At 35.6% G+C, this 50,676-nt stretch overlaps 2 protein-coding genes across 4 annotated transcripts; both read right to left on the bottom strand.

Annotated features, from left to right (window-relative positions):
• Positions 1-1,111: 1,111 nt before the first annotated feature.
• Positions 1,112-8,857, bottom strand: LOC129261947 (cytochrome b-c1 complex subunit 8-like). The gene is made up of 3 exons (XM_054899968.2): positions 8,787-8,857; positions 2,679-2,873; positions 1,112-1,898 (listed from the first exon to the last, which is right to left on the bottom strand). The coding sequence occupies exons 2-3, from the start codon at positions 2,830-2,832 to the stop codon at positions 1,804-1,806; spliced, it is 249 nt and encodes an 82-aa protein (XP_054755943.2). The 5' UTR covers positions 2,833-2,873; positions 8,787-8,857; the 3' UTR covers positions 1,112-1,803.
• Positions 8,858-19,272: 10,415 nt separating this feature from the next.
• Positions 19,273-50,467, bottom strand: LOC129261960 (elongation factor 1-alpha 2-like). 3 transcript variants are annotated; one of them, XR_010293468.1, is made up of 8 exons: positions 50,303-50,391; positions 34,646-34,853; positions 34,252-34,431; positions 31,023-31,319; positions 27,814-27,964; positions 26,951-27,207; positions 24,850-25,485; positions 23,789-24,786 (listed from the first exon to the last, which is right to left on the bottom strand). XR_010293468.1 is itself a non-coding variant. In XM_054899980.2 (7 exons), the coding sequence occupies exons 1-7, from the start codon at positions 34,787-34,789 to the stop codon at positions 20,629-20,631; spliced, it is 1,422 nt and encodes a 473-aa protein (XP_054755955.2). In that variant the 5' UTR covers positions 34,790-34,849; the 3' UTR covers positions 19,273-20,628. The 3 variants fall into 3 exon arrangements, 2 of the variants coding, with proteins under 2 accessions (XP_054755955.2, XP_063955107.1); XM_054899980.2 differs by lacking the exons at positions 23,789-24,786; positions 50,303-50,391 and adding an exon at positions 19,273-20,700 and having other exon boundaries at positions 25,165-25,485; positions 34,646-34,849; XM_064099037.1 differs by having other exon boundaries at positions 24,545-25,485; positions 50,303-50,467.
• Positions 50,468-50,676: the final 209 nt, after the last annotated feature.

Below are 50,676 nucleotides of genomic sequence, written 5' to 3'. Positions count from 1 at the left end.
TGAAAACTACTATAACTCGCACAAGATGTTCAGTGATACTTGGTTACTCTTATTTCCACGTTTTATGAACTAGACCAATACACTTATAGAGATATGATGGCAATTCAACAAATACCCCCAACGTGGCCAAAGTTCTTTGACCTTACATGACCTTTGACCTTGATCATGTGACCTGAAACTCGCACAGGATGTTCAGTGATACTTGATTACTATTATGTCCAAGTTTTATGAACTAGACCAACACACTTTCAAATTTATGGCTGTAATTCAACAAATACCCCAATTTGGCCAAAGTTCATTGACCCTAAATGACCTTTGACCTTGATCATGTGACCTGAAACTTGCACAGGATGTTCAGTAATACTTGATTACTATTATGTCCAAGTTTCATGAATCAGATCCATAAACTTTCAAAGTTATGATGGTAATTCAACAGATACCCCCAATTCGGCCAAAGTTCATTGACCCTAAATGACCTTTGACCTTGGTCATGTGATGTGAAACTCATGCAGGATGTTCAGTGATACTTGATTAACCTTATGTATAAGTTTCATGAACTAGGTCCATATATTTTCTAAGTTATGATGACATTTCAAAAACTTAACCTTAGGTTAAGATTTTGATGTTGATTCCCCCAACATGGTCTAAGTTCATTGACCCTAAATGACCTTTGACCTTGGTCATGTGACATGAAACTCAGGCAGGATGTTCAGTAATACTTGATTAACCTTATGGCCAAGTTTCATGAACTAGGTCCATATACTTTCTAAGTTATGCTGTCATTTCAAAAACTTAACCTCAGGTTAAGATTTGGTGTTGACGCCGCCGCCGCCGTCGCCGCCGCCGTCGCCGTCGGAAAAGCGGCGCCTATAGTCTCACTCTGCTATGCAGGTGAGACAATAAAGAGATTAATGCTTTTTAAAAAACTTTTAGAAATTCATAATTTTACTTCTGTTTTTCCGAGTTTGTTCAAACTTTCACGTATCTGCTTCTTCCTTTCTCCACTTTTAAACCAAATTTCCATTTGACATAGATTCCCCTTGAAGTAATGCTCTTTGTGGAGACACTGGTTTATATCCTACTGTAAATGAGACTAATCACGGACACAAAATTATATTAGTTTTCAAATGTGAACAAACATTTAATATGTCTCAGAATAATTTACAAACAACTGCATATATCTTGCAAACTTATTTGTGGCAAAATACAAACATGAACACGTGCACAATTTGTCATTCATATAGTCACATGACTCACATCCCTTTAATGTATCCAGACATCAATCAGCAATATATCAAATTTCATGATATAACCAAAGTGATCATTTGAGAGCAAATCTGATTTTTGCCTGAAGCACTGTTCAATGACTGTAGTGAATCATACATTCGGATCATCATCATGGCCGCCAAAATAAAATCGCAGACGACAATGAAAAGTCAGAGACACCAAATACAGTGTATTGTGAATTTTATACCATATTTATGCTTGAACAAAAAAAAAATCCATGCATAATTTAGTCTTCCCAATAGATGTTACTAAAATATTGCTTCTCAAATTGGTGATGTTCTAATTTAGGTCACTATTATTTACAGTGATAACACATTTCAATGATATATAATTTTTCAATAGTCCTTATAGCTTCTCTCATGATGAAAAAGGGGAACGCTGATCATCAACATCAAGATAGATGAACATCGATGCAGATCAGGAAACCGCTTCAAGTTGTAAATGATCATAAGGTGAAAACATCATGAGACAGCTTATAAGGGTCCTGTAGGGTGTTAAATATTGAAGTGGTAGACTCTATGAATCGTCGGCGAAGTCTGCGAGGTTCTTTCGTTTTGACCTGGCATTTTCTGCGTTTCCCCAGGAGTAGATCAAGTAGGCCACTACAAATGCTGCACATAAAAATATTTTAAAAAAGGAAATAAAAATGTAACATTATACATGTATTTCAATTTCATTATCCATTCATTCATTGATTTATGACATTTTTATCTTTAGTTCATTATCAAGATTCAGTTTCAGATTCATTTGTTGATCCATATAACATTGAAATTTGCCCCCCACCGATTGTGCATACAGGTACAGCGTAACGCTTCAGACACACACTTTTGATGCGTATTGAACACTGAAAGAAAATAATAATATACATATAACAATAGAATAAAAGAAAGGAATTAGCAAATAAATTACCATTAAAAGACAAAGAAAGAAGTGATATGAAATACAGCTGAAAACAATATTGTAAGAAAGAATTAAAGAGACAATGGCTGATAATTAAAGAAACAAAGTGTTGGGTTAGTCCAACAGCTAGCCTGTGAAACATCTTCATTTACTAATATTATTGCAATTCAAGCATAAACTCAAAGAAAGAGAACTTTGTTATACCTTGATCATTTTTCATAGATTGAGGTATAATATTAAAGAGCAGATCTCAAACTTTTAAGACATGTGATTTTCTTTCTGAAATTCAGATACTGCCCCCATCAAATTTCTTTTTGGAATCCTTTCTTCAAATTGTTTTGCTTACTCATGCGTCAGCTATATCAGATAAAGAGTTGTTCTAAGCTTTGCAATAATGGGTCATTTGTCTATTATATTTGTGATCAAGTTATGCTTAAGCATTGCTAATAAACAGGGTATCTACAGTTTGTTCAAAGAGATGGAACACTCACATGGTGTGACGATGAAGACCTTTGACCTAAATCTCCTGAAGATATTGGGCAAGCCTCTGCTGAAGGCTCCAGCGAATGCCTTCTGCTCATGTGGAGAAAGGGTGTATGTGATCACTCCGCTGAACTTGGCCAGGTTACCGAACTTGAAACCCATTATTGATGATGTTGTTACAACAGTTCCTGGAGGATGGAATACTGCACAGGGAAGGAAAAAAAAAAAGAGATAAAAAAAGTTGAGTTGGGGAGTGAGAACAATTACAAAATTAATCTTCTAATCATGCTCTCCATACCAAGATTTCAGCCAACCATAGGGTAGAATCATCACACATGTCTGCTTATTGTTGTCATGCACATCAATATTACCTTTGAAAAAAATGTACGAAGTATCAAATTTCGAATCCCACTGGTTCCAATTTTTTCTGACTTATGATTTTCATTATAGATCGAGCGTACCGATCTTAAACAAATAGGAGTAATGCCGAAAATTTATAAACAAATTAGCAAATTTCATGAAAAAATCCTCAAAATTGACAGATTTTCTGTCAAGATATGGTCCACCTTTCATTGAAATTCTTATTAACGTGAGTATTTTGATCTCCAAATGATACCTCACCAGACACAGTGGCAGATCTAAGGGGGGGGGGGTGTTAGGAGTTCAAACCCCCACCTAGGGTTCCCTAAAAATAGGGGGGAAAAAGGAGTGTGCGATCAAACTCCAACAACCCTTCCCTGTTTGCAAGAGTCGCAAAAGCAGAACAGTGGCAGATCTGCGATCAGCTCATGGTTATTGGGTCACACCAACTTGTCAACCCCCCCCCCCCTCTCCTCATTGTCATGTGAAACAAAATTGTATTCCTCCCTGAACATGTGGAATTACTATTATTTCAACAGTTATGGTTCAGTCAAGTTGGTGCTTATTCAATATTTTGTTTACAGATTTGACGATATAGTATTGTCAAAATTGTAAAAAATTGAAATAATTTATTATAATTCTAATAAAAAACAATAGAAATAGTGATTGAGGAACATCATCAACTCTCTCATTTGAATATCACTGGATTGTGCATACAACTGTTTTGAGAAAATAAGCAAAATTTTCTTATTTCACATCTGATTTTGATGAAATTTTCACAGCGCCATTATGCTCGATTTTTCTTTATCGATTCCAGGGTTGAAAATAGACGGGAGCGATGAGCGATTCCGCCCTCGTGTGCTTTGGAATCACTCTCGCAATAGCCTAAAGCTGCCAAGAACCGAGCGACTACCAACATGAAAATCGCTCCCATCCGCACCAATCCAGTCTCCCATTTACGACTGCATAGTAGTCAGACAGCCAGGCCAGCGCAGCTGCAGTTTTTACTTTCATGCATCGTCGTGTTCTGACGTGCAGAATCACGAACTCCGAATCAGAATCACGGGCGCTGCGCTTCAGAGAAGTGTGTATCAAGTTTCAATCTCTCGATATCCCGGGTACTATTTTTCAAAATGCTGCACGGCACCGGCATCAGGTCTCGCAGTAAATTTCCTTTTTTATTGGATTAATTTAGAAGATACCATCCTTAATTTGCAAGGAAATAAGATTGTGAAGAAAATCACAGTTATTTTTATTTTAGAGTAGGGTTGCAAAATTCCCGGGAATTTTCGCGGTGGAAACTTTCCATGGGAATAAACGGGAATTTATTGGGAATTTTTGGCAATTTTCAAGATATGTTGGAAATTTTCAAAAAGTAGCAATATTCTGATATTTATAGAATTAAAAGGATTACATGTACCCTGGCAGATGATGCGTGATTGTGCTTTGTCAGCAAGTTTAAAGCCAAATATTATGCTAAGACAGTCAGACAAGGCATAATTTCGATGAATTTCATGTAAAATTTGATTTACTGTATTAGTGGCTGAATGGTACATGCAATGGCAGTACATGTACACTGCAAATGCTTTTTTTATACACTTGGGATATACATTTGATTTGATTTTGATTTATTTATTTCCACATTCCAAAAAAAGCATATACAAGTGTAATCATTTTTTTTCTTAGCATAACATAATAAGCAAATGATATAATTAATAACATATGCATAATATACAATCTAATTGAAACATACTTATACCTGATAAATTTCTTCTTTTTTTTATTGTTAAAAAAAATAGCAGAAAAAAAATATATATATACATATATCAACATTAATACATTTTGAAATGTGGGAGACCTTCATCTTAAGCTTAGAGCTTGAAATTGATAAAGGCCTCAAAAGGAAAGGGGAAGGAAAATCAGACAAATAGTGCAATAAAAGAGACTTATCTTTTATTGCACAAAATAATAGAAATATTACCAAAAATGTAGATAGGGAAAGAAAATGTAAAATGAGGAAGTTATAATCATGTTGATAAAAGTTAAAGTGTGCGAGAGTGCAAGTGCAGGGGAGGGGGGGGGATTGTAATATCGGTTGGTACGTAACACACAGAAATTTTAGGTATTATATTTTAACAGTGTATTTCTCTTCAAAACAGCCTTGAATGAATAAAGTGTAGAGCATAACTTAATTTCAGGTGATAAATTGTTCCATAAATCTGCACCGTAATGTCTAATTGATTTGTGTGCTATTATTAGTTTTGGATTTGTGAGATGAAATTTGTCAGAGTTTCGTGTTGGATACGAGTGAATGGTGTTGTTGATTGTGAACATATTTTGAAAGGAAGGGGGAAGTATTCCCTTTTTGTATTTGAACATGAAGATAGCAGCTTGATATGTATTTATATCTGAAATTTTTAAAGTTCTTAATTCAAAAAATAAAGGACTGGATCTAGCGAGATATTGTGATCCTGTACAAATACGAACTGCTCTTTTTTGTAACAAGAAAATCGAATTAAGTTTTGTATTACCACAGTTACCCCAAACTATGTTGCAATATGATATGTGAGGGAGAACCAAGACATTATAAAGAAGAAAAAGAGTTTTGGGGGGTAATAAGTATTTTAATTTGGAAATTATCCCAACACCTCTGGATACGGAAGTGGTGATATGGCGTAAATGATTATTCCACGATAAATTTTCATCAATAGTTACTCCTAAAAACTTTGAATGTTGTTTTTGTTGTAAGGTGACGCTGTCAATGTTTATCATTATTTCTTCGTTAACTGCATGGGTATTATAATGTTTAAAGTGCATAAAATATGTTTTGTTTACGTTTAAAGATAATTTGTTGCATTTGAACCAAGTAGACACTTTACATAATTCATCATTTAAAGTAGATACTACAATTTCAAGTTTTGGGTGAGAATAAAAAATATTGGTATCATCTGCAAATAGGATAAAAGATAATAAGGGGGAAGTTTTCGATATATCATTGACGTATAGTAGGAAAAGGAGCGGTCCCAAAATTGACCCCTGCGGCACACCACATTCTACAGTTTTAAAGGTTGAATCTATTCCATTAAATGTAACATATTGTTGTCTATTTGATAAATAATCTTCTATCCATCGATGTGCGTTGCCCCGTATTCCGTATAAATGTAGTTTATGAAGTAATATTTTGTGATTAAGTGTATCGAAAGCTTTGCTTAATTCCAGAAATATTCCAATAACATGTTCTTTGTTAGCAATCGCTTTTGTGATTTTGTCATAAATATTTACTAGTGCTAAGTCTGTCGAGTGATTTTTTCTAAAGCCGTATTGATTTGGATTTAATAAATTATGCAAGTTTAAAAAATTGTATAATCTTGTGTATATTATTTTTTCTAAGATTTTTTATATGCTACAGAGAATAGAAATTGGGCGGTAATTACTTATTTCATGAGGATCATCTTTTTTGTAGATTGGGGTAACTTTTGCAATTTTGAGTAAATTCTGACAAATCCCCGATGAAATAGATTGTTCATGGAACGATGCCTATTGAATATTCGGATCTTTTTGCAGATGATGAGAATCAATATTAATAATTATAACATTATTGTTATTATAAGCATTATTAGTATTATAATTTTATTATCATTACTTTATTTCTCATTTTTTCTGCATAACAGAAGTGAGAACTTGGTGCTGTTTGCGGCGTTAATTTGATGAGTATAAATACAGATTGCTGGTTGAAGCTTAAAGTTTATTTCAGTTCAATTAACCTTCTAGAAATAAACATTTTGTTCATTATTTTCAAAATATTAGATCAAGTTAAATGAAACTGATATGAGATTGTCCTTTAATATCACAAAAGATATGAAATTAATCAAAGTTTCTCAATCTCGATCAAGGTCAAAGGTCATTTGAGGTCAACAAACATAGTGCATGTTTTTTTTTCTCGCATTGTGAAAAATTATTCATCTTGATTGTTTTCAAAGTCAGCCATTATATTGTTATTTCTTGATCCCCCCCCTCCATTTTTTCTGGGGTGCACGGATTGGAGCATCTTAGAAATAAATTAGTAATTTAAAGGACAAGTCCACCCCAACAAAAAGTTGATTTGAATAAAAAGAGAAAAATCCAACAAGCATAACACTGAAAATTTCATCAAAATCTGATGTAAAATAAGAAAGTTATGACATTTTAAAGTTTCGCTTAATTTCACAAAACAGTTATAAGCACATCCTGGCTGGTATGCAAATGAGGAGACTATGACGTCATCCACTCACTATTTCTTTTGTATTTTATTACATGAAATATGAAATATTCAAATTTTCTCCTCATTGTCAAGTGATGCAACGATTAATTCCTCCCTGAACATGTGGAATTAGCATTGTTTAATACTATATGGTTCAGTCAAGTTGGTCCTTATTGTCACATCTATAAACAAATTAATTTTGTATAATTCAAACAATAAAAGTTTCCCGCCCTTTGCAACCCTATTTTAGAGTAATTTTTGGCGCCTCCACCTCTTAAATCTGAACTAAGCCACTTGGTGCTCTGGAAATATGGCGCAGATCCTACCATTTTAAGACCAAAATTAGGATTTTCAGTGGGGATTTTTTGTGAGTAACAGTCAGTGCCCGAGTGTATACATGTACTGGCGCTATTAAATGCAGTTTCAAACCCGCCTGTGTGGCATGATGATGGACCGTGAGCTGTGTGTTGGGTGATGATTGACAGAGAGCTGTGCTGTGCACTGTGTTCAGTGGCTGCGGCCTGCGCTGGCGTAGGCATAGCTTAGTTTGAGAAATAGTTGATCTGTTGACATTAACTTTCAGGCTGTGATGCGTTCAATATTCATGAAATAATTTTCAAATGAGTTTTTATTAATAAGTAATTATGAAAAGGATTCCTCTGAATACAACTTCTGTTAAAATTTGATAAACTAAGTTTGTCAAATTTGAACAGAATTTGTTAAACTTCATCCTAAATTAGAATGTCCAATTAATTTGATATGATACAAGATACAAATGATAAACATTAGATTTACATGTATTTAATTGAAAAACAATAAATTAAAGAATAATTTAATAAATAATAAGGAAAAATAAATAGCAATTAAATTTAAAAGCTAAATAATAAACAATGTCAATGTTTAATTTAACATTTTAAATGAATTTGTAAACAAGCAGGACAAACTGCGATGCGAAACCATGCGCTGAATCATGAAAACAAATGACTCTCAAAAACTGAAAATGGCTCTGGTAATGAAAAAAAAATGGCTCTCATTTTTTTTTCAAAATGGCTCCCTAACGAACGTTAAAAATAAAACTTCAGTTCAACAGTCACTGAGGCTGAGCCTGGATCGCGATCGATCGATTCAAATCAAAAATTTTCTGGGGTGGACTTGACCTTTAAGTGTGTGAATTGCTTGTCTTTTAACCCAAAAGTATCATGAAAGCCCAGACGGACAAACGATACACACAAGTAACATGCAACACAACTCACAAAGACAACCGAATATTCAGAAGTGCTTCAAACACCGGGTTCAAACAATACAACAAAATACATGAATGGGACCAGGCATGCCTGGAGGCAGTCAAGTTACGCAAGCATCGTTCGTCCATATTAACGATATCCATGAAATTTGCAATGATTTGAAGGCAAAATTCCAAGGTAGAATTCTCTATCATAAATATAGCATTCGAAAAACGTTAATAAAATTCACATTTTTATCTAGATAACAATTTATAATTTGAAAGTTTACTAACCTCTTTTCCTGATTTTAACTACCCAGCATGCAACACCGGAATTGTACGTGCAGCTCAGCTTAGCGCAGCGGCGCCGCCCCGGGGGGGGGGGGGGGGACTCGGAGCCGGAACAGATGAAAAAGAAAAAGGGAGATAGGAGAAATGAAAGACAGGAGGAAATGAAAAAAAAGGAAATGGAGAGGGAAAGAAAAGAAATGGGAACAGAAATTAAGAAAGAGGAATCAAAATCCAGGGAGAAATAGTTTAGGCTAGTTGTTCTCTCTCTTTTTCAGTGGCGTAACACGCGGGGGGCAGGGGGGCAAGCTGCCCCCTGGCGGACTTCACCGGGAAAATAAAAGAAAAACGGGAAAAAGAAAAAAAAGAGGGAGAAAGAAAGGGAAAGGGGAAGGAAAGGGGAAAAGGAAAGGAGGAAAAGGAAAGGGAAAAGTGAAAAGAAAACGAAGAAAAAATTTTTTTTTCAAATGGAAAAGGAAGGAAAGCGGGAAAATGTACACAAGAAGAACATTTGAGAAGGAACAAATCATTCCGGAATAGGACTACGTAATGCAGTAGCACGGTGGGAAATCAATTAAACAGATGATAAAATGGCAAACAATAGCTGGAAACGAAGGTAGAATGTAATTAATCAAAAGCTAAATTGGAAAACAAAGAAAAGGGGCAAGAAAAAATAATAATACGACCGGGCTGATTGAAATGAATGGAAACAATGAAGTGTGTTATTTGCTGAATATAATGGAAAAATCTATCACATAATTAGAATTTAATTTCAATAGGCAATTTTTTTTCCAGCTCGCTTTGCACGCTGGCGACTTTTTACAAATTTGTCCCACATTGCTATGTTTTGCCCTCAAAATATTTGGTTAATTACGCAAGTGGGTTGAATAAAAAAAGCTATAGTCTGTATATATGAACGCGATTTGATTAAAATAGCGGTAATCTGCGAGGTTTAAATGGCTTTGATATCAAGAAGGTCCGCCCCGGACCCCAACCGCACAGCACTGTGTATGGAAGGGTTGGGCCATGGCCCCAAAAAGTTCTACAAACAAGAACACAAAAAAAGGAGGAAAGAAAAGCAAAGGACAAAAGTAGGATATGAGTTTATTTACTGAATATAATGTCAAAAAATAGCCTAAAGTTAGATTCTCCTGAAAAGGTGATTTTTTTCTCGCTCGCTTCGCTCGCTCGGGACTTATATAAAGCAGCTTTTTAGCACGTGTGCTATATTCTGCACCCCTCGTTTTTTTTTTTTTTTTTTTTTTTTACTCTTCACGCTACTGCCGCAAAGAATCCTGTTCACAGTGCTAGTGGCGTGCAGACCACACAAAAGGAATCTAAAGAGAGAAGAGTGAAATATATTATTCTCTGGATATCATGTCAAAATCTATCACAAAATTTGATTTTTGTATTAAAAAGGTCAAAATTTTTGCTCGCTTGCAACTTTTTTTAAAGATAAATTCTGCCCGATACGCAATATCTGGCCCTCTCAAAATAGTCGGCTAATTACACCATTACGCCTGTTCTTACCATGATATGACCAGGAAATTTTTGGCTCTTGCCCCCCCCCCCCCCTGGCCACCGACCCCTGTTACGCCGCTGCTCTCTTTTTAAGAATTATTATCATTTAATTCATCCTGTTTTCCCCTTAGTGTAACTATAGAAATGTAAAAGAATAAAAATAAAATAACAAATCTAAAAATACTGGGATGATTCTCTATTAAGGATATAGCTAGTCCTACGGGGGCCTACGTACGTTTCCTTTATTCACGATTACAATTTTTATTCGTTTTCATTTCAGTCTATGACTTAAAATTTCAGCTAATTGCACCCCACGCCTGCCCATTATTGTTTGATCAGAGAAATTCATATCGTATGCCTATTATTACAATAAAAAATGCAACTTAATATTTAGAAATTTTCAGCATCATCGCTACAAATTCGAATGGTGCTTGAAATGCCCCCCCCCCCTTTATTTTCAGGTCTGTATGTAAAAAAAATCGAGCTCGCACTTCGCGCTCGCATGATTTGTTTAGTGTAATATTGACATTATATTCATGAACGAATGCGGTGCTTTAAAATGTCCTTTGCTTTCAGGTCAATACATGGAATGAATTTAGCTTCCGCTTCGCGTTGCAATATATAAATTTTCATGAATTCAAAGGTGCTCAAAAATATTAATGTATGTTTATGATTTTCTTTTCGTTTCCTCCTTCAGAGGTACTTTATTCTTCACATTCCTTTCCAATTTCAACAATTTCTTTCGAGACACATTATAAACAAATTAACCAACTTAACCATGTTAACTTGCCATCTTGAATTTTGTATCCAGTGAACAACGTCGTTTGGTTAATAGGAATTGTCATTTTATCCATGAATTGCAACGAATTCTTTATCCTAAATTTGGCAACAGGATTACATTCTAACATAATATGTGAACATAAGTTTATTCTGCTTCTCATGACATTACAAGACGTTATAGTTCATTTCCAACGATATGAATTAAATTCAAAGGTTAACTTTAATTGTGAAGAATTTTCAAGTTATATTTTCGGATCATTTCAAATACTTCAGTCTGGAATAAAAAACGTTTTGCCAATGAAAAATTTAGCGGTAATCCAAATCTAAATTGCCGGTATTGTAAAAATTTGTTGATCGGACTTTTTTGTGTGTTAAAAATAAAACATCAAAATCTTTTGATTTCATGTTTTTTAATTAAGTTAACAATATCTCCTCCATGCACTAATTTCAAAAAGATATTCTGGAAGATCAGGGGATATATCATAATTGTTCGTCCATTTAGCCGGGAAGGCTCTTATCAGCATTGAATATTCAAATTCTATTAAAAGTGATTTACATGCTAGTTTGCTACTATTTAGAAAAATTCTTCGGCAGGTTTCCACGCATGATTACCTAATAATTGGTGAACATACAAGATGCTGTGGTCGGACCACCTATTGAAAACTAACAAGTTTCTTACTTTCTTTCAAATTTCATATGACTGATAAGATTTCATCTTTTATACTACTTATATTGTGATATTCATGAAGTAAAACAGTGCTTGAAATGTCCCGTTTTCAGGTCACTACATAAAACTAAAATCAGCTGCGCTTCGCGCTCGCACTATTTTGTTTAGTGATAGGCTTGTACATGATTATCTTCTCCACTTATTGAAACGGTGTTTGAAATGTCTTTTGTCAGTTAAAGGGATCGTTTAACTTTGTGAGCAGCTGATTAAAAAAATTCTCAAACTGAGTTGAAACGTGCGTATGAGTGCCTGTATTTGTCCTCAAAAACCCTGAAACAGACCACAATATAGGATGAAAAACTCTAATTTAGATACAAGTAGCAATTTATTAGCCTGATTTTGAGAACCGTCTAGTAGACGGGTTCAGCTTATGACCAGTTTTCTCCAATTCAAAAAGTCAGTTGGCTATTTTGACTGCCTTCTGTTGTGTGTATCTCCTATACACACACTATTAGCTGCACTGTACATTCAGTGTATACCTTGTACACACTGTATGTAGGTCATGCTGTGTTCATCTAGAATTAATGTGTTGTGGTGCACAGATTCCCTGTATACACATAGTCATTGAAACCAACTCCCAATTATTTCAAACTTTGGTTTACATCTCCAAGGTTTTAAAATTGATCCTGTAAATATAATACTTTGAAACTTTTGGGATGGTGTTTTTACACTATAAGCCTAATGTTTAGCCCATTTTCAGGAACCAAAAGGAGAATTTTTTAAATCAGAACAAAGTGAAATGATCACTTTAAGAATATAACAAATAAACTCGCGCTTCGCGCTGTAGTTTGATAAACCTATATGAAACATCTTCATGAATGTCCCGTTTTCAGGACAGTATAGTCCTAAGTTAACGGGGGAATTTTACAATGAATCTTACTGCAACTCTTTTCGGATTGTGACTTGACCTCAGGAATCAATCATTCCATGCATGCTTTAGCAGTTTGGCACGTATCAAATCTTCATCAGCATCACCCTTATACGGAAAGAAGGTCCTGTATGTCTTCCGGTCACTTCTTCTTGGGAAATTACAGACGAATCAACTATCAAGGCACGCTAGAGAGTTGGATCATGTGCTACATGGTCATATTTGGACCATCAGTAAATGTCGATTGATATAATTCTTGTTTTAAAGATATTCAAACTAGGTGCGGTGACCATCTGACTCAGGAAGATTGTTCCAGTCATTGACAACTCTTTTGCTGAAAGAGTGCCCTCTGGGGTTGAGTCTGCAATGTTGCTTGAAGATTTTCAGCGACACGTATAATACATGCAGACCTCTAGTTTCGCGGTCTAATTGGTACATCGTGAAAAACTTATCAACTTGACAAAAGTCAATAGGCCTACCATCAGGGGCGGCGGAGCGAAGTTGAAAATGGGGGGGGGGGGAGGAAAAAAGGGCACCTTTTATTTCGAATAGGGCACTATCTTAAAATCATAGGATCCATGTTAAAACAAAGAAAGATTTTAATTTTAACATATCAATATTCAGAAAATAATAATATTTCTCCCTTCTCTCTTTCCTTTATTTTTTTTTTTTTTCTTGGTTGTGTTTTTTTTTTGGTTATCTACCCCACTCACATGACCCATGAAGCTAAAGGTACGTGTGAATGAGGAATCATTAAAGTTCAATCCGATGCAAGGGGAAATTCTATGCGTTATGATTATGTGTCATTGGTAATTGTTGTAATGAATCAACAATTAAATTGTCACCTTGGTTTTTTTTTCAGGGATGCACTGACTATGAACATTTCTTAATGGCTTATAACGACCCTCATGAAGAGTGAACATTTTAGTTATGACTAGCAGATAGTCTCTGGTAATAGCTTACCCTTCTTACTAAACGAATGCAATTTAAGAATGGAACAAATACAAAATATAACAAGATTCATCATAATGATTGTTTTTATTTCCATGGCTTCAAAGACTACATCCAGGTTGCTCCGCTCTGAATTCCACATACTAATCAAATGACCAACTTGAACCCTGGGTTTAAGACCATACCCTGCCCTAAACCTTACATAAAACCCTATTCCAACCCTAACCCTACATCTAAGACGAAATTAAGTCTTGTTGCAGGTCTGGAGCAAATGTCATGTCATAATCCAGGTTGCCCATTTTATTTTTTTTTCTTGGGATATGACATGGTAAACATAGTCAAGGACCGCATATGAAGTATGAAAGGTAAGTCAGACCTGCCAACCAGTACGTTTTAGCCGTATTTAGTACGTGTTTTTTTTTTTTGTTTTTTTTTACTAAATCGTAATTTATTGAGAAAAATAATCTCTATATGTCTCTATTTCATAAAACGTACACAAATATGGTTAATAGATCAATGTAATTTCAGGTAACTTTTTTTTCAATCATTTTGTTAAAACCAGTGTGAAGATATACACATGTTTAATGTGTTTTTTTTCATCTGCAAGAGCAGTGCGCATTTTAGCTTGCATGCAGCTTGAGCGCCGCGATGAGCGAGTGCGCCAAGCATTTTATTATGAAATACACTTTTTAAGGGAAAAATATATTTTTTTTTATCACAGAATACAGTTTTTCATTCCTAGAGGTTGGCAGGTCTGGTAAGTAATACCAAAATGTATTAAAAATGAAAGTAAAATGAAGCAATTTAATGCCTACAAAAATGAGGGGTCATGGGATTTATAATTAACAGGGCATTTTAGCAATAACTTCGCAGACACTTTCCAAAACGCTGATAATCTTTTGTCAAATGCCCTTCATAATTTGTTGACTGTTCGCCTGCTCGATATACGTTCTTGTGTTCGCAAGCTCGAAGCAAATTCTTTTTTATTTAGTCTCATTATTTTTAATAGTGGAAAGTCTTTACCACCTTCAAATTATATACTGCACCTACAGTTTACTAGAGTGTCTTCTTTATTTTATATTTTTTTATGTTTGGAAGCATGACGTTTTGTTCTATAATTGCCATAGAATGTTAGGTAATTCAGATGTTCTTTCTAAGCTCCTTTATATTTTTTTCTATTTCTTTTTTGTCTTTAATCATTTAAGGCATCTGCCAAATGGACTAATATTACTTGCGACTTCTCAAGCAAAATCCATTTACCTTTTTTTCACATGGATCATCTATCATGAATGCTTTGAACAAGTTGAATATGATATCAGATAATGTGTAATTTAAAAATTAAAAGATTGGATCTTAATGAGTTTTGGATTGGAAACGGATCCATTGTTTGGTTGGTCGCTGTTTGCGGCCCCTCAGTGCTGGATTTGTTTTGATCCTTGATAACTTAGGTGTACTTGATATATTCAATTCATCCATTATTATATTATTTTGTATCGTGCTCAATTTATTTTGTTAAATGTTTAAGCATGAAAAGAACATTATTGATGTACTACTTTCATATATAATATGTATATTTTTGTGTAGATACGATTTAGACACCCGAAGTCCCACACACACAAAACAAAACATTTTTGAGACCACATTGTAACTGTTATATTCCCTTCAATATCATAATTGTTCAAACATGACTGCATGCACTCTGCACCACACCCCCGACACCTTCCCTCACGCTTGGTCCATACAGGTGTCACCTACCTTTTTAAATGAACTCTAATTTAGATGAAATAGACCAAATAAAGAACAGGAATGATATTCGAAATTGCAGTTATTACACCTCCCAAGAATTTATATCAGCTTTGAATCAAATGATAACAACGTCAATAATCTCAGTCTTGTACATTTTAATTCAAGAAGTATTAACAGAAATTTTGATTCTGTAGAAACTTTTTTAAATTCCCTAAACACGGTTTCATTTTCAATTATTGGTGTTCTAAAACTTGGCTGAGTTCACATTCCCCAGACATATACAATATACCTAATTATCGCATGGTACAAGTTGATAGAAGAAGAGGCAGAGGAGGAGGTGTGGAAATGTATATCAACTCAAAACTAAAACACAAAGTAAGATCAGACATTTACATTAATGACATAGAAGCTCTCTTTATTGAAGTAGAAAACAAATTTGGTAAAAATATAATAGAATATTATACAGACCGCCTAATAACATCGGCAATTTTATCGATAATTTTGATAAAGAACTTGAAAAGATATCCCTTGAAAATAAACAAATCTATATAATGGGCGACTTTAACATTGATTTATCAGATATTTTATATAACAAACCATCTTATAATAACTCTAATAAAGTAAGGAATCATAATAGCTATAATAATGCAAACATATTTCTCAATATACTTTCCTCATATGCTTTTCATCCTTGCATCAACATACCTACTAGAATGACGTCCACGTCAGCAACATTGATCGATAATATATTTACAAATTCTTTTAGCAATGATAACAATAGTCGAGTTTTTACTTCTGATATTACGGATCATTTGCCAATATTATTTTATTTCTTCAGAATATGAAGTTAGTGTAAATAAAGAAAATATTAGGAAAACATATAGGAAAGAAAATATAAATACTATTTCAGCTTTGATTGAAGATTTAACCAATGAGAATTGGAATGACATTTTGGAAGAAAATGATGCAAATGTTGCTTATACATTTTTTACAGATAAATTCAATCATTACTATGATAAAAATATACCACTTGTTCAAAGCAAGAAGCGTAAAAATGAAATCAGAAATCCATGGATTACTCGAGGAATTTTACAGTCTATCAAAAAACGTAATAAACTTTATAAATCATTCATTTCTAATAGATCTGAACATAATTTTATCAAGTATAAAAAGTATCGCAATACATGAACTCACCAGCGTAATTCGATCTTTGAAAAAAGTATATTATTCAAAAGAAATAAAAAAACGCAGAAGGGAATTTGAATTCAAATTGGAATGTCATAAACAAATTAATAAACAAAAGTAAACCCCATAATAAAATTGAAAAACTTGAAGTTGAAAATAAATTCTTTACTGAACCTTTTGAAATTACTCAAGCATTTAATCTTTTTTCACGGGCATTGGTCCTGACCTGGCTTCAAAAATACAAAGTGATGGTAAGAATTTTACTGAGTATCTCTCCGAGCCCATCTCAAATACAATGTGTTTTATTCCAACAGATCAACATTAAATACTTAAGATAGTTGAAGCCTTAGCATCTATATAAGTATATAACGAAATCAGCACAAAACTTTTAAAACATGTAATATATAGCATTGTCTTTCCATTAGAACATATCTTTAATTTATCCCTCTCTACTGGCCATGCTGGCTGTTGTCCCAATTTATTAAATCTATCGCGCATAGAGACCTGTATGTGTTATGCGTATTTAAGAACTGTACTATTATTATTATATTATTAATACTAAAAATAGCAAAAGTAGTCCCAGTTTACAAAAAAGATGACCCGACTAAAGTTACGAATTATCGTCCTATATCAATTTTACCATGTTTGTCAAAAAAATTGGAAAAAATTGTGTACAAACGTTTGGATTCTTTTTTGTCATTAAACAAAATTCTTACTCCAACCCAATTTGGCTTTAGAAAAAGATTCTCAACCGATTTTGCAATAATTAAATTACTTGATAATGTTGTTAACTCTCTTTCAAAAAGAAGTCATATCATCGCTTTATTTATGGACCTAAGTAAAGCCTTCAACACCATTGACCATAACATTTATTACATAAATTATATAATTACGGAATACGTGGAGTTGCCTGGTCATGGATTAAAAGTTATCTTTCAAATCGACAACAATTCGTCTCTATTAATGATATTAAATCTCCGTTGTCCTTTCTTAATTGTGGAGTGCCACAAGGTTCGATTTTGGGGCCACTTCTGTTTTAAATATCTATCAATGATATAGTAAATTCTTCCCAAATTCTTTCGTTTATTTTATATGCTGACGACTCCAACATTTAATTATCTCACAGAAATTTAGATGAATTGATTAATACAATGAATTCGGAATTAAAAAATGTTTCGTCGTGGTTTAAATTTAACAATATATCCTTAAACATAAGTAAAACTCATTTTGTTCATTTTCAAACTACTCATAGGAATGACGATTTTCCCCAAGACATTCTGATTGACAATGAGCCAATAGATAAAAAAGAATATGTGAAATTTCTTGGTATTACAATAGACAAACATTTATCATGGAACCAACACGTAAGCAATATATCCTCATCAATGGCTAAAGGAATTGGAATATTATACAAATTGAAGTATTTTTTGCCAGAGCATTCCCTTTTAATGATATACAATGTATTGGTACTACCATATATTAATTTTCATGATTATTGTAACCTTATTTGGGGTAACTGTAGTAAAACCAACCTTGAACATTTACTTTTATTACAAAAGAAAGCTGTTAGGATCTGCACAAAATCAACATATCTTTCACACACTGTTCCTCTTTTTTATCGTCTAAAAACGTATAAGATATATGATATAAACACCATATAAATAGCTATTTTTATGTATAAATATCATTACAAACTGCTTCCTCATGTATTTTCCGATTTCTTTTCATATAATAACAACTTACATTCATATCCAACACGGACTAGTCAGAATATTCACTTACACAATCCTAGAACACTATTAGCACATAAAACACTTAGACATCATGGGCCTGACATATGGAATACATTGCCAAATTCACTGAAACAGTTAAGATTCATTTCTCCTTTCAAAAAAGATATTAAATCATTATTATTGAATAAATATTCACAAAGTTAAATGGAAATTTTTTTTTTCTCTATATCTTATATATGAAACACATAATTTAAAAAAAAGGGGAAAAAAACAACAACCAAGAATCAAATTAAAGCATACATTATGAGGACCAAGCGTCCCCCCCCCCCACCATTATGCACCTGCACCCTTACGTTAAGATATGTAGGATGAATAATAATTATCATTGCTTTCTGGGGTTGCCACGCAGTCAAGTTTAGCTTATAGTGGCAACCCCTGCAACCTTCTAAAAATCGATATGTTTTAATAGAAAATGCAATTTTGTTCAATGTTTTGCTTGTCAGTTATATGTTTATTATTATTGTATTTTTTTGTTAATGCGTTTTTGTAAAAAAGTGTTGCAGAAACCAATAAATGAAAATGAAAAAATAATTAACGAAGCAGCCTTTGTCGAAAATCAGTGAATAAAAACAGCAGTGTCGTCCTGGACTCTGGACAAACGAAATTTTTTCAATTTTTCGTCAGCTCAGAATTTTAAGATGATGGGTCCCGGTTCACCAACTTTCGACAATGACCTCTAATCTATCCATTGTGATTTGACGGGCATTTTAATAGATTCTCAACGTTCTAAAAAGCGTCTGTGAAGTTGATGCTAAAACCCGCCAATGTAATAAAAAGCAAAACATTGCGAGTCTTTGAGATATCCTTGCCTATTGGATGTTAAAAGACTTCAGTGGAATATAATTCATTTTCAGTCCATTTATTTCATTTTCAACGAAATAATATTTCCAACAATGACAAAGGAGTATGAGGGACTTCATCTGCAAAAAAGAGATTTATTAAGCAGTCTGTGGTATTAGAATTACATTTGTAAGCCAGGTAAACCTATGAAACCATCACACGATTATAATAATTTCATTTAATTTATTTTTTACATACCACACAGGAAAAGTCAAGATTTAAGCTTGCCTAAACCATTGGTAAATGGTCGTGAGCAAAGTGAATTATACTCCAATATCGTTCAACATCCATAATCATTGCAAATGTGTAGTGGTCAATGAATGTTCCTTTTTCGCTATTACCATTCAGATTTGGCATTTTCAGCCATTAGAATTTAAATTTGACATTTTCATTTTTTATATTTTCATTTTTTCTAACGTAAAATAGCCTATTCAGCTCATTATACAGACTTAGAAAAAGCTACAAAAAGAGATTGTACTAGTCTTTGACATATCCAACCCATTCAGTGCTTGAGATGAAGTTATGTATAGTAAGCAAGACAAAAATTACGCATTTATCGTATTTGGATCGGGTACACGATCAAAAAAATGAATTTTCCTGGAAAAATTTCTATACTTTCAACATATTTTCATTTTCGTATCTTTCATATCGCAATCGAGTAAAGGGCACACATTCATATAATGATTGATAAACACGGTAAAGGAATATCTACTTTGGGAGATTAACCAAAAGTAAAGATAGGCTTTAAGAGGATATGGATCGATTTGTATTTTCTTTCTTTCTCTTTTTTTTTGGAATGAATGTCTACACTATTCTAGATGCTGATTGTCCTTGATAAAGGATTCACGGAATTGTCAACATGATTGATGCAATTTAATAGAAAGTATACAACAAAATAACATATCAGTACATAAACATTTCCATCCGCTGAAAGACCAAAGTGGGTTGTATATAAGCCGACGTGTATCACATAAATGGCACTTGCGTTAAAGAGCATACTATGCATGGACATGGCTGATACACAAGACTAAAATGGCTGGTACAAAACCAAATGAATAAGAATTATAGTTAAATGAAAATAGGTTTCGAATTCAAAGATTCACAGTCAAAAGTGCCGGATTCAATAACTCGGTAGCTGCACACCCTTGTATTGAAATAGGCTCCAACTATGACAATTTTCCACTCACATATCTTTCTGTGTATATTCGATAGGTTTAAAAATGACATGTTTCACTGTCGACACTAAAACAGCTAAAGTGTACATTTTCTGGCTCGGACGTAATATGGGGGCGTCATGGTCTAGTGGTTATGGCTCTCTTCTTTCAATCAGAGGGACGTGGTCTCGAATCCCAGTCATGACGTGGTTTTCTTTAGAATGAAATTCACCCACACTGCTGTACTGAACACCGATGATGAGGTGGAGGGTACCCAGCAGGATTAATTCCTTGAATGCACTGAGCACTGTGGAAGGCAGCTCAAGCTATAGCTGGGGTAATGATAATACTCCGTCTTGGAATAGATTATTTATACTAATAATCCTTATTGTTATCAATATCATAAAAGACCCCATCCCGGAAGTTATTTTGACGTTCAAGTGAAAAATAGGTGGACACTTTTTATTTTACTTATCTCTCATCATTCACTTTTGCTTTGCTCACCCGGTGTCAAAGCCATTTGGCAGATCCAGGAGCGCAAAAAGGAGGAAAATGGCAAGAAATTAAAAAAATATGAGAAGAATATGATGATAACAAAGAAGAAAAGGAAGGAAGGTAGAAAGAGAAGAAGAAGACAAGTAAAGGGGGTTACAATTATAGTAGAGAAGTGGCAGTGACAATTGACAAATAGCAAAGCTTTGATTACGTCACTACCGACATAATTATTTCTCTGCGCTTTGCACTGGCACTGTCTGTTTAATGAGATACATATCCTATTCAATAATGATAACAATTAAGCCTTATTTTAAAGTCAATACACACACGCACACAATTGTTTCAGTTTTGCTTCTCGCTTTCATTAGTTTGTTTTGAAAGATACGCATCTTAAATAATGATTGCAAAACCATGCTTAAAATGTCCCGTTTTCAGATTAATCCAAAAATATTCAGCTCGCGCTTTGCGCTCGATAATTACATATTTTCATGAATTTCTACAGACAGCCAGATACAGTGGCGTACCGTGGGTCACGGCATTGGGGGGGGGGGGGCACCAGCAAAAAAATTTGAGTCAATTAGTGAGCGCGAGAAGCGCTCAATTGCCAGGTATACTGACCTAATAGAGACATTTTATTAAAGTCATTACTGTTTTGGTGAATGCAAGTTTTTAAAACCTTCCACGGCCCCTTAAAGAAGATAAACTGGTGAATGCCAGTTTATCTTCAGGGATTGTGCCATCTCAATTCAAAAGAGCTATTGTTACCCCCCTTATCAAGAAAGCCGGGGTTTCACGGGAAGATTTTAAGAACTACCGGCCAGTATCTAACCTAAGCTTTATAGGTAAGGTGACGGAAAAAGTGGCAACAACTCAGATTGTGGACTATCTAACGGAAAACGATTTGCTTGTTCCTGCTCAGTCAGCCTACAAAAAGCATCATAGTGTTGAGACTGCTCTTGTCAAGGTGCAGAATGATATCGCGCTTTCCCTAGATCAGCGGAAGGAAACACTCTTGGTGTTGTTAGATTTCACTTCTGCTTTCGATACCATTGATCATTCGATAATGCTGGACAGACTAAGTAAACGTTATGGATTCAGGGGTTCTGTCTACGCATGGTTGTCATCGTACCTGATGGGAAGATCACATGTAGTAAAGATTGGAAATGACTACTCCCATGAAGTAGGAGATGACTCTGGTGTGCCTCAGGGTTCGGTAATGGGGCCCATTCTGTTCACATTGTATAGTGCTCCAATCTATGACATCATCAAGGCTCATGATCTCAACTGCATGATATATGCGGATGATATTCAGGTTTATCTTTCTTTTCCTTCGAATGGAAGGGGCAATGCCGTTTGTCGTATGAATGCCTGTATTAAAGACATTATATTGTGGTCATCCAAGAACATATGCTACTTGTCAATTCTTCTAAGACTGAAGTATTACATTTTACTTCAAGATACGTCTCCAATACACTACCTGCTCTAACTGTCATTGTGGATGGAGTTAATCTACCTGCAGTCCAAAAAGCCCGTAACCTTGGTGTTATTATGGACAAGCATCTATCAATGGTAGAACACATCACCAAGACTTGTCAGTCAGCTATCATTGCTATTCGAAAAATTGGTCAGATAAGGCATTTTCTTAATCAAAAATCAGTTGCACTACTTGTTCACTCACTAATTATATCTCATGTTGATAATTGTAATTCTCTTTTATATGGCCTACCCCAAACCCAGTTGAACCGTCTACAAAGAATCCAGAATACAGCGGCAAGGCTCATAACAGGCGCTCGCGCACGTGACTCAATTTCTCCTGTACTAGTTAAGCTCCATTGGTTGCCCGTTGAAAAACGTATAATCTTTAAGATACTCATCCTCTGTTATAAAGCCCAGAATTGCCTCTCCCCACAGTACATATCAGAACTCATAGAACCATATAGACCAAGACGTAACCTTCGATCATCCTCACAACATCTTCTCACTGTTCCCTCCACAAATACAAATACATATGGTCAAAGAGCCCTTTCTTTATCTGCCGCTGTACTCTGGAATTCTCTACCTTTAAATATAAGAACTGCACCATCTTTCCCCATCTTTAAATCAATGCTCAAAACTCACTTATTTTCAAAATAGTATTTTATGATGATAAATATATTATGTTGTTAAATATTGTAAGTTTTCATTTCATTAATGATGTAACTTTATGTATTGATTTAATTTGTTCTAATTTGTATTAAGTATTTTAGGATTAAGGTTTAGGTTTATTGTATGATTCAGATAAGATTTAATGTATTATTTATTTAATATATTTTGTAAAGCGTATAGAGAGTCTTTTGACTATTATGCGCTATATAAATTTCAAATATTATATTATTATTATTATTAAACGGATATGTATCTCACTGATCACATAATGCGAGCGCGAAGCGCGAGCTTAAATTTTTTTATATTCAGACCTATAAAGAGGTCTGAAAGGTTAAAAAAAAAGGGACATATAAGCAAATTTTTTAAATCATGATACGTACCTGTCTCGCTAAACAAACAATGCGAGCGCGAAGCGCGAGCTGAAATTTTTGTATATATTGACCCCAATCAGGGACATTTAAGGACTATATTTTAGGAATCCATGAAGAGTATACATATCTCACCATAGTCATCTAATGCGAGTGCCAAGCGCATGTTGATTTTGTTAGAATTATATACATCTAAAAACATGAAGCACTTTTTTGTAATCATGATTAACGTACGCATCTCACTAATCAAATATTGCGAGCGCGAAGCGCGAGCTCAAAATTTAGGAAAGTTAGACCTGAAGAGGGACATTTTAAGGCTTAATTGTTAGTAGGAATTCACGAAGACCATAAGTATTTCACTAAATGATGCGAGCGCGAGCTGAAATTTATGTATATATTGAACCCAAACAGGGATATTTTAAAGACTATTTTTTTAAGGAATTCATTAAGAGTACACATATCTCACCATTGTCATCCAATGCGAGTGCCAAGCGCTTGCTGATTTTGTTTGAATTCTATACATCTAAAAACATGAAGCACTTTTTGTAGTCATTGTAATCATGATTATCATACGCATCTCACTTATCAAATATTGCAAGCGCGAAGCGCGAGCTGAAAATTTAGGAAATTCAGCCTTGAAGAGGGGCATTATAAGGCTTGTTTGTAGGAATTCACGAAGTCCATGCGCATTTCACTAACCAAATTATGCGAGCGCGAAGCGGAAGCTGAAAATTTGTGATATTCAGATCAGAAAAAGGGACATTTTAAGGACTGATCTTAGGAATTCATGAAGAGCAGACATATCTCACCAATCCACTAATGCGAACGTAAGCACAGACAGGAAATGTCTTATATTAAGACCTTAAAATGGGGCAATCACTTTAAGTAGTCGTGAAAAAGAAGCATATGTCACTTCGTAAAACAATAATAATTTGCAGTGCGAGGGAATATATTTGGTGTATATTGACTTGAAAATTGAAAGTTTTAGTACAACAGGATTATATATCTCTTCAAATAGACAATGCAAAAACCCGGAACAATGAAGGCATAGGCCCTAAGCAAATTATGTTTCATAAAGTTATGATTTTTTTTGTATGTAATATAACATAACATAATTATAATATAATAACATTATAATGAACAATAATTTCTTCTTTCCCATTACGTTTCTCTCCCTTTCTTCCTCTTTTTCTCCTTTTCCCCTTTTTTTTTTTGGCCAGCCGATTGGGGGGGGGGGGGCACGTGCCCCCCATGCCCCCCCCCCCCCCGTAGTTACGCCACTGGCCAGATAGTCCTTGAAATGGCCCTTTGAGGTCTGCCTACTTCTTTCGTAAAAAATAGAGTGCATAAAATGATGTTCCCTTTCGGGGGGGGGTATGTTTTTATGCGGTTTACATGACTGTTTATTGTTTAGTGACATCGGCATAGTATTCCTGATGACAGTGCAAGTACTTGAATGTTTTCAAGTCAATATACAAAGATGTTTCAATTCGCACTTCTTGCTGGTATTATTTGTTTTATGAAATAGGTATGCATCATGTTGACGATTTAAGTTATCCCGTTTTCAGGTCAGTACATTGGAAAATTTCAATATCGTGCTTCGTGCTGGCATTATTATTTCCTTTAATTAGCTAGGTAACAGATAATTATGTATCATAAATGCGTAAAAATCAATCATAAAAATTAGAAGTTGAAACTTATACCAGTTGGGACTTCTTTTGTGCGACATACCCCCCCCCTCCCCTCGTGACATTAGAAGCATCATGCTACTTCTTCTTCTTGCCAGCAGCCTTCTGAGCAGCCTTGGTCACCTTGCCGCCGGATGATTCTTTCTTCTCGACAGCCTTCACGACACCTACAGCAACGGTCTGCTTCATGTCACGTACAGCAAATCGACCAAGCGGAGGGAATTCCACGTAGCTCTCGACCACCATCGGCTTCGTAGGAACCAATGTGGCGATGGCAGCGTCACCAGACTTCACCATCTTTGGGTTTGTCTCGAGAACCTTGCCTGATCGACGGTCGATCTTCTCTAGGAGATTGGCAAACTTGCAGGCAATGTGAGCGGTGTGGCAATCCAAAACCGGGGAATAGCCAGCATGGATCTGCCCAGGATGGTTCATGATGATTACCTGCATGTAAGAAGGAAATAAAATCGTGTATGTTCACAAGAAAGGAAAAATGACCAGGTGCCTGTTGCATAAAACTTTTTACCTGAGAAAACTCTGGTAAAAACTGAAAACTAAGATTAGTCTGATTTCTGCCATTGACTTTAACACAGGGCAAAAACTCTGGTAAAAACAACCTGAGTTTTCTCAGGTAAAAAGTTTTATCTTCCAACGAGGCCGAGGATTATTTGTCTACATCAAAAATATTTTTTGCTTTAGCCTAAGTTATAATACCTCAGTTGCATTTGCTTTACGGCGGCCGTACGGCGAGTCGAAAACAGTCGTTTTAACATTTTTTGGGTAATAGCTACATACAGGTGGTTTGAGTGAAAATGAATAAAACAGCTGTTTTGGAATAGCCGTGCAGCCGCCGTAGAGCAACTGAGGTATTACAACGTTGCTTTCGATTTCAAATAATAATTGACTTCGACGTGAATCGTGATAAAAATGACTGCGGTGTTTTATACAGTGTATTTCTAGTTTCTTTTCAAGTTAAAGGACAAGTCCACTCCAACAAAAAGTTGATTTCAATTAAGAGAAAAAAATCCAACAAGCATAACACTGAAAACTTCATCAAAATCGGATGTAAAATAAGAAAGTTATGACATTTTAAAATTTTGCTATATTTCACAAAACAGTTATATGCACATTCTGGTCTGTATGCAAACTTTTTTATTTTACATCCGATTTTGATGAAATTTTCATAGTTATGCTAGTTTGATTTTTTTTTTCATATTTATTCAAATCAACATTTTTCTGGGGTGGACTTGACCTTTAACAAGCCCGGACAATCGTGCGTGTCACCCGGCTTTGAGGACCTTGGCCTCGTGTATCTTACCAAAGTGCCACTTTATGAAGTTTCTCTAATCCACTTTCTGTTTATTCCTGTATTTGACGGATAATTTTTCACCAAGCACCGGGTAAACCTGATTAACCTGTTCATATATGTAATTTTTTTTCTTCAATTTTTTGTTTCTACTGAGGTTTCAGTAGACTAATCATGTCCACGCTGAAATCGCAATGGTCAGGGTCCCGTAACACAACTGAGGTATCTTTCTTCATTATGAAAGCAAAATCGTACACATAAGATATATACAATGTAAACATAATTTTTTTGATTTTTGGCTCTCCGTAACTGTAGCACAGAGTTAGACCATGGTCTAAGTTAAACCCGACTTCCCAATACGGGCCTCTGTCATACTTAATAGAGGATTCTGAAACCTACTTCTTCTGTTCTGCTCTTTCCACAGCTGTGAACATTGCTGATTCAGCATCTACTGAATAGAGACAAACGGTACAGAGGCCCATTTACTTAAATCTTTGTGAAACACCCCTGGTCTATAACTATGATGAGGAATGTGCTATTGATATAATCATTAAAATGTTAAATAATCATTTGATCATTTTCATCCCGAGATCACCCACATACCTGTGCCTTAAATTCCGCTGCTTCTTTTGGAGGGTCGTTCTTGCTGTCTCCGCAGACATAACCTCTCTTGAGTTCCTTTACTGAGACGTTCTTGACATTGAAACCAACATTGTCACCTGGCAGAGCCTTTTCTAAATTTTCATGGTGCATCTCAATTGATTTCACCTCAGTGGTAATATTGACAGGGGCGAAAGTAGCAACAAGGCCAGCTTTCATTGTCCCTGTCTCAACACGACCCACTGGAACAGTTCCAATGCCTGGATATTAAAAGACAGAATAACTCAAGAATCATAACATCTAAAAAAAAACAGAGAAGGTTATACCGCGGTAACGGTATAACAAGTGGCGGATCCAAGTGGGGCCACCCCTTCCCCTTCCGTGAGGTATGAGAAATATTTTTAGTGGAAATAGAATTGTAAACGCAAGTGAGGTCCCTTTTCCCCTTCTTGCTCGTCAATAAAAAATAAAGCTCATTAAAACACATGCCGGCGCATGATAACCCAATAGGAAGAGAGTGAGAGATTAGTGTTTAAATGTCATATATCTCTAAATTCCATCTCCCTGTCCATACACCCTATACATACAATACAGAATTTACTTTGACAATATTCGGGCATTGACTTTCACGACCTCGGGTTGCTTTCAAAGTATGCATTTCCATTGATATGCTGCATATACAATACGGTATAGCAATATTCTAATTAATAACATAAAGCGACCATGTCAAATTAATTATTTTGTATCATGTATTATTCTTGTATACCGTTTACCACTATACTTGACTTGCTCCGAGAAAGTGACTCTCAAGAATATTGCAAGGATGCAAAGACTCAAGGTTGTAGCTGTAACACTTCGTTACGTACCTCCGATCTTGTATACATCTTGGAGAGGAAGTCGAAGAGGCTTTTCTGTTGGCCTCGAAGGGGGTAAAATGGCATCAAGCGCATTAAAAAGGGTCATTCCACTTGCGTCTCCAGCCTTACGTGTTAACTTCCATCCTTTGAACCAAGGCATCTGTAATAATTGGGTAGACAAATGACATGACTGATTTCCGTTCTCAATTTTCTCTCGCCAGCGAGAACTGTTTGTGCAATAAAGATTTTCACAAAATGACAAAGAGCTGGGGAAGAATTCAAAAGCCCTTCCTTAAATTAAACGTCATTCCTCCTACGTGCCGCACATGCCATACCAATGCACCCAATGTCCCTTCGCCAACCAGTTTATAAAAAAATAAAATGATATATTTAATACTTTGGCCAGCCTTTACGTGTTACCTTTCACCCCTTGAACCAATGCATCTGTAAGTACAAAGGAGTTTCGTTGACAAAATAACTGAATCAATTCTCATTACACCGTTTTTGCCCATGATTGTATGATTTAATCAAGGCTTTTTTTTTTACAGAATATTATTGTAGGTTTGAGACAAATCAACTTCATTCATGTTCAAGAAATGGAAATGCAATCCCATCGAAAATATATCTAGTTTTTACCAAGGGGATCACTTTATTGTTCCTTTGATGCCAGTCCGTTTTATTTACGTAATGATGCAAGTAGCCGGCGGGCTATCTACCTACCAGGCCCAATTAATTGAACAAAATAATTAGTCATTGGCGTTGATAAACCTTTAAAGGAGAATGAAACCCTTGAAACCAGCTGAATCCATATCAAAGAGAAAAATCAAAGAAACATATTGTTGAAAGTTTGAGGAAGATTGAATGAATAATAAGAAAGTTATGAGCATTTGAATATTGAGATCACTAATGCCATGTAGATCCTCCCATTGGCAATGCGACCAAGATCTGTGATGTCACACACGTACAACTCCCTCATTACTTTAGTACTTATTTCACTTATATTCTCACTTTTATAGAGTCTATCACAAGGTGAGGTGTTCTCTTTATGAGGGGACAAGTACAGAGGTTTCACAACATTATATCATTGATGAATCGTTTGTCATAATTATGATTAGAATGAGCAAAAAGAGATGTTTTGGGGTATATTTTCAGTGTCCAAAAGGGGAGAGTTGTTCATCTGTGACATCATAGATCTTGGTCGCATTGCCAATGGGAGGATCTCCATAGCATTAGTGATCTCGACATTCAAATGCTCATAACTCTTCTATTGCTAGTCCTATTTTACTCAAACTTTTGTTGATCTTATTCTTTGATTTTTCAGCTCTCACAAAAACTAACTTGCTCCAAGAGTTTCATTCTCCTTTAAGGTCCATTAATGGTCATCACATACCAAATTACACTTTCTGCCTTAAATTATTTGCACAAGATCAATTTATTATATTAGAAAAAAAAACATTTTGCATTTTGGTTGAAATAAATAGTGGCTGCATCCAGTGTGTAGATTTCACGGGGGAAAAATCTTGATGCGTTTAGCATGTTTAGGGCACACGAGAGTAATTCATCTGCGCGCAAAGCATGTCGGACAGGCGTAAGTAAAGATCACATGACTATATTGATTAAAATAATTCATTAAAAATAGATCAAATGTTTGTATATCAAAAGAAAAACGATAGAGATAATGCTATGTTCATACTCTTTCATAATTAAGGCGTTTGGGGAGGCTAGACTGCATTTTTGTCTTTCATTTTAATTATTATTACCCACAATGCAGTTCTGGTTTTTCTGACAATGAACTGGCCGAAATTATGGTTAGTCTTATTTCAGGCCATTTAACTTTTGATTGAGCTGGGCAAGTACCTGATTAACATATCAAGTCTTAATGGACTGTTAATTGTGACTAATGTCAGTGAATTAAAGCAAAATCTATCGAGGGATTGATTTTTAATGATTTTTTGATGAGCTATGTTATAACACGTGAGTGAATGGGGGTCTGTAATACTCATGTGTGCCCTTTAGCTGCGAGAATAGTTATCAACACTATCGTTTCCAATTTAGTTAGATATAAAGGAACACAATGCTTGATTTTAGCTGTAGTCAAAAGGGAGCCGGTGGTAAAAATCAATGTGCTATGAAGTTTTGACATCAAAATGAAAAGCAAGAAAAGTAGGACATGAATTGTGTTTTGCTACTCTGTTTTTTCCCTCTTCAGTAATTGTTTATTGCAGTCCGACATCATTAATACCATGCTACAGAATATGAAGGGGCTACCGAAGATAAAATGGAACAAATCTTTTATGTTGCTGCAACACATACTCTATTGGAATCTTTAATTGTTTCTGACTGAAGCTGTATAAAAAAAGCATGTTCAGTCATTATGTGAATAAATGGAGATGTCGTCCTTAACCTATATGCTTATGGTATGACTCACGCCCGGGGGGGGGGGGGGCACTTACATTGACGAGTGGATACCATGCGCGACCAAAAAAACACGTAAAAAGGATGTCTTTTTCAAGAAAGGGCATGTTACGTACGTAACGTAATAAGGGTGTCAAAAACGCTAAAATAATGAAAATAAAGGTATTTATTTTCGCTAGGAAAGCTACATGTTTAGGGTCAATTTTACGAAGGTATAAAAATTAAGACTAAAATGTTTTATAAAGGATGTACTTTTTGCCCCAAGAGTCAACACTTCGTGTTTAGAGTACGATTTGCGCGAGGTGTGGGAGGTGGGGCTGTACTAAACCCAATGATGTCGGTAAAGGCCGTAAATCCGACGATCGACGTCCGCGACATAACCCCATAACAATTGAAATATCGCTGTACTTGTTTAGGGGTTCGATTCAGGGAATACTTGCCAATAGTATCGTTTTGTTTCCAATATTTGTTAAGGGTAGGGTTTCACACGCCAATACTTATTAAGGGGTGCATTTTCAGAATATGGAAAATACGTGTTTAGGGTGCTTTTCGAGACCCCATGGTTGCGCATGGTATCCACTCGTCAATGGAAATGCTCCCCCCCCCCCCCCGGGGACTCACGTGGCAAGTTTGTGATCGTCAGTGAAAACCAGATATGTATCGTCATCACAACATGTTTTTACAATGTTAGAAAAAAAATCATCTTTTTTTTTAGTGTTTGTCCTGTTTTGTTCAAACCTGCACAATCTTTTTTCATTCCTTGCCCAACAACTTTTCCAGTAGCGTAGGATTGAAAGGCTTACATTCTCCGAAGGCTCAAGCATGTTATCGCCGTGAAATCCAGAGATGGGAATAAATGGAACACCCTTGGGGTCATAGCCCACTTTTTTGATATAGGCAGTGACTTCCTTCACAATCTCATGGAAACGGGCCTCGGAAAACTTGGGCTCAGTACTGTCCATCTTGTTGATGACGACGACGAGCTGTTTGACTCCCAAGGTATAGCACAACAGGGCATGCTCACGAGTCTGCCCGTGTGTAGAGATACCAGCTTCGAACTCGCCAACACCGGCAGCAACGACCAAAACACCACAGTCAGCCTAGATGATATTGAATAAAAAGAAACAAAGGAAAACAATCCTGTAAAAATAATTAGAACATCGTACACGGCGAATCTCTTTAAAAAGCTGTCTATTTGACGAGATAGTGAGGTATTTGGTATAGCGATAGCAAGTTATATAGCGTGGAGCGTTGTGGCCCAGTGGATTAGTCTCCGGACTTTGAAACAGAGGGTCGTGGGTTCAAATCCCAGCCATGGCGTAGTTTCCTTCAGCAAGAAATGTATCCACATTGTGCTGCACTTAACCCAAGTGAGGTGAATGTGTACCTGGCAGGAATTTATTCCTTGAAATGCCGAGCGCTGGAAAGGCTGCTTGAGCAACAGCCGGGGTAATAATGTCCAAGTCCTTTGGAAGCGCATAGAGACGTTATTCATAATGTGTTATGCGCTATACAAGAACTGACTATTATTATTTTATTGGTAGACATAAAGGAGAATAAAACCCTGGAAATATGGTTACTATTAATGCTAGCTTGTGTGAAAACGGAAAAATAAAAGAAACAAATAAATGAAGGTTTGGGAAAAGTAAGACAAATAATATAGCAAATAATAAGAAAGTTATGAGCGTTTGAATGTTAAGATCACTTAATGATGAGGATATCCTTCATTTGGCAATGCGACCAACAACCAACATCTGCGATGCCACGCTTGAACTCCCCAGTTACTTTTCAATACATTGTCAATTTAGTCAATTCTATTCATAGATCATGTATTTTTTTCCCTCGGGAGGACATGACAGGGGTTTTATAAAATAAGTCATGGAAAAAGAGTTTGTACTATCATTAGAATGAACAAGATGTAGATGTTGTGGGGTATATAATATATTCATATTACAAATGGGAGAGATGTACTTCTATGGCATCACTAATCTCGGTAGCATTGCCAATAGTATAATATCAATAGCATTAGTGATTTCTACATTCAAATACTCATAATTTTCTTATTGTTTATCCAATTGTTCTCAAACTTTCTTTTACCCTTTGATTTTTCTGTTTGCATACAACCGAGCGGGCTTGTGCCATCAGATCGGGTAATCGCGTAACCAAACCATTCGAGGAAATGTCCCCCCCCCCCAAAAAAAAAAAAAGTTCCCGAAAAGTCGGATCCAGTTTACCTGACCCTTTGCAGGGGCGGATCCAGCCTTCGCCAATAGGGGGGGGGGGGCGGAACTTTTTTCAGCCATAGTTTTCCCGATCGGCCGCTCGAACATGATTTTTATTTTTTCTTTGAAGGGGTAGTCCTAATAGTTATTCTTTGCTTTGATTCTTATAAATAAACATAAAAATATCATAATCCTTATTTATATAATGCGAGCACGAAGCGCGAGCAAATTTTTTTCGGGGGAAATTTATGTACTTTTCCTAAATTTGAACATTCTAGGCAATGTGTATGCAACTAAATAATTACTACGAACGCGAAGCGCGAGTAGAAATTGTTTATACAAGTTTTGAACTGATCGAAAAGGTAGGCCTACCTACTGCTTGCAGTTAGCCATGAGACGTTACATATTTCAACACTAAAGAATGGGAATTCTAAGCACTTTTTGTAACTTAAACAGAATAGGTATATAACTTAACAATTGATGCGATCAGCGCGAAGCGCGATCGGAAAATTTCGAGATTTAGACCTAGAAACGAGACACTCTATTCATTTTGTAAAATCATAAAAAGGATGAGTAATAGCTATCTTCCTACATTAATAATGCGAGCACACAGCGCAAGCAGATGCGCCCGCGTGTTTCACATTTAATCCTATAGAATCGAGGCATGCATTCTAAACACATCTTTTATCATAAAATTCAAAGCGAGCGCGAAGCGCGAGCTTAAAATATTTGATATTTCGATCTAAAAAAGGATCAATTTCAGCTCTATATTTCAAGCACTTTGTAGGAAAATTGTGTGGTGGATATGGATCGCATTTAATAAAGAGCTGATATTTTTCATTATTATTACTTTGAGTTTTGACATATAGGACCGGGACCCGGGACCGGGACATCCTTAGGACATGTCATCTTATGAAAATGATGAGTATCTTTCTATTCCTCTTGCTAATTAAGCGCGAGATGAAACAAAAGGGACAATTTAATTATTAAATTGATATCTCAGTGCATAATGAGGGCGCCGAATTAATGCGAGTGCAAATTTTTGATTAACTGTCATGAAAAGGGGATTTTAAGTAGTTTGTTGTGTAATCAATATTGACACATATATGTATACGTACATAACTCGCCAATCAAAATGCGAGCGTGCAGCGACTGCGCTAGCTGATACGTTTTGACAATCAGGTATGAAAAGGGATATTTTGAAAACTTTATGGAATACACGAAAATAATAAGTACCTGATAAATCAAAAATTTGCGAGCGCGCAGCGCGAGCAGAAAATGTTAATATTTTGACCATAAAACTGTCATTTTTTTTACAGAGCACTTTATAAAAGTCAATTTGTAAACCACAAAAAATAATGAAAGTTCGATTTCCGAGGTAAAATATGTTTTGTATATTGACTTCCAAACTCGATATTTAAGCTCCATATTGAACAAGTTATGTAAATCACCTAACAGGCAATGCGAGCGCGAAGCGCGAGCGAAAATTTTATTCTTTTTATTTTCCAAGTCTTCCCCTCATTTTAATTTTTTTATTCTATCGCCTTCCTCCTCTTCTTTTTTCTCCTCTCTTTTCCAATTTTTTTCTATCTTTTTCTTTGTTTTTGCTCCGCCAATAGGGGGGCCCGGGCCCCTCGGCCCCCCCCCCTGGATCCGCCTATGCTTTGTATATGTGGTTTATAATTGTCATAAACATCGGTTAAATTGGACCCGAACATTCGTGTAGTTGACTGATAATTTTCAGAAAGCGTAGGGTAAAGTTGGTTAGCTTAGTTTGTTTCTAGTCTTATCATATTTTTTTTTGCTTCACCTGTGAGGTTCCGGTAATCATGTTCTTTATGAAATCACGATGGCCAGGAGCATCAATGACAGTGACTTCGTACTTCTCTGTTTCAAATTTCCAGAGAGCAATGTCGATGGTGATACCACGTTCACGTTCCGCCTTCAGCTTGTCGAGAACCCAGGCATACTTGAAAGATCCCTTTCCCATCTGGTTGAAAAAAAAAGTAATGGTCAGATTTGCAATGTAAAGAAAGAAGGGACTCATTAATAAATGGGGATCTTGGATTATCTTGGAGCTATCACTCAGAATATTTGGTGGTGGAGCCTATATACTTGAATGTAGAGTCCTTCTAAATCAAACTCCTAATATAATTACATTATGTTTTTTTTATTTAAACATAGTAAATAAGATATAAGCCTACCTCGGCAGCTTCCTTTTCGAACTTTTCGATGGAACGTTTGTCGATTCCACCACATTTGTAGATGAGATGACCGGTAGTGGTAGATTTCCCGGAGTCGACGTGGCCGACAACCACGATGTTGATATGAGTCTTTTCTTTAACCATGATAGATATTTGATGTTACAGATGAAACACAGAGAATCGGAATAGTTTTTCTCCAGCGATAATACTAGGAAATACAACGTAAAAAGAACATTTGTTATTTTTGAAAAACTCACACAAATATTTTATAAAAAGACAAACCGAACTCTGGGCTATTCTAATAGCGCATCGTTCATATTCGCAGATACAGGTAGCAACCCCGCTAAATGGAAATAAGCTGAAGTGATGACAAATGTTAGACCAATACCTGTCATACCAATCAAAGTAGTTAAACTATTTGGCAGATTAATTATTGATTAACTTCACAATAACCTAACTGAAAATATAACATTAGCCCAATTATCATATCATTCTTATTTCCGTATAAGCCATAATATTCAGGTCGGTGTAGGATTGGCTGAATTGTCTAGAACATTCTTAACAAACTTTATCTCCCAACATGCCTAAGTCTGAAGGAAATAAAAAAATAAATCTTTATAAAATCATCTTCTTCGAAGTGTCGATTTTCGGTGACAGCTCTTCCAATTCAAAACTTGGCTCAACCGATAAACCTTTTCTGATTTTTTTTTTGTATAAGGCTTTCAGTAAGCCAGGGTGCCAACCGAGCTGGAAAGGCAACTCATTTTATTGTTCGTGGATGAAAAAAACAAAGATAAGATATTCACATTTAACGAATTTAATGATTGCATGTCAGAAAGCTATATAAATTCTCCCCCCCCCAAAAAAAAAAAATTAAAAAAAAAAATTGATAAAATTACAACACTTTACCTTACCTAAAATAAAGTTATTACAATACTACGTGTATATTGCTTGGAAAATATGTGCACAAAACCTTAGTTGAAATTTGTACTGATTGAAACATGTGTTATGAAATAAGAGTGATGGCGTTTTAACACATGCTGAGTGGTGTGCAACGCCCTCAGAGATTACGGAGAAGCACCAATTGATATGGTGAGCATGATCGTCAATCAAGGGGGTCACAGGGTGGCACCCCTGGAGAAAAATAATGGCGCAATAACGCATGCGACCCGCCTTAAAATAGAATTATTGTATTTCGTGGAATATCCCTATAACTTTACAAAATGAATTATCGATATTCTGACGAAAGGTGCAAATAATATTCGACTACAACATAAATTCGTCAATGCTATAGTATATCCATATATCAAATTATATGAATCTGAGTTATGTCATTTTAGTTTTACTTTCATAATGTTTGGTCTTTGAGACACTCCTGTAATGTATCCTGTAGTCTTGACATTGATCACAATCCTATCAAACATGAACACAATATTGATGTGATGTTTGTTTACATGAATAAGCCTATGAGGTATAGCATTTCTGCATATATATGCATAGAAGCGTTGACTTCAATCAAAGAACGGAGTATAATTCTCGTCTCGTCTGGACTTTGCCCCGGCATGAATAATGGTGTACAGTGCCACGTGGCTTTCATGTTACCGAGATCACGTGATTTGCTTTCAGATATTACATTCAACATGCACACATGAAAAGATGTAACACAAATCCAAAAATCGCACAGCCATGAGTCTGCATGACACGCTAGCTTGCAGAGTTCACCTTGCCCTTTTTTCAAGCGAAGTTCATGAATGAACGGAAGGCACATTTTTAACAAAGACGGAAGGGATCCCAAGGCACGAAATTTATATTATGTTCCTGTTTAAAGGACAAGTCCACCCCAAGAAAGAGTAAAAGGGTAAAAAGGGAGAAATCCAACTAGCATATGCTGAAAATTCCCTCCAAATCGGATGTAAAATAAGAAAGATATGACATTTTAAAATTTTGCTTAATTTCACAAAACAGTTATATACACGTCCTGGTCGGTTTGCAGATAAGGGGACTGATGACATTACTCACTCACTATTTCTTTTGTATTTCATTATTATGAAATATGAAATATCTAAATTTTCTCCTCATTGTCACGTGAAATAAATTTTTATTCCTTTCTGAACACGTGGAACTAGCATTGTTTTACATTTTTTTTGGTTCAGTCATGTTGTTCATTATTGTAAAATCTGTTTAAAAAAATACAAAAGAAATAGCGAGTGAGGGACAACATCAACTCTATCAATTGCATATCACTGAGTTGAGCATATAGCTGTTTTGTGAAAAATACTAGTAAGCGAAACTTTAAAATGACATAATTTTCTTATTTTATATCCGATCTCGATGAAATTTTCAGCGTTATGCTTGTTTGATTTTTCTCTATTGATTCAAATCAACATTTTCTGGGGTGGACTTGACCTTTGAATATATCAATTTTATTACACTGCTGATGTTGAATAAACTCATGACGAATAATATCAAAGTCCTCCTCCGCCTCCAAAGAATGGAAGATCCCGCTATTTATATACGACAATGACGCAGGCAATCTAGATCATTGTGCAATCAGTATTAATGGAAAATGCATGAGATATCGAGGAGATAACTAGTATGACTATTGGTCCAGCAGTGTACACATCCAGACTAAATATATGAATCATAAACCAAGTTGATGTGAGAAACTTCTTTCGAACAATAACATTAAGTTGGAACCATATGAGAACGTTATCTCCTTTTAGTAGAGCAGATAAGCCGAGCATTTGTGCAAATTATGACTAAAGCATGAAACTTTCACAAGTATTAGTATATGCCGTAAGATTTATTTTAAAGATGGGAGGTAAATTTATAAATGCCATTTTCGGCCGTTGCCATGGCAATTGATTAATTTCTCCAAAATAACATACATTGCCATGTAAATGGTAAATAAACATGATATAGATGACCAAAATGATAATTTTCAGGCTCCCAATTGAATACATACGAAATTTAGAAATATTCGAGATCACCAAGATAGTTCCAATTGGTCCGTTGCCATGGCAACGGCTTGTTTTTCCCCAGAAAAGTAAAAAAATTGATTAAAAAAATGTTGTAGAATATGATTTATCTTCAATTTCCCCTAATTTTACAGTGTTAAACAAAGATATTTTGGTTGCTAAATGTATAAATTACATCTCAGGCTATTGCCATGGCAACCAAATGACATCTAATTTGCAAAAATAACATGGTTGACAAGACGGTGCCGGGTAAAAATGGCAGAGGTAAAAATGGCAAAGGTAAAAATGGCAGTCGTAAAAATGGCAGAGGTAAAATTGGCAAAGGTAAAAATGGCAGAGGTAAAAATGGCAGAGGGAAAAATGGCAGAGATAAAAATGGCAGAGGTAAAAATGACAGAGGTAAAAATGGCAGAGGTAATAATGGCAGAGGCAAAAGTGACAGAGGTAAAGATCATGACATGCTTGATCAGTAATGAAAAAATAGAGCCTTTCCAGTTAATATCAGTCATAACTATTGACCTTGAATAGACTCCTATCGACAAAATGAGTATTATGAACTGATGAGATATTATTTTGATTTTTTCATCATTTTAGGTCTATACTTTATCGTTGATTTGATTAAACTCAAACATTTTCATGCCAAAATGATTTCAATTAGTGAGTAAAAGGATTTATCTTGGCCAGTTCGTATAGTAGAACAGCACTTCAGCACACATACCAAACGAATTGTAATGTAAACACCAATGTGCGCTACCATTAACACACTGAAATAGACGAGTTCGGGATTTCTTTGAACCACTTGCATAACTTTGATAACAGAAAAATAACAAAACGTTCTGTAATAAAATTAATTTTTCATATTTCAACATCATAATGGATACGAAAAGATATTGATATGATACGTATATAGTTTTATGTAAATGATATAATAATAGCTCATTGCAGCTAGTCCAAGTGGATGTGGTTCCTTAAATAGTTTCTATGGTAACAGGTACCGCATGAATTTTGAAATGTGTAGCGAATCAGGGATTAGAGTGTGTGTGTGGGAGAGGGTGTGTGTGTGTTTGTGCGCGTAGAGTTGGCGCATAATGTGTGTGGGTGTGTGTGGATATATATCTATCATGTGTAGACCTATTGCGAGTTAATGCACAATTTCATAAATCTGTAGATCATATTTTTTTGTGTGTCTTTCATATATGCTTTGGAGGCCTCGCACGGTATTTAAGGACAACTTTATAATCATAATCATAATTGGCATTAACAGTTACATTTGCTCAACGGCGGCCGTATGGCGAGTCGGAAAACAGCCGCCTTATTCATTTCTATTCGAACCACCTTTATGTAGCTGGTACAAAAATTGTTAAAATGGCTGTTTTCTACTGGCCGTAAAGCAAATGTGGCTGAGTTATTTAGTATTACTATCATTCCGATACTTATGCTTTACAAATATACATAATTATTTTCAAGCAATGTCTTTATAATGCAATCACATTTTTGTATAACTCAATTTTCCCCCACTAAAACAAAATTAGGGAGAATTCCTCCCCTCCCCTCCCCCACCTCCTCCGCTGTCTAAGTCCCATATGTCTGGGGGGGGGGGAGTACATTGTACATGTTGTTTGTGTTAAATATGTTGAATGCAAAGAACTATAATAGAAGTCTCTTCTGGCATGGACTTTGCCCCGGCATAAATTATGAAGATACAACGCAACATAAAATAATCTCTTTTTCATCATGGTATTGCAATACAAACTCACATTCAACATGGTATCATGGCACATAGTGTAAAGATACCGAGACTATTTCAAAAAAAGATAAAACGTCTCCCCCTCCTCCCTTTCTCCCTCTGTTATTTGATTCCAGATTTTGATGAAATTTTCAGCGCTTTGCTTGGTACATATTACTTTATTTATATAGATATAATTATTTTCAGCCCGGAGTACCCCTTTAAGAATCTATTTTTAGTGGAAAATTTTACTTGTATGACTTAGTTATAGAGTTTAGACGTACCAGTCTAAAATTATCAAAGAAAAATGTGGGCGTAAACATTTCATTATGATAAAAAAATATGTATATAAATTTATTCCAACTGCCCCGATCGAACAAAACAGAACAAATCAAATCTGACGGATCCCTTTACCACTTTCATGTACATGCGTGCGCGTACATAATTTCAGCGCATTTCCTTATGTACATCCTGGTGTGTGTGTGTGTGTGCGTTGTTATATGTGTGTGTGGGGTGTGTTGCGGATTGCAGTAGTAGTATACACACTAGATGTAAGCACACTGCGTTTTACTGTAAGTGTCTGCCGGGATCAAGTGTGTGTATGGAGAGGACGGGATGGGGGAGGGTTCTGTTAAGGGTTTAGAGGAAAGTGATCGGTTTGCGTTCTGGGCTTGGAGTTTGTATATAAATCCTTCAAAAAATGTTAGTAATCTTTACAAATAATTTCTTAAAATTCTGTATGTTGGTTTCTGTTTCAAGTCGATAAGAAACTATCAACACATAAACCCATATAATTTTTTTAATTGTATACTCATAATCTTAATATGCACCTTTTATTAAGCTGCATAACTAAATCCACCAAACATAAACGCATGAAATCGTTATTAAATTATATTATGTTACAAGGTTTTAAGTTAACTAAAAAAATTAAGGATTCCAAATACAAATTACAATTACGAATGTAAATCTGCACGATCACTATCGTAGCCGGGGTGTACCCCCCCCCCAAAAAAAAAAAAAAAACGAGGGAGAAATAAATGACAGGAATGCAAAGGGAAAATATTATGGCTATATATCAATATTATGTATATTATACCTAATATATATATATATATACACAACAAAAAAGTATGTTCCCCTTAAATCAAGTTGCTGTAACTTTTGAACGGAATTATTTTGAGATATGATATTTCGTAGGTGGTTTTTTACACTCATTAAGCAACTCCTGGTGAAAAATGAGATTGATCAGTTGAGTCATGCATGAGTAATTAAAGATTGAATTAAAAATGACCATTTTTGAAAGTCACAAGAGTCGTTTTTCAGATTGTGCAAATACAAAGTTGGGCAAAAGTTGTTTTGAGATGAATTTTATGGTGCTATGCTGTTTTACTATCCATCATTTAGCCACTCCACACACAATTTTGATATCGTATGTTCATGGTTGAGTGAGCACAATGTATTGCAGGGGCCGCGGACGCGAGGGGGGGCTGAAGCCCCCCCCCCCCCCCCCACTTTTTTCCAAAAGCATGTACAAAAAAAAAAAAGACCATACGATTGTGATTTTTTGCATGGTCAGCTCCCCCCCCCCCCCCCACTTTGAAAACCGTTCCGCGGCCCCTGTATTGTGACGTATCATCATAGGGGTTTATCCTCTACAACTTGTTGGATCATGTTAAAATTTGAAAATGTTGGTGTCTCCCCCGATTATAGGCCCCTCCCCCATTTTAAAATTCTGGATCCACCACTGATTTGTCCATGAATTAAACTGATCATGAGAAATTGATAGGAAAAGAATACATTTATGCAGTATAAAGAGTATCCATTCCTAATTTTTCGAATGTGCTCGCTCAACCATGAACATGTTTAAAGTTCGGAAAGTGTGTGGTGATAATGATGGATTATAAAAACAACAGCAATTAAAGTCACATTTGAAACCGAATTTGCCCCCAATATTCACTTTATTACTCTTTAAAATGAGTCTGTGACATTGAAAATACAAAATTTCCCACTTTGATGCGTGCTCACTCATCCATAAATAAACAAATCGATTTCATTTTTGCACAGAATTCTGCCCATAGATTGATAAACATTACTGCCAAATGACATTGCTAAAGACAGCCTTGAAAAAAAGTTCCACCATATTGAATAAGGGGTTACTTTTTCTTAAACATATGCACCCATAATGTACACAAGTCTATGAGAGAAAAAGTCAAAGTTTTAACAAATATGAAATGAGGGTTTGTTTCATGGACGGTTTTTGTTACTTCTGCCAACATTTATTTCATGAAACTTCGCACATGGCTTCAGAGTAACACTATCAAAAGGCGCGCACACCAAAATAACCATTCGATACGGCACAGAGTGGGGCCAAGGGATTGAACTTTCTTAACTTTCATAATTTTCGAATATTGTGTGCTCACTGATGCATTAAACATCGGGATTTTCATTAAAATCAAATCAAATGAACTATGCAAGGAGGTTTGTGACAGATATCCATAGTTACAAATTGCATTTTTTCCAATAACGTGAAAAAGAGCTAATCACATTCCACATGTTCATTCAAGCCTGAATGTTTAATTAAACGCCTTTCAAACATTAAAGCATGTTAATTGGTCATGAAAATAAAGAAAAAGTTGAGAAAAGATCATTTTCAGTTACCAAAATGAAACAATACATGCCTATGATATTTGAAAATCGTATTTTTTGTTTTCAATAAATGTTCATTGATCCGTGAAACGATGAATATTGTTGAAGATACTCTTCCCCAAAATAACCGTCATCATATTCTATCATTTTTATTGATGGAAATGTGTAAAAAATCAAATTACAGTGCCGGCCGCAGGAAACGTCACGCCCGAGCACGCAAACACCCTAGGGGGCTTTCGCGTCTAACCGAGGGTATTCAAGGGGAGCAGACTAGGGTGTTTAGCCGCGCCCGCAGTTTCCTGCGTGCTCTATACTTGGGACCTTTTGCAGTCCTCACGGACGCTAATATTAGGGTCCCCTAACACAAAAGTTAACGCTTAATCATACACTTGATTTTTAAGATTGATTGTGCATTATAGTCAATAGAATCAAACGTAGAAAACTGCTCTACAATCAATGCTAAGCTTTGTGTTACAGGGGGGTTACAGGCCCTACAGATCTGCTTTTCGTGTGCAAAATCCTTTTCCGCGACACCCACCATACATGCATGTATATTACGACTGATGGCTGGAGATATTCGAAATGCAGGACCTAAAATAGATTATGACATGGATAAGAAAGTGGTTTTTCAAACAAATTGAGTACATATTGAGTGAGGAAAAACTTACTGAATGAAGGCTTAGATATAGATCATTACAGTCCATCGAATCGACATTACATTTAACGTGGATTATTGGTGGATCACTGGCAATTGATTTCATGGGTCAGATCAACCTCTCCAGCCGAAAATTTCGCACGCGTTGATATGTGCACAGCATATGCAATACGTTTGAATTCGTTTATTTTGTTTCTTTGTTTCTTTTGTTTCTTTTGTTTACTCCTTCTACACAAACGATATGCCTCTCGCACACGATGTAATGGGCATTATGTTTTACTTTCCCCAGAAATGGGGGATTAGATTCAAATTCCGGGGGGACCACTTCCATTGATGAGTGGATACCAGGCACGACCATGATGTTTCGAAAAGTACCCTAAACAAGGGAAGCAATTCTTTTCCAGATTATGAAAATGCATCTCTTAACAAGTATTTGGCTTGTGAAACCCTACAAGTATTGGATATATATACCTTTTTTCAGCATTTTAAACATCGTTTTGACACCCTTATTACGTTACATAGGCCTATAAGTAACGTACCTGCCCACTCTGTCCCCTTTAACACGTGTCCGCTCCTGGTATCCACTAATCAATGGAAGTGGGCCCCCTGGGCGGCCTCTCGAGCTCTAGGAGGAGTCAAATGTGGCTTTGGAAAGTCGTCCTCAATCGGATATATCGCTGTTACCATAGTAGCAACCAGAATTTTGCACACGAAACGCATATTGAATGTTTCCGTCGCAGATGCGAAACGAAAAAAATAATCTCATGTCACACAATTTGCATTGCAGGACAGAGTTTTACGACCATGATGACGGGCCCGAAAAGTCTCTTCCAAAATCAACTACCGTCGTAAGTAAGCGTGCGCGTCCTCAAACGAAAGGTCGGGAATATTGGCCGTGCCCGCACTTATCCTAGGGTACTCTAGGGTACGTACATTGCATTATGTTTACATGTGCATGTACTTTGGTTATCTTGTGATAGACCATTATGTTTTTAAACTAGCGTGATTGGAATCTATTGTAGATTTTTTTTTTTTTTTAGATGTTATTTGTTTTCTTTTCTTTCATTTTTTAATTTCTGTTGTCCCTTTATTTCTTTTCCCTTATTCCTTCTTTCCCTTTCTTCCTTCCTTGCTTCCTTCCTGTTTTCTTCTGTCTTTGTTTCTTTCAAATAATAAAGGAATTCTTTTTCTTTCTTTCTTTCTCTTTTCCTTCATTTTTCTTACTTTTCTCTTTTCTCTCCTTATGTTTTTTTTCTTTCACACATTTATTCACCTTCCCTTCCTTTATTTTAATTCTTTCTTTCTTTATTTATTTCAAGTAATGACGGAAACCGTTATCTGTTTTTATATTATTTTATTCTTTCTTTCATCCTTTTATTCAAACTTTTTTCCTTTTAATTTTTCCTTATTTGTTTTCTTTCCTCTCAATTCATTTCTTGTTTCCTCATTTTTTTCTCTCTTTTCTTTCTTCCGCTCACCCTCCCTTCCCCTTTCTTAAAATATTTTGTTAACATGTCTAACATTGTGTAGCCTTTTTGTTGATTTTTTGGCCTGGCTCGGTCGATCCGATGGTACATAGTGCTTTGTCGATTGTCCCGTATTTAATTTTTTGAAATCTGGTCATCCTGGCTGGAACATCGAATTTATTATTTTTCGTTTACCGCAATGAATCTAATCAATTAATCAAATTTGATGCATTAGGTAAACTTTTTTCCTTACGCCTTACGTGGGAGACATACATGTATCATACAAACTTGTATAAAAAAAAAAATAGGACACAATTGTGATTTAATGTCATGGAGATCAATTCTCTATCTTTTGGGATAAGTTTTTTTTCCTCTCCATACGTACCCATTCCTCTCCCTTCAGCGTGAACTATACACCTAATCCCATCTCCTTATGAACAGTGTAAGAACTGTTTGAAACAAGGGGGGGGGGCAGAAACATTTGAAACATTCTTCCTTAAGTTTTAACGGGGTGCACAGGGTGGAATTAGGAAAGAAGAAAGAAAGGCATATCAACAACAAAAAAAGAATTAAAATAGATAAAAGACATTAATAAGCAGACTTGATTTTTTTGTCAATAAAAATTGATAAGTTATTAACAGAGTGAATGTTAACAAACATTAATGACAAACTTAAAGTAAAACATAATTATGAATATCAAGGGCATTTGCGAATTCTCATTATGTTAAAACAAACGTGCGGTCAATATTGGGATCGTCAATTCGTTGACATGGTTGATAAAACCCTAATACAGGGAATGAAAGGTACGTGAAAACGAATACTAGTATGACCAAGATCATACAAAGTAGACGTGCAAAAAGCGAACACCAGCAAAACTGGTTGTGCTCATCGATTTGTTATTTGGTTCCTTTGTTATTGTCATCAGTCTGGTAGAGTCTTGCTCCCCGCCCACACATTTGATCTCCTTTGATCACATCCGCTTCCCAATTTATGACAGGATGTTCATATAAATGGGGGGGGGGGATTAATTTGTAAACAACAATAAATGAGGATATTCTTTTCATTTCGGTTCAAATCGGGTCTCTAAAACCCTCACCCTATAAAAAGTATAAATTTACCTCAATGTAACAGATGGAACAGATTTATCTTTTTGCTAAAACATCTGATTACATTACCTGCTCTCTATTGCGGTTTTTAAGTTACATTGGTAAATATTCGAATTGGGAAGAGATGAAAGTGGTGGAAATAATAAAGGAGAAGAAGGAAGAGGAGGATGAGAAAAATGAAGAGGGGTTCCAGCTTCATGATGAGAACAACGCATATATTTCGCGCAATTTTATACAAAATTATAGATGGGTTTACAACGAATATCAATATCCCTGATACACTTACATGATGATAATAAAACGAATAATTGACGTCGAAGTAAAGATTAAACTATCATATTTACGAACTGCGCTTTTATATTGATAGATTAGTCGGACATCAATTAAAGTTATAAACATTTTTTTATTTATTTCATTTCAGTAAAGCAAGATTTTCCTTCGAAATATATTTTGTTATATGAATTGGAAATGATAAAACCAAGTCACAACTTGGTATAATACAGAATTCAGTGTTATATGGCAGCTAAAAATAATAATACATGCCATTTGTAAAGCGCACTTTCCATCTTGATTGGACGCTCAATGCGCTTCAGAGCAAACCAACAAAAGCTATTTACATAATGTAACTATTTGAAAAATTTCTAGCACATTTAGCTTCAATGTTTAAACACATACCCAAGTAAAAGTACGTTTTCGAAAGCTACTATGACGTAGTGAGTGGAATGGGTACTTAACGAGTTAATTATCACTTGCCGACAAAGCAAGAATGGAGCTATACAAACCATTCTTTTCTTTTGTTAAGAGTTTTGGTGGGTGCTCACGCAAACGTTAACTATCAAACCTTAAAGGAGAATGAAACTCTTGGAGCAAGTTAGCTTTTGTGAAAGCAGAAAAATAAAAAAATAAGATCAACAAAAGTTTGAGTAAAATAGGACTAGCAATAAAAGAGTTATGAGCATTTGAATGTCGAGATCACTAATGCTATGGAGATCCTCCTATTGGCAATGCGACCAAGATCTGTGATGTCACACACGTACAACTCTCCCATTTGGACACTGAAAATATACCCCAAAATATTTCTTTTTGCTCATTCTAATCATATGACAAACGATTCATCAATGATATAATGTTGTGAAACCTCTGTACTTGTCATCTCATAAAGAGAACACCTCACCTTGTGATAGACTCTATAAAAGTGAGAATATAAGTGAAATAAGTACTAAAGTAATGAGGGAGTTGTACGTGTGTGATATCACAGATCTTGGTCGCATTGCCGATGGGAGGATCTACATGGCACTAGTGATCTCAATATTCAAATGCTCATAACTTTCTTATTATTCATTCAATCTTCCTCAAACTTTGAACAATGTGTTCCTTTGATTTTTCTCTTTGATATGGATTCAGCTGGTTTCAAGGGTTTCATTCTCCTTTAACAATTCTTTTCGGGGGAACAAAGGAGTTAGTCAAGCCAAGTTAAAGAATGAAAGCCCCGTCCCGGTTCACCTCTATATAGTCGAAAATCCTTTTAATCATCACGCGTGAGCATTACTGAGTAAAACAAGTTTCATAACTAAGTACTGCAGAACTATAGGGTATCCATATTACCATGAAACAATAAGCCCCCTCTATTTTCTCTTTCTCCTCTTTCCCCTTCTTTTCTTCGCTCCCTTCTCCTTCTCTCACTTCTTCTATTTTCCTTCTCATTTTCCCTCCATCGCTTCCTTTTTGCCTTTTTCTTTCTGCTTTCTTGAATGAGCGGATGTTGATTCGGGACAAGTTTTTAATTGATGCAACCAGAGCAGGAAATTGTGAGCATGGTGAGAGAAAATAATTACAAGATTGAGCGCAAGAATGTTCAATACTTGTCATCAGCGTAAAAATGGGCAGATGCGAGTTACTAAAGTATTTTTTGACATGAAAAACTGGGCAATTTCCCAAATTTTTCTTCCCGCTTTGTCTCTTTTCCTCTACTTTTTCTTAAGTCCCACTTCTTCGTCCCCTGTACTTCTTACCTTTTCCTGCACCCTTCCCTCATTCGCTTTCTTACTCCATTTTATTATGTCTCCCTTCTTCATTTTTTTTAAATTTCCCCCTCCTTATCCTTCTCTCTTTCTCATTCTGTCCTTCTTCCTTTGTCTCTTCTTCTCCCCTTCGATTTTCAATCTATTTTCCTTTTCTCATTTTCCCTCTTTTCTTTCTGTCTCACCTTCCCTTTTTTCATCCCCTCTGTTTTCTTCTCCATTTCACCTTTTCCTTATTTCTTTTCTTTACCCCCTCTCCATCTTTCTCCTCTTCGCCCCCCCCCCCCCCTCCCTCTATTTTCTCTTTCTCCCTTTTCCCCTTCTCTCACTTTTTCTATTTCTCTTATCTCTTTCCTTCTCGTCTTCAATCCATCCCTTCCTTTTCGCCTTTTCTTTCATTTTTGCTTTCTTCTTCTCCCTTGTATCTGCATCTCGTAGATCCGCGCCTGAAAAGCATGTCAGGGTATATAAAAAGGATGACCATGCATGCAGGAAAAGAATAGAGTAAATAGTTCTAGGACGACCTCCGGAATGTAGGGTCAACATCGACAAATACCTGCTCCACTGTCAGAAACTCCTTTACGATCACGACTAACCATGTCAGTGAATGAAATAACGGACACCACGGGAAGAATATTCATAGGAAAGGACCCTTTACGCTGGTGCCAGTGTGTAATCGAACACAATAAGTCATTCGGTGAAAAAGCCTAAAATCCCAGTTATCAACCCAAAACTTTGTAATTTTCATAACAGATTTTATCCACGATAAATGATCGAAAACTTATGCTTGATATGAGATAAAAATCACATGCAGTCCTGAACGAATGTGTCAAATCAGACCTCTTCTTTCTACCAAGAATGCACGGCTGAACATCCTAGGGAAACACCCTAGGATAGTCGCGGGCACTACCCTCGGGCGGTCCCCTAGGGCACTCATATCATAGGGGAGCGGACGCGGGCGTCTTTCCTCGTCCGCTCCCCTCAAATGTCCGCTACGGGCTACCGCGTTCGCCTTAGGGGGCACTGTGACGTTTCCCGCGGCCGGCACTGTATAGCAAATTTGGACTTGTGTTTATTCAACCGTGAAATTTAGCCAAAAAAGTTGTATCGTCTTTTAGAAAGTACCTTTTACAAGCCTTCTGACTATTTTTCATGATGAGAATGTGGAATTAGTTCCAATAAAATGGAATCAAAGCAATGATATTTGGCTTGTTACTTTTGAAAAGTGACATTTTTGCATTTTGACGATGCACACTGAAGCATGACGTAAAATACGTCCTTAACATTTACTCAGAGGATAGCTTATAAAATTACCTACACGCTCATGTAAAATTATATTAAAAACTCGCATTGGTTCGGGAAATTATTGATGTTTGTTTAAGGGGGGACTTACTCTTTTTGTTGTGTATATATATATATATATGTGTGTGAAGTTATACATGTACAATAGCTTTGGCAACTCTTTTATTAAATATTGTGTGAATATTGTATATATATATATATATATATATATATATATATATATTTATACTGTATATATATATATATATATATATATATATATATATATATAAATAAATATATATATACATACATATATATATACACTGTTACAAATGAAGTGTTAGTTTAGCACTTACCTGCTTACAGTGCTTGTATAGTGACTGCACTACGAGTGCTGATTTTCTAGTTTAAATTTGAACTAGAAAATCAGCACTGGTAGTGCAGTCACTATACAAGCACTAAATTAGCACATCATTTTTTTAGTGTATATATATATATATATATATATATATATATATATATATATATATATATATATGTGTGTAAAGTTATACATGTACAACAGCTTTTGGCAGCTCTTTTATTTAAATATTGTAAAGAAATGGATGAAGAGAACAATGGTAGGCGTAGCTTAAATCAAGGTTCCCCAGAGCTATCTACCCTTTGGAAAAATTGGTGATGCCGAAAAAATTTCTCTGCCGGGAATCGAACCCGGGCCCCCAGCTTTGAACGCCGGTGTCTTTACCACTAGACCACAGAGACGGGTTAGTGGCTAGGGCGACCCCGATCCGATTGACCGTCAGATAGACAGATTTTCGACACTATAACAATTATAATTTCCTTTGTCGGGTGAAGGTGGGTTTCGAGGCACCAGAGTTCAAAGCTGGGGGCCCGGGTTCAATTCCCGGCAGAGACATTTTTTCGGCATCACCAATTTTTCCAAAGGGTAGATAGCTCTGGGGAATCTTGATTTAAGCTACGCCTACCATTGTTCTCTTCATCCATTTCTTTACAATATATACATATATATATATATATATATATATATATATATATATATATATATATATATATATATATATATACAGTATATATAATTCAAAAGTCATGATTTTACTAATAAAGCAACAAACCTAATTCCGTTTTGCGCATCCTCACACACATTACAATCGTTCCTAAAAAATGAGGTTTACCTTATAAAAATTATCAAACTACTAGGTCGGTTTTGGGTTTTTTTCTTTCTTATTTTATTTATTCACATCATGTCACAGACCTACAGGCTACAACTGAGTTGCAATGCTGGTCAATCCTACCCTTCATTTTCATTTTAATACATCTTTTAACAGTGTTTAATAAAATCTCATAATCCCCACAAATAATACAAAATGGAAGGTGCTTGTCCAATCCCCAGTATACTGCTGATCGGTAACTTCGCTCTCTCTCTCTCTCTCTCCCTCCTTACTCCGCCCCTGTAAAAAAATAAAAATAAATAAAAACCTGGCTACAGCACAATGAATAACAATGATATGATAGTTCATAATGTTCATGTTCCGAAACCTCTGCATAAAGCCCGTATCGAAGGCAACATGCCCCCGCAACAATGTATCTGCCGTTCTGTTACACACACAAAGGGGGTACGTATCATTTTGTACAGACACGAAATTGTATCTTGAATTGTTAACGCACATGCATGCGCCATACACACACTCACTTCAAGCTCTCGACATCGAAAATTACATCTTGTAATAAAGCAAATACGATTTTTTTTTTCTTACTGTGTCGGAAGATGTTATTTCTTGAATGATGAAATCCTTGCGCTACATAGACCATGGACGCACTTTTGTTATGATGAAATCGTTGTACTAAATATTCCAAAGTCTCCTTTTGAATTGCATCACATCCGCGAGCATGCATGACTACATAACACACATTTTGTGTATGACTCATTTCTATAAATTATGAATGCTCTACACTACGCAGAACATTGATGCTAATAGTTAATATAATTTTTTCCACCATTTATCCCTGTTCTCAGTCGATAAAGGCTGATATTGCACTTTGTCCTATTTCTAACCTGATGATTACCCTTTTCAGCTAGCAAACTACACTTTGGGTTTGAAAATGCTCCTAGCTGCCAATTCAAGAGACC

The sequence above is a fragment of the Lytechinus pictus genome, chromosome 5 (assembly GCF_037042905.1).
Source record: "Lytechinus pictus isolate F3 Inbred chromosome 5, Lp3.0, whole genome shotgun sequence".
Lineage (NCBI taxonomy): Eukaryota > Metazoa > Echinodermata > Echinoidea > Temnopleuroida > Toxopneustidae > Lytechinus > Lytechinus pictus.
This window is presented reverse-complemented; position numbering and strand designations above follow the sequence as displayed.

Excerpts from the sequence above, each read along its gene's own strand:
- LOC129261947 (XM_054899968.2), bottom strand. The coding sequence starts at position 2,832 with ATGGGTTTCAAGTTCGGTAACCTGGCCAAGTTCAGCGGAGTGATCACA. Across the intron at positions 1,899-2,678 it reads GGTCTTCATCGTCACACCAT|CATTTGTAGTGGCCTACTTG; the intron begins GTGAGTGTTCCA and ends TTTTATGTGCAG.
- LOC129261960 (XM_054899980.2), bottom strand. The coding sequence starts at position 34,789 with ATGGTTAAAGAAAAGACTCATATCAACATCGTGGTTGTCGGCCACGTC. Across the intron at positions 27,965-31,022 it reads TGCTTGAGCCTTCGGAGAAT|ATGCCTTGGTTCAAAGGATG; the intron begins GTAAGCCTTTCA and ends CAATTATTACAG. Across the intron at positions 25,486-26,950 it reads CAGCGGAATTTAAGGCACAG|GTAATCATCATGAACCATCC; the intron begins GTATGTGGGTGA and ends TCTTACATGCAG.